General features: G+C 31.5%; 4 protein-coding genes across 4 annotated transcripts; 2 read left to right on the forward strand and 2 right to left on the reverse strand.

Moving 5' to 3' along the window:
• The first annotated feature begins 21,412 nt into the window (after positions 1 to 21,412).
• Positions 21,413 to 37,281, forward strand: LOC107873080 (5'-nucleotidase SurE). The gene is made up of 10 exons (XM_016719802.2): positions 21,413 to 21,737; positions 24,951 to 25,045; positions 33,041 to 33,105; positions 34,674 to 34,717; positions 35,120 to 35,197; positions 35,286 to 35,439; positions 35,681 to 35,863; positions 36,430 to 36,489; positions 36,578 to 36,687; positions 36,846 to 37,281. The coding sequence occupies exons 1-9, from the start codon at positions 21,601 to 21,603 to the stop codon at positions 36,683 to 36,685; spliced, it is 924 nt and encodes a 307-aa protein (XP_016575288.2). The 5' UTR covers positions 21,413 to 21,600; the 3' UTR covers positions 36,686 to 36,687; positions 36,846 to 37,281.
• Positions 37,282 to 42,032: 4,751 nt separating this feature from the next.
• On the forward strand, positions 42,033 to 42,849 carry LOC107874133. Its single transcript, XM_016721002.2, has 2 exons — positions 42,033 to 42,383; positions 42,598 to 42,849. The coding sequence occupies exons 1-2, from the start codon at positions 42,033 to 42,035 to the stop codon at positions 42,847 to 42,849; spliced, it is 603 nt and encodes a 200-aa protein (XP_016576488.2).
• A 23,523-nt stretch (positions 42,850 to 66,372) lies between these two features.
• Positions 66,373 to 67,609, reverse strand: LOC107873079 (photosystem I reaction center subunit II, chloroplastic). The gene has a single exon (XM_016719800.2). It carries the CDS (start codon positions 67,113 to 67,115, stop codon positions 66,501 to 66,503), a length of 615 nt encoding a protein of 204 aa, XP_016575286.1. The 5' UTR covers positions 67,116 to 67,609; the 3' UTR covers positions 66,373 to 66,500.
• Positions 67,610 to 68,543: 934 nt separating this feature from the next.
• LOC107873076 (sugar transport protein 8) lies at positions 68,544 to 71,280 on the reverse strand. The gene is made up of 4 exons (XM_016719799.2): positions 70,867 to 71,280; positions 70,379 to 70,698; positions 69,452 to 70,078; positions 68,544 to 69,331 (listed from the first exon to the last, which is right to left on the reverse strand). Exons 1-4 carry the CDS (start codon positions 70,976 to 70,978, stop codon positions 68,915 to 68,917), a joined length of 1,476 nt encoding a protein of 491 aa, XP_016575285.1. The 5' UTR covers positions 70,979 to 71,280; the 3' UTR covers positions 68,544 to 68,914.
• Positions 71,281 to 72,089: the final 809 nt, after the last annotated feature.

Here is a 72,089-nt window from a genome sequence, read left to right on the forward strand (position 1 = left end):
GTAAGGTTTCTTAAATACAAGCTGATTTACAGTAAGACTATCGTATCTCAAGTACAGAAATTGCAAGTTATCATCCATGATCTACTTACTGAAGGTATAAATATATTAAATACCTTATTTGAACATGTTAAGTTTGTTCTCAACATTCACATGATCTTTAATGTAGATTTGATTGTGAACGAGCCTTTCAAGTTGCATCAATAATAGAGAAGTTGTCACTTTTGTGGAAGGACTTCAAAAATTATGTAAAACACAAAAGAAAGGAGATGACAGTCGAAAACCTCATTGTGAGGTTACGCATTGAGGAAGATAACAAAGCCGCCGAGAGGAAGTCAAAAGAAAATTCTGCAATGAGTGGAGCCAACATTGTGGAGGACGATCCCAACAACTTGAAGAAATGGAAGAAAAATGGACAACAAAGCAATCCACCTAAGAAAAAATTCAAGAAAAAATTGTTATAATTGTGGCAATGCTGGCCACAAGTAAACAGATTGTCGTGCAACAAAGAAAGGAAAGAAAAAGGATCAAGCCAACATGGCTGAATCCAAAAACAAAATGTATGATTTATGTGTCATGCTTACTAAATGTAACTTGGTGGGAAATCCTTGAGATTGGTGGATAGATTCTTGTTCCACCTGTCATGTTTATGCCAATAAAGAGTTATTTACTGCATTCGCTCCGATTCAAGGTGAGAATAAGATCTATATGGTAAACTCCGCAACAACAAAGGTTGAAGGGATCGAAAAAATTTGCTTGAAAATGACGTCGGGCAAAGCATTGACTCTCAACAACGTCCTTTATGTACCGGAGTAGAGAAAGAACTTGATTTCCATATCACTTCTGACTAAAAACAGATTCAAATGTGTATTTGTTTCTAATAAGGTTGTAATTAGCAAAGGAAAAGTGTATGTAGGAAAAGGTTATCTCACCGAGGGCCTGTTTAAAATGAATGTAATGACTATTGAAATTAATAAAAGTTCTATTTCTTCTTACTTTCTTGATTTTAATAAATTGTGGAATGAATGATTAGGACGTGTCAATTACAAAACTTTGCAAAAACTGATTAAATTAAAAGTTTTGTCAAACTTTGAGTGCAATAAATCAAAATGTCAAACGCGTGTGGAATCAAAGTATGTTAAGCATCCGTATAAGTCTGTTGAAAGGAATTTTAATCCCTTAGACTTAATCCATACAGACATTTATGATATGAAGTTAACACCATCTCGTGGTGGGAAAAAGTATTTTATAATTTTTATGACGATTGATCTAGGTACTGTTATGTCTATTTGCTAAATAGTAAGGATGAAGCAATAGATGAATTTAGGCAAAGTAAAATAAAAGTGGGAAATCAGTTAGAGAGAAAGATGAAAACAATAAAAAGTGATAGGGTTCGAGAATATGAATCTCTTTTTGTGGAAATATGTGTAGAAAATGAAATAATCCATCAAACTACTGCCTAGTATTTACCTCAATCTAATAGAATTGTGAAAAAGAGCCAAACCTTAAAGGAAATGATAAATGTCTTACTTATAAGTTCAAGTTTACCACAAAACTTATGGGGAAAAGCTATCCTTACAGCTAACCGAATACTCAATAAAGTTCTCCAAAATAAGACACTATCAATTCCATATGAAAATGGAAAGAAAGAAAACCTAAATTGAAATATTTCAAACTAGGGAGGTATCTAGCGAAAGTCCAAGTTCCTATGCTTAAAAGAGTGAAGATAGGACCTAAGACAGTGGATTGTGTGTTTATAGAATATGCTAAAAGTAGTAAAATATGTCGGTTTTTAGTTCATAAATTCAAACATCTGAATATCAATAAGAATAAGGTAATTGAATTAGATACTATTGAGTTCTTTGAACGCATTTATCCATATAAAACTAGACATGAACAATCTAGTGGAGGATCTAAACAACCTCAAGACAAACCAAGCGAGGATGTACATAATGATGAAAATCCAAGATATAGTACACGTCAAAGAATGTCAACTTCTTTTGGATCAGAGGTTGTAATATTTCTCTTAGAAAATGAGCCTCAAACATTTAAAGAAGCAATGTCGTCTTCAGACTCATCCTTTTAGAAAAAGGTAGTCAATAGTGAGATTGATTCAATCATGGGTAACTATACTTGGGAGTTGGTTGATCTTCCTCCAGGAAATAAACTTTTAGGGTGTAAATGGATCTTCAAAAGAAAAATAAAAGCTGATGGTACTATTGACAAATATAAGGCAAGACTTGTAGTAAAAGGCTTCAAACAAAAGGAAGGCCTTGATTATTTGATACATACTCACTTGTAATAAGGATAACGTCAATTTGGATGTTAGTTGCCTCGGCGGCAGTATATCGTCTTGAAATCCATCAAATAGATATGAATACAACATTCCTAAATGGAGAATTAGAGGAAAAATTTACATAAAATAACCCAAGGGTTTTGTGGTTTCTGGTAAAGAAAAGAAGGTGAGTAAACTTGTTAAGTTGCTTTATAGACTAAAATAAGTACCCAAACAGTGACATGCAAAGTTTGACCAAACCATGTTGGAAAACGGGTTCAAGATAAATGAATGTGATAAGTGTGTTTGAATTAAAGACACTCCAAATCACAAGGTCATTGTTTGTTTGTATGTGGATGATATATGTTGATCATCAGTAGAGATATTTCTGACATAAATGCTACAAAATGAATGATTGAGAGCAAGTTTGATATGAAAGACCTTGGAGTTGCAGATGTGATATTGGGAATAAGAATTCATAAAACTCCACAGGAGTTGGCATTATCACAGAGTCATTACATTGAAAAGGTACTTGACAACTTTAAGTATTTGGATTTTGGTATTTCCAAGACTCCATTGGACGTGAGCTTTCCACTTCAAAAGCATGAAGGTAAAAGTGACTCACGGTTAGACTACGCAAAAGTGTTGGGATGTTTAATATATATCATGAATTGTACATATCCAGACATAGCATGTGCTATTAGTAAATTGAGTCGTACACAAGTAATCCCAATAAAACTCATTAGATAACAATAAAAAGAGTTTTGGAATATCTTAAATACACTCAAGACTATGTTTTGCATTATAATAGATATACAATGGTAATTGAAGGCTATAGTGATGCAAATTGGATCACCGGATCGAATGAAGTAAAATTCACGAGTGGATATGTATTTACTTTAGGTAGAGAAGAAGTCTCTTGGAAATCGTCCAAACTGACATATATTGTCTGCTCCACAATGAAATCTGAATTTGTTGCATTAGATAAAGTCAGTGAAGAAGCTGAATGGATTCAAAATTTCTTGGAAGACATTCCTTATTGGCCCAAACCATTAACACTGGTATGTATAAACCGTGATAGCCAAGTGGCAATAGGTAGTGCAGAGAGTATAATGTATAATGATAAATATCATTATATAAGACAGAGATATAATACCATTAGAGAACTACTCTCTAGTGAAATTATAACTATTGACTATGTGAAGTCAAAGAATAATGTGTCAGATCCACTTACAAAAGGTATTTCTAGAAAAGGAGTTGAGAGAACATCGAAGGGAATGAGTTTATGGTCTAGAACAAGTCAGCATGGTGGTAACTCTACCTAGCAAACTGGAGATCCCAAGAGCTAGGTTCAAGGAGATCAAACAAAGTTGTGACCGATGGTTCAACATTGTCAATATACCCAATCCATTTTTATGATGTGGACATATTTAGGAAACAAGGATAAGGCTTATGGTGTGAAGCTTTTTAATGATTAATTAAATTTGACAGATTTGATCAAATAGTTTAATCTATAGGATTGAACTTTTAGAAATCACCTATGTGAGGGCGAAGTGGAAGTCGCTTCAAGGAGAATGTTAGTAAAGGCCTATTCTCTATGCTCTCATGGAATTAGGACGTGTTCATGACTAAAATGAACAAAATTGTGAGAACCATAAATAGTAAAAGGTTGGTTATGTGACATGTGTTATCTATATGTACAGTAAAGTTTGATGGTTTAAAGATATCAAATCTACCGATTGACCGAGTGCATCCTATGTATGTTCACTACAAAAAGTTTAAAGAGAAACTCACTTATTCAGATGCAATTAGTCTTTGCTTGTTGATGACATACTTGTCCGTAAATTTGTTGATAAGATAACCATTCTCCATTCATGTGGGGGACTGTTGGGTTCAAATGGAATATATGAATGGAAAATGGAGGGAACAAAATTTGGAGGGAAAGTGAAAATATCACTTTAGGAAAGCTAAGTTCTCCTACATTGGTGGGATAAAGAAGTTCTTTTGTGTTTATAATAAAAAACACTCTTTCATGTGGATAGTGAGGCAAGAATAAAGAGAAGCCTTGCATCGTCATCGTTCGCTCGACTTCAACTTCAAATTTGGATTTGGATTTAGATTTGGCAAATCGATCGAAAGATTAATTTTTTGGAAAAAATTTGTTTGAAACTTGGAAAAAAAGTGAAATTTTAATCTAAAAAAATCTAATGAATATATTTTTATCCATGGGCAGACGCCTTGGAAGCGCAAACGCAACGCACCTCGAAGGGACATAACCTTCAAGCAAACGACACATTATTTTAAAAAAGGGGTGACCTGTGCACTCAGGTCATATGCAGAAATGGCACAGGATGGCTTCTCCTACCGCAGGTCCAGCGCAAAAGCTATTGGATTGGCTAAAATATCACCTGCGGCTGCAGGTCAGGTGCAGTTCCAGCGCAAACTAGGCGCAGTTCCAGCACAGACTAGGCGTAGGTGACATGACCGTTCAGAAATGATGCTTCTTTCTATGAACCATTGCTTCCTTTCGTAGGGACAATTAAGGGCTATAAATACCTGATCTTCTCCTCAAGTATAGACACGATTTTAAGAGCTGAAAACATTCTTCTTTTTCTTCTCAAAAAATCTATTGTGAGCATCAATCATTGAGTGCGTTCGAAGATTCTGAAAGTTTGAGATACCACTACTTTTAAAAAGTGAACCATTTTATCTTGGGAGAAAAAATTTCTCAACCTCGGGTACTTGAGAGAAATTAATTCCCTAAGGACACATCGTGAAATCGGTAGACTTGGTACTAATTTTGCTTCATCTTATTTCTTTTAAAAATTGATAAACATACTTCTTTGATAGTTCATTTTGAGCTTGCGTTGAAGGTGTTAAACTTCATTGTTGTTCTTGAAAACTTGTTCTTGAGCTTAGGTTGAAGTTTACATTAGAAACATACAGATTGTGTATCCGAAACAACACTTTTCACTGAAAGGGAGGATATGGAGTATTTGTCCTTGTGGTGTGATTTTGCAGCACTAATCTGAAACAAACTCCTGGCATGGCAAGAAATTACTAAAGTTGCAACAGGGTGGCAGGAGGCAAAAAGATGGGCTCTAGCTCACTGTAAAGGCAATAGTGCAACTGCTACAATGTACAAGATAAGCTTAGCTAGTTGCGTATACAGACCAGAGGATCTTCAATCGTAAGGAGAGGATTGAGCAAGTGTTTTCTCGTATGATTGTTCAAAGTGTCCAAGTGCGAGGCTCTATGAAAATTAATTTGTTTATAACAATGGTTGAATTGAATTTCTATTCCTAAGGGGTCGTTGGTTGGGAAAGAGTTATCTCGAGATAATTAATTTTGAAATTAGTTATCCCACCATATATATGAAATAAATTATTTCATCGCTATAGTGTAAATGGTCGGATAAATAATCTCGGTACTAACTAATACCACACTGTCACACCTCTATTTTTATCGCCCCAACCACGCTAGGAAATTAGTTTTAGAGAAAATGGGTTTTTTCAATTAAAGTGACGTTTTAAATAGGGATTGTTTTATTTACAGAGTCGTCACTTGAAATTGAGTTTGGGTGTTCCAAGTCACCTTATTGAATTCTCATTCAAAAGAAAATGACTCTTTATTATTGGTCTGTGAACTAGAAATTTGATTAAGAAATTATGTTGACCGAGGGAAAGGTGTGAGGCACCCCTCGAATCCCGTGAATCTAGCACGGTGGCTTTAATGACTTGTGTCTGGCTTAAATTAATCTCTTGAATATGTAATATTTGTTAGCCTAAAAGTTACTTCTATCTTACTTTTACTAATTTTTGAATATATTTAAAACTGTATTGATGCGTGGTTTATCGATAGTAGTACTTTTTGGTCTTACCACGAGTTTTGGTATATTTCTCGCGCCTTTGTGGTATTTATGGATCGTTTCCATTTTTTTCAAGTCTAAGAAAGATTCTAACATATTTAAAAAATTATCCATCCCGATTAGATCGACTTTAAAATGATATGTTAATTTTTCTTATAACGAATGGTCGGTAGCAGGGCTTACCAACTTCATCGTTAACTTTCTCTTGTATTAAACTTTTAATTTTCTCTTGGTCAAGAATCTAAACTTATTCCTTTACAAATCACTCCCTTACAAATAGGTTTTTCCTCTCTTTTTTTATCAAATATGTCGGGTCTTGAATGAAATCACAACCCATCTCTCTCAAATATATATATATATATATATATATATATATATATATATATTTCTATATATATATATATATATATATATATATATATAGAAAAGAGATCAATAGCCAATCCTAGCATATCTTAGAAGGCTCCAAACATATTTATCTTTTTTGTGATTTTTTTGGCCATTTTTATCATATTTCTTCCATTTTTATGCTATATAAAATGCCCTCAAAAGACACATAATAAATTCTCATAAATTTGAATCATATTTATTTATAGTTGACTAACTTTCTTAAACATTACATAATTACAAATCAGTTATTATCTCTTCAACTTTCCGCCTCTTTTCATATCCCCATAAAGTTTTTATTTTTTTAATAGTTTCTCATTTATTTAAAAAAAATAATGAAGAATGACAATAAATAAGAATTAATAGCAATCTCTATGTATTCTTCCATTTGTTGCCTCCACAATATAGAATGAGCATATTCTTTGCTCTGCATATACTTCTATATGTTTATTTATATTTTTTCGTTCATGAGCATTTTCTTTATTTTCTAGCTTAGATTTTTCTATTTTTTGAATTTAATGTTTATCCATCTTGTGATATCTTAGATATATTTTTATATTGTTGTTGAATTTCATTGTTTAAGCATGTAAAGTTTTTTTATAATTAATTTATTTTATTATTCCTTTTAGATTGCCCAAAAGAGTATGATAATCTGATGCTTGCCACCTTTGCTTCGATCAAATTGTAAAATGTACAGATTAATTTATTTTGTCTCTCACCAATGTCTGTGTTTGAAAAATGCAGGGGGACCAATGAAAATCGTAGTCATTTATTTGTAACAAATTTTACATATTAAAACTGAAGAGTAAGATTGTTTACGGGATATCAATCTCAATATTCAAGGTATTATTCTCATTAATTTTTCCTTTTATTGATTATTACAATGTTTCATTCATATCCATCATTCAAGGTATGCTTCTCATTACGTAATGTTTCATTTTTTTTTATGTCCATTGAAGTTTGCTACTCTTGGAATGTGATATATACACACACACACATATATATATATAGAAACCTCGGTACCATGTAACAATGATCACTTCTTAAAAGTAGATGATAAGTTTTAAATCTTCATAAGATCTAATATGTAACAATATCTATTTAGTGTATTTTTTTCTCCGAGATGGTATAAATTAAAAAAAATTGGACAACATATAAGGTAGAAAAAGAGATCTTATATATAATCTTCCATTGAGATATATGTAATTTTTATCACTGTCAGATTAATAATTTTTATTTCAAAAAATTGTTTACTCTTATTAGTTAAAAGGTATCCATATAAATGAGATTTTCATGATATTTAAAGAGAAAATACATCTTTTCCCCTTGAACTTGTCCTCCAAACTCACTTTAGCACTTAAACTTAACTTATGTTTATATACCCCTTTAACATCTTTAAAGTGTATTTGTTTCACCTCTCAAAACTGAATATCACTCTCACAACAGAGAGTGGATTACACATGCGCCATGCCAGTACTAAATCAGTGCCACATTAGTGCCAGGTCATTGCCACGTAAGAAATTATGATTTAAAAAAAAATCTCACACACATATTATTTTTATGTATTTTAGTTTTAAAAAGCAAAAATTATATATTTAGTATTTATATATATATATATTAAATAATATATATTTATATATATATATATATAATATATATATATATTAAATAAAAAATTCTACCCCCCCCCCCCATCTCTTTCTCCATTCCAGCAACCCCCCTACTCTTCTTCCCTTTCAGCCCCCCAACCCCCCATTCTTTCTCCCCTTCCAGCACCCCCCTCACCCGTCATTCTTTCTCCCCTTTCATCCCCACCCCTCCAGCCCCCCACCCCTATTCTTTCTTCCTTCCAGCCCCCCACTTTCACCCTCTTCTTTCTTATTCAAACACAAAAATACTTTCATTAAGTTAAAATTAATTTTTTCAAATTATCTTATTAACAAAAAAATTCAAAAGTAAAAATCAAAAGAAATCTCATTGATGCTAAGTGATTCAAAAACAAAATCATCAATTTAATTTAATTTTTATCTAAATTTTGAGGGAGTTGGATTGAAGGTTGAGATGGTGTTCAATGGAGAAAATCATTTAATAGTGTTTTCATGTTTATTCTTGAGTGGTGTTAATGGAGGAAAGTGAAAAAAATCAAAGGAAAGTATTGTTCTTGGGTGGTGTTGTTAATGGAGGAAAGTGAAAAAAATTAAAGGAAAGTATTGTTCTTGGGTGGTGTATTTAATGGAGGAAAGTGAAAAAAAATTGAGGTTGTTAATGGAGGTTTGAGTGTTGTTGTTGATGATGATTTGAAGAATAAAGAAGAAAAAAGTGTTCATTTTTATTTTAATTTCAATTTTAATTTTTTTGAATTTTTTATTGTATTTTAAATATAAGATTACTGAAATTAATTTTTTTTAATAAATAAACATGCTTCTTTTTTTAAAAAAAAATATCACGTCAGCTTTAGGAGTCAAACAAATACACTTTAAAGATGTTAGGGGGGGTAAATAAACGGAAGTTAAGTTTAAGTGCTAAAGTGAGTTTCGAGGACAAGTTCAGGAGGGGAAAGATGTCTTTTCTCATATTTAAAATTTAGAAAGTGATGTTTACCATATTTTTTCGTTCAATATGTACAATTCTTAGTATAGCTAATACTCAATCATGAATAATGATATCTTTAGATGTTTTTGTCGCTATGGTGATTTGAATGATAATGCTTTTTCATTGGCATTTTTTTTTTGTAGAAATTGAATTTGAGATATCTAGCTTTTGAAAGCTATTTTAATTGTTGAGAGAGATGATAGGTATCTCGTAAATTTAGTCTAGGTGCGCAAAAATTGACCCGTTAAAAAATTATCAGAATGGAAAAAGAAGTTATTTTTATACATTGATTGTCTCAAAATTATGAAATTTCATATTACTAATTAAAATCAGTAAAAGAGTTAAGTATTAAATACTCACTTCAAATATTGTCTTGCTTATTCGGCATTTAAAAGGCCCATGTCAAAAAATAGTAGTAGTGATGGATGAAAAAAAATCACACATGACATGAAACATTATAGATCATTTCTTAGATTAACATCACTAATAACTCATTAATAATATGACACCTCTTTGACCATGATTTAGTACATCAAGCTTTCTTTTTATTTTTTCTTATTTATTTTGTTGTAAAAATATTTTTATAACTCACACTTTTTATTCTTCATAACTTCTATTCTTAATTAGTATTAGTATCATAATTCAATGATTTTATGTTTGTAACCTATCTTAATTATGTAATAATTAAGTTTATGACATCTTAAGATTATACCAAAATAATATTTCTATCTAAATTATAAATTTACTTTGAGTTTCGTTATCTTACACTTTTATAGTGCAATAGGTAAGTTAGTTTATCTTTTCATGTCATAAACAGAAAGAAATATTTCAAAAATGATTTAAACTTTTTTTTTTTTTACTTTTTAAATAAACTTTGTGGTAACAATATATTTTCCTCTTTAAATCATGAAATTTGCATCTCAAATTAGTCAAAGAGTTTCGCTCTGACTCGAGAAATCGAGAGATTTATATTTGGATATTAAAAAAATTATATTGTTAATTCCAGTGCAAAAGACATGATATATATATATATATATAAAATATTTCAATTATTTTATGAAGACTAAATTTGCAATAAATAAATAAATAATATCTATTCATTAATATTTTAATGACCGCGCGAAGTGCGGCTATATTCACTAGTTAATTAATTAAGTCTCAAACGAATGCCTAGGCCTGAAATTTAATTATCGAGAGCTTACAATGATCAAATAAATCTATCACTCAAATTACTTTCCAAACCAATAAGAGACTATACATGAGAACAGTATGACACATAAATTTAACTGACTTATGTTCATATAACATATTAAGCATCATAATCAGAAACATATCAAGAAAAAGGATAGAACAGTTAATAAAATGGCATAAAAATAGAATGAATATGTCATGCACAGGAACTAATTTCCTTTACCCCCAATTTTTAAATTATAACTTCTCTTATTTTTAGCATATAAAACTTAAAAAAAAAAAAATCCATCGATTGATCCCAATGTCATGAATCCTTTTTGGTCATGATGCACATTAACATCCAAAATATCCATTTGACTTCTCCAACATTATTTTCTTTTTCTTTTCTCTAAATTCCTCTCATTTTCCTTACTTTTAGTTTTTCAACGTTTTCTTTTTTTCTTTTTTTTTTCTTTGCGTATGTGTCTTTCTCTCTTCATATAGTGTGCATGTGCATATTTTTTTTTAGTTACTAAGTATTACGTCATAGAAGATCCATAAAAAATGGTGAAGAATAAAAAAATAGTACAATGTTTACAATCAATTTTACTTTACTTTTATGATATTAAAATCTAAACGTACTGCATATTATCACATCAAAAATTAAAATATGTTAAACACATATGAGTTTGAGAAACTTTATAATATTGGAATCAAGTTTCATACAATTGTTTAAACTACATAATTAAGAAAGATAAAGGATTACCTCTTGAAAAATTAATTTCTCAATAGCTAATATTCAAAAGCCACGAACTTGAAACCACAAACAGACCTCAAAGTTTGAGATGCGGGAAATTTTTGGTTGTTGTAGTTTTTTGTTGAATTGTCTTGCTGGAAAATTAAGGAGGGAGTACACTTGGTTGCTTTTTGTTTGTATTTTTTTTTTCAGAATGTTGTTCTCCTTCTTCTCACTGTCTCTCTTCTCCCTCACTTTTTTCTCTAAGTGTTTTTGGTCTTTTTTTTCCCCTAAGATTTTCTCCCAATTTTCTTTTCCTTGTTTTTCTATATGTTTTCCTTCCTGTCCGTCTCTTTCTTTATTGTTTTCCTTATGCCAGTGTCCTATCTTTTCGAGTTTTATGTGTGGGTTTGTGTTATATAGGAGTGTCGTGTATGTAATGTAGTTAACATGTATGTGCATGTGTCTTCTTTCTCTATCCCTTTACTTGACAAATATATAATCCAAAACAAAGAACACCTCACTTGAATTTGCATGCATGCAAATTCATATACATAGGTACTGCAAAAGATATATAAAAAACTAATATACACGCCATGAAGGATTTTTAAAAAAACGATCAACTTGACAAAACATGCACACATGCTTATGAATTCCAAACCACTAGATATACAAATTCATTACAAGATCTCATGTAAATGATCAACTATGTCTTCTATATAATAGATGAAATCATATAAAGAACTTGGTTCATACTAGGATTCACATGAAAACTTATATAAAAAAGTATATAATTAGACAAAATCCTGTGTGAAGAACTAAATTGAATATTGAAAGAAGAAAGTCGTCACCGAAAACTCAAACGGAAACCTGAACTCAATATCCGTTACTACTTTTCCTTTTTTTTTTTGTAAGTGTTGTTTCTTCTCTTGGTTATTTTTTAATCTTGTTTTCAATGTTGTTGTCTAGTCTCTCCCTTGTCGTGTGTTGTGTGTGTTTATATAATCGCGTGACTGTGTAGTTGGGAGTGTATTAATGTCCGTGTGTTAATGTGTCTGTTGTGTAGTGAAGGTAATGGGGAAGTTTAAGGGAGTGTTTTAAGGGGAAAAGGGAGACGTGAGGAGGAGGGGTTGGTGAGGGAAGTGGGAATTGGGTAGTTTTAGGTCTTTTTTATTATTATTATTATTATTATTATTTTAAATAAATAAATAAATAATAATAATAAAAATAAAAACTTATTTAAAATGTGACTCTATTTTTGTAGTTTTTAAAACGTTTAAACCAACTTTATAAAAATAGGATGAAATCAAAATATCTAATTTAGATCTAAAATAAAATATATGTAACACTAATATGACGTAAAACATTCAGTTTGGTAAAAAATTAGGTATCTACAAAATGCCCTCTTTGCTTGAAAATATGTAGAATTTTCAAGCAAAGAAGTAAACATGACTAATTTTTAGGCCAACCATTTATTCAAAAGTAATACGTAAATAAGTAGGAAAGAGGTGTGACCAAGCCCTGGCTTTGGGCATCCTACATATCTCACGTTATGAGAGAATCAGGTCATGTATAGTTCAAGTGCTGTTGGAATAACGGGATGAGTTAGAGAATCGAGTGAGGTCCCGTCGAGGCTCCGGTCTGCAGTTCCTTTTATTACATCAGAGAAAAAGGAAAAAATAAAACTAGAAAGAAAAATACAAGATCTTATCTATTCTACTTGTCTTGATTCTCTTGCTTCAGATCTTCCTTTTGGATCTTCAGTTATCACCTCACCTTCTTATGGTGGGTACGTTGATCTCAAAATTTAATCTTGAAGTTAGGATTTGAGACTTGAACTTAAAACTTGAAACTTGGATTGAGTCATTGGTGCTCCTCCAAAGGAAAGTTCATAGAATATTATTGGATACTTATTCTCTTGACCAGAAGCTAAGAAGATGACTCTTGAGATATTGGGCCGCTACGGATGCAAAGCTGATTTTAACTATCTTCAAACTGATTATTCTTTAATATTCTGACTGGATACGGAATTTCATTCTTGGATATCAATTTCGTTCTTTGCGGAAAAACCTGCAAGACATCATAGAAAAATAAAACAAAGGCAAATAAGATTTTCTTCCCCAGTTTGCATTAGGAGCATTCTATGAGTTATTAGAAAAGCTCTAAACTAGCTACTTAAGTGAAAAAGATAGAAATGCTAGAAATCTAGAGTAGGTAGAAAAATAAAACAAAGTTCCTATTCATAATAATGCAACCAAAGGATATTATGCCTTGTGAATGCATGAAAAAGAATTAGGATTTTTTTTTAAATTCAACTGGGGAATGTTGTGCCTAAAATGCCAACTAGGGAATGTCTGTACCATATGAAGACATAAAGTAGAAAATAGGAAATTGTGTTTCCTAAGATTTCAACGAGGGGATGTCGTACCCTATGAAGATGAAGAAGAAAATTAGGAAATTGTTTCCTAGAATGTCAACTAGGGGATGTTGTACCCTATGAAAACGAAGAAGAAAATTAGGAAATAATGTTTCCTAAGACGTCAACTAGGGGATGTCGTACCCTATGAAGACGAAGAAGAAAATTAGGAAATGGTGTTTCCTAAGATGTCAACTAGGGGATGTCGTACCCTATGAAGACGAAGAAAAAAATTAAAAAATGGTGTTTTCTAAGATGTCAACTAGGGAATGTCGTACCCTGTGAAGACTTAAAGTAGAAAATTAGGAAATGGTGTTTTCTAAGATGTCAACTAGGGAATGTCGTACCCTATGAAGACGAAGAAGAAAATTAGGAAATGGTGTTTCCTAAGATGTCAACTAGGGAATGTCGTACCCTATGAAGACGAAGAAGAAAAATAGAAAATGGTGTTTCCTAATATGTCAACTAGGGAATATCGTGTCCTAAGAAGACTTAAAGTAGAAAATTAGAAAATTTTGTTTCCTAAGATTTCAATTAGGGGATGTCATACCCTATGAAGACGAAGAAGAAAATTAGAATTTTTTTTTAGAAAAGAAAAGAAAATGCCCCAGTTTTGAATGTGAGGGGTTTTGATTTTTTTTAACTTTTTTTTAATTATTTTTGAAAAAGAATGCCCCGATATTATACTTTTTAGATATATAAAAAAAAAATTATTCTGCGAGACCGAACCTTATTGTATAATTGCCTACGTATCTTGCATAGCAAGAATCATGTCTAACGTAGTTCATAAGAACATAATTTTTTTATTTCATTCTTTTTTGAAAGTATGTGCTTTGTAAAGATCCGAAGAATGAGAAAAATGACAATAACTTATTTCTTGACTTTGATTGATACCAACTATTAGTATTATGCATAGGAGTCACCTCAAATTACTTTCAAATAAGAACCGAAGTCAATTCAAAAGTAATTGGTATAGTTTCAAATGGTATCTCACATATACTTAAGTTTGATACAAGATATATATGTCTTGCTCCAAATCAAGCATTTAAATTATTCTTATCCTTATGTTTCTAGTGCCCTTACCACAACTAAAGTCTCGATTCCCTCATCATAAAAGAGTTTAGATTTTAGGACATTCAAGAAGCACTTACACTCAGAAAGATATTCAATACATGCAATGAGATACCATAAGCTTAGCCATCATGTAAGTATTCACTAATGTTAAAACACTTAGAGTAGAATCTTGTAGGACTTATTATCGGCTTGTAATGTAGGCTTGGGTACAGGTAGGATGATATTTGGGATGTAAGTGACTAATTCCTCAATGAGCATTGTACTGTTTTTGTGCTTTTGACATTTGTTGCGGTTTGGCGCTTGATCTTCTTTGTTGTGCTTCTTTGCCCCTTGTTTTGTATTTGTTTCGACTTTGTTTGAATCTTATGCTGGAGCTTTATTTGTTTCGACTTTGTTTGAATCTTATGTTGGAGCTTTTCCCCTTTTCTTTTCGATAAATGCATTTTTTTTATGAAGATTCTCTATCTTTGTTGGAGTTTTCTTCTTTTTTTAATGGGGTTTTTGCACCTTCTTCTTTAAAGTCGTCTTTTATTTTTGTTCTCTTGGAGCTATAAGTTCTTTGCCTTTGGTGTCTTTGATCTTGAATCTTCATTCGCAACTTGTTCGTATTTAGTGCGTCAAGGAGGTCGGCCAAAAGAGGGATAGTGCATATAAGCACTCGAAAGGTATAGACTCAGATGTGGTTATCCAAGGAAAATGTTTCAGGCTCAAAGAGAAAAATGCTAGGGATTAATGTCATTTGGTGGGCTGTGGAATGCACAATCGGATCAAAGAAGGCCTACAATCATTTTTCAAACCAAGTGTATCTCAGAATTTCACCTCAACAACATTCAAGCCAAGTTCTAGATCAACAGAGCGATGCCATTGAATTTTCAATCTAAAGCTCACCACACAATACACATGAAACAGTGAGGTAAGATTTATTTTAAATTTGACTTAGAGCAAGAAAATTTTACTAGTTCAACTTTAGTATAATTAGAGGTACCAAAAGAATCTATAGTTCACAACCAAGTTGGTCCACTCTATCTTGTCTTATAATTTAACACTTTTTTAAATTCATATTTTAAAGTATATTGGTACCAATTATTAAGTCAAGATTTTTTTTAGATGAGATTGAACCCAAAAGAAGAGTTGCCTATGCGTCTTGTTGAAACAAGAATCAAATCAGACGTAGTTCAGGAACTTAAAATATGAACCAAGAATTTTAAGTGTCTATATTTTTTTTGAAAAATTAATAAACACTGTCTTTTTTTTACTGTGTCTAAGAATTTCTTTTTTAAGAAGACTAACGTCCTTTATTTATTTATTTATTTTTAAATAAAATATCAATAAAAATTATTTTTTTTTCAAATTGAATGAAGATCACCGAACCCAAGAAAGGTTGCCTACGTATCTCATTAAGATGAGAATCAGATGTGTGTAGTTCGTCCCGATTGGGGCAAACTCAATAACTTAGAATATTTTTTTATTTTATTGTGAAAACAAATCTCGCACCTCATTTGGGTTTCGGAAAAAAATAGGTTTTAGAGAGCAATTTTTAGCCTCTCTTACGTTAATAGATTCCAAAGCCGGCCAACATTCAAAATAGCTTGACAGTTAATGTAACTAGTTGCATAGAAAATGAATAGTCTTAAAAAAGGGTGCTTTTAGACATTCAAATCTTTGTCGAGCCTCCATTAAGTCAAGAATGCACGTGATGCAAATAAATCGGAGTTTAATAGGGATAACTATGTCTAAGTTTCAGTTCTACTAGATTTAACCTGATAGAGGTAAGTGTCTAGACTGGTTGTAAAACGAGTGGACAACTCGAGTCGGGCAGAGACAGCTTACCGGTAGTAGTGTTTTTCGGCCTCATATTGGTCCTTCCCATCCTAAATCATGTGTGATTATAGAATCCTTCCCAGGAGCATTGTCGCATCTCTAGTATCTCAAGGCTCGGAAGCGTATATCATATTTCCGAATATAAAGTATCTCAGAAGACTCAGATGGGTGCATGAGAGAAGTCAATTATATTGCAATTCAAATAATATCAAAGTGGTAAATAGTTAGCCAAATAACATATTTAGTCCAGCAAATACAATATCTCAAAATACATAAAGCCAAACAAATCAATATAAAAGCTCGAATTCTGGTTATTCCCCAGTGGAGTCACCATCTGTCACATTCCTATTTTTACCGCCCAACCCGCTAGGGAGCTAGTTTTAGATAAAATGGATTTTTTCAATTAAAGTGATGTTTTGAATATGAATTATTTATTTTACAGAGTCATCACTTGAAATTAAGTTTGGGTGTTTCAAGTCACCTTTTTAAATCCTTAGTCAAAAGGAAATGACTCTTTATTGGTCTACGAAAATAGAAGATCGGGTAAGAAATTTTGTTGACCGAGAAAAAGTATGAGGCACCCCTCGAGTTTCATGGTTCTAGCACGGTCGCTTTAATGACTTATGTCTGACTTAAATAAATCTTTTGGATATAGAGGATTTGTTAGCCTAAAGGTTACTTACATCTCGTTTTCTATTTATTTTAAATTTATTTATTATATTGATGTGTCGCTTACCGATAGTAGTACTTTCTGGCCTTACCACGAGTTTTGGTATATTTCTCGCGCCTTTGAGGCCTTTATGGATCGTCCCATTTTTTCAAGTCTAGATAAGCACCTAACATGTTTATAATCTACCCAACTCAATTAGATCGGCTTCTTATAGTATGTTAATTTTATTATAACGAATGGTTGGCAGTAGGGCTTTCCAACTTTATCGTTAATTTTCTCTTATATGTTAAACTTTAATTATTTAGAGGTTAAAAACCAAACTCATTGTTTTACAAGTTCACTCCCTTACAGTTGTTTTTTCCTCTCTTTTCTTTTATCAAATATGACGGGTCTTGAATAAATCCTCAACCCCATTATATTTTACCTCACGTTAGTAAATAACCCAAACTTTGACTATCGAATAAGCCTATAAAGGTATTACAATAAGATAACTTGTTCAAAATAGTCAAGATGATCAAACAGAAGAGGCGACAATAATAAATTTAACATTTGACATAAAACTAATGATTATTAAAATAAGCCTAGCAACGCTATATATTGATGATTATTAAAATAAGCCTAACAACGCTATATATTGCCAAAAATATTTTGTCCACTATATAATAATTCGATAAGATCTTTTCAAGGAAACCGCAAAGTGCAAAAAAAAAAACTTCATTATTTCTCTTAATAAACAAACTGTATATAATCTAAAAGTTATTTTTCTAAAAGTTATTTTTTATTTTTTATTTTTGAAGAATCCTTATACCTTGTCTAACTAACTAATTAACTAAGCTTTCCATTAATACACTAATATTTCATAATTTTATACGTATAACAGTTTTTTCTTCGCCTAATATAATGCTATTATATATATTGTGTATAATAATCTTAAAGTAGGCAACTTATATTTTAGTTCATCTACGTTTTCACCAACTTACAACCCAAAATATAATGTTATTACTTCCAATCCCTACTACACCTTTCTACGTCCCTAAAGAAAACCTTTAAGTAAATATCTTAATTAATCATGATCTCACATAATTAACACTAATTGTAATATGTTAGAACAAGAAAAGCAATTTTAGATGATAACAATAATAATAATAATAATAATAATAATAATAATAATAATAATAATAATAATTCAAACACATACAAAATTCAAACAACTTTATAATATTAAAATCAAATCCCCTAGGATTACAATGTTATATTATATAAAGAAAAATTAGAAATTACGTCTTACAAAAATAATTCAAAATAAAATAAAGAAGAAGTCATGAACCCAGAATCGTAAACAAAACCATGAACTCTATTGTTACCCTCTTTTTCGAGCCTTTTCTTTTTCTTTGTCTTTCTCTTATTTTTTTTTCTTTGATTTTCTTTGTTTTGTTTTGCCTTTTGTTTCTTGTTTTCTTTCTTAGTTGTTTCCTTTTTTCTTTAATCCGTGCTCTATGTTGTGTTTTTATAAGAGTGTTGTAGTCAGAGGCGGACCTACGTATAGAGTAGGGGTGCACGTGCACCCGCTAGCCTCGAGAAAAATTCTGTATATATATGTTGTATAACTATATATATACCATTGAATTTAACTAAATATATGTTGTGCACCCTCAAAGACAATTGATTGTGTTGGTGCAGTGGTTGAACTTGTAGCATAAAATCTTCTTTTTGGGTGGAGGATTTAGGTTCGAAACCCACCCAACTACAATTGTTTTACTGCTCCTTTTTCTAAGTACAATTTGCTGCAGCATTATTGCTGCTCTCTCCCCCAGACAACATTAACACACACATTATTTATGTATTTTTAATTTTATTTCAAAATTACAAGCTCTCATCCAATTTCAAAAGGTAAATTCCCCCTATCTTGTACTATATAATGTTTATTTTACTTTTATTTTTTAATCATTGACTTATTTTCTATTTAAAAATTAGTAATTTAAAGTTTGAAATAGGCTTAAATCCAACGTTTTCTCGTAGCAACCATTTAGATAACAAATCTCTCAGATTTTTTATTTTTCAAAAACACTCTATTATTGTTGAAAATATAAAAGTGCATCGAATTCAAGTACGGTGAATAACACTCTTTTGTCATATTAAACCAAATTAATGATATTTAATAATATTAAGTTTTCAAAGAACTATATATCGAACTTTGACACTATCAGTTATCATGTTTAAATATAAAAGTGCACCCGTCAAGCTCAAATCCTGGGTTCACCTCTGGTTATAGTGTTTTTTTTATGTAGGGTGAGGGTTGAGGAAATTTTTGAGGTAGTTTTGTGATGTGGTGTGTGTTTGCGTGGGCTAAACATGAGGAAAATATGGGAGTGTGTTGGAGGAAAAATAGGGATTATGGTTAGGGGATGAATGGGGTAGTTTTAGGTTTGGATTTTCTTTTTTTTTTTAATTATTTTTTTTAGAATCTTGTTTAAGTTAAACATAAAAATAATAAGAACATTATTTTGAACTGATAAGATATACAAGAAATCAAATAGCTAGTCCAAAAAAATATGATTGAGAAAATATTAATATCACTACACTATTTATTAAAAACTAAATTAAAAGAAAATATTTTTTTTAGAAAATTTCTTTTTTTGAAAACTAAAATAAAGATAAAGACTTATCCTAAAATGTGACTTCATTTTTGTACTTTTAAAAACTTTAAAACAAACTTAATAAAAATAAGATAAACTTACAATAGCTAATTTAGACTTAAATAAATAAATAAATTGAACACTAAAATAATGTAAAAATATTAGATTTGATAAAAAATTAGATATTTATACAGACCAAATATAAACTAAAATAATTTTTTATTTTAATTTAAAATTATTTATTCTTTATATTTCACGTCAAATGATAAAAGCTTATGATGGCATTACACAGAAGGTGTTGTGTAGATATCCACCAATCTGTGTAATTTTCCACTTTTGGGTTTTTCACAGGTGGCTTGTCACCCAAAAAGTTAAATTTTTTTTTTTTTGGTTGCATTCTTTCCTTTTAATTTGGCCAAACCTATCAATAGAACTTTAAACTTATCCTAAAATCTGTACCGATCAGATATCTTAAGTGTTAAAATTGGTACCTATCAGGCACGAAATGCTGATTTGGCAAGAAGAGTATAATACATTCTCCTTCGGTGCGTGAATAGTAAAAAAAAATAATATTTTACTTTTAAAAATTTTAAAAATTATATTTAAATTATTTTATGAATATAATTTTTAATTATTATAATTTCTTACTTTTAAAAAAAGAAAAGAAAAGAACCCCCACACCCCCCTTCAGCGTCGTCCTCGCCCCCATCCTTCCCGTCATCATCGTCGTCCTCACCTCCACCCTTCCCGGCATCATCGTCGTCCTCACCCTACCCCCTGTTCATCGTCGTCCTCACCCCACATTTCCCATCATCATCGTCGTCCTCACCTCCACTCTTCTCGTCATCATCGTCGTTCTCACCCTACCCCCCTGTTCATCGTCGTCCTCGCCCTACCTCTAAGTTCATCGCCAACCCCACCCTTCCCGTCATCATCGTCTTCCCAACAAAAACAATTGATAGCATTATTCTCCAAAAATCAGAATCCAAAAACGATTTTCGAATATCGAAATGTAACAATTAATAGGCGTTTATCATCTCCATTTCGGATCACAGCCGAGCAAAACTTATTAAAAATTATATCAAAAAATTCAATACTCAATAGAATTAATTTGTGTCCGCTCAATTTTTCTTTCTTGTCATTTTCTTCATCTGCTAAATTCATAACAAAAGTTAACTAAAAAAAATTCAAAAGAAGCCATTAAAGGACAAGCTTAACAACATGGAAAGGACTGTGTGGACCCACTACCGGCACCACTGCTTGATTTTGTTGAATGGAAATAAATTAAACCAATTAAATCAACCAACAAAAATAAAAACAAAACCAAAAAAAAAAAATGAAAAAAGAAATACCTTTGTGGATGACAGTGAGAAAAACAAAAAAGAAAGGGAGAGGTAGGTTGGGGGAGGGAGAGGGTGGGTGGGGATTTGCCTTTTTATTTTTAATTTTTTGAATTATTAAGAATTGAAAATATAATTTATTTTTAAATTTGAAAACTCATTTCTATAGTTAGATTTGGGCCTATTTGCCACATGTCATCATTTTATTGATTATTTTTATCACGTCATGCGAGTGTATTACACACACTCTATGCCTGTTGCTGATTAGGCAAAAAATATCCAATTAAAACAAAATTCGGGAATTTAGGAGTTTGCTAGGTACGAACTTTAGTTTAGGAGTTTAAATAAATTTTCGAAACAAGTTTGAGCTCCTATCGATGGATTTGACCTTTTAATTTAAATAGATATTTTATAATATGATTAATATGCTTTTTAATATTTTATCTAATCCGAAGGAATCGTAAATAAAATAAGTGCCAAACTTACGTGCGTTTTAAGCTAGGCAAAGCAGAGAAAGGAGGTAGATTAGAAAATATGACTTTCCGTTTTCCTTTTTGCATTCAGTTTTCTGGCTCTATATTCTGTTGGTAACTCCAGTTGAAATCAGAAACCAATTCAATGGAGAATGGGAGGGAGAATAAACCGTCGGTGATGGTCACAAATGATGATGGAATTGATGCTCCCGGTTTGAGGTCTCTCGTTCGGGTCCTTGACTCCTCTAATCTCTTCAATGTCCTCGTTTGCGCTCCCGATTCGTACGTCTCTTTCTCTCTTTTATTCCTCAATATACATTAATTTGTCTTCTTTGTCGGAAGTTTTGGTTGATTCCATGGCGAAAGCTTCTATTTACTTTGGAAATTCAGGAGGGCAATTTCGTAATTTTGTTAATAGTGAAGGTGAAAAACACACCTAAAGTAGTTTTTTTTTTTTTTTTTTTTTTTTTTGAACTTTCATACTTCAACTAACTATCTGGTGCAAGTTTCTTTCGTGAATTATCATTATCTATTTATTGAAATACACCTCAGTTATTTAATTATTGGAGTTTCATATCTAAAATTTTGACGTACGGAAAAGTGAACAGTTAATACTTGATATGTATTTTTGATAAATAGTTCGTGATATTTCTGATATAAAATTCAAAAAATAGAGATATTTTAGGTGTATTTTTGACCGTTAACTCATTGTTTAATAAACTGGTAATTATCAACTGCTGCTAACTCTTCGGAGTTAGAGTTATGGAAGTCTGACATGCTCGTAAATTGGAGAGGACATTATCATTAACAAAAGTAAGAAGCTCTTGATTATCAGCAAAGCATGTTGGTGGTGAAAACTTGATGCCATCAGTACAATGTAAAATTTGACAAATAAAAAAGGCAAAATGGTTTGATGGACCTTGTACTATGTTCATTTTGTATACTTACATGTTTGTCGTCTGGACCTTGAATTTACTAAAAAGCAACATTTTAAACACTTTTTTGGTGAGTGTAACCCACTCACCCCACATCAGCTTCCACGTCATTTTAAATACTACATTAAATTCCACATAAAAAATTAAATATTGAAAAAATAAAAATTGAGAATTAAAAAAAATAAAAATTAAAATGAAATAAAATGGCTCTTCTCCGTCTTCTCTCCTTAAAGCTTCCAAGACAACAATATGCACTTCGGAAGCGGAAGTTTCACAACAATCTAAGCTGATTCCAGGGAAAAAAAGGATGAATTCGGTGAGTTTGATTTTGACGATTTTGCCCTTGAAGCTCAGTAGTAGACATAGAGTAAATGGTGGGGGCTGTGTGTGGGGGGTCGGGGCGTTAATGGTGGTGCTGCAGCTCTAATGCCATGGCAGCCTTGGGTTGTGAAAAGATTAGAATTTTGGTATTTTTCTACACTTTGTTTAAGGTTGCTCTTTGATGCCCATATCTTGTTTTTGACAATTTTGAAGTTGGGTTGTGTAAAAGATTGGAATTTTGGTGTTTTTCTATACTTTGTTTAAGATTGTTCTTTGATATACATATCTTGTTTTGTGCTTTTGGGTTATGTCTATTCAAGAATTGAAGAAAATTGAATCTTGCAAAGCCGGTGCAAATTAAAGTGTGGAATCCTAATGGAAAATATAGAGTTGTTAGCAGAAAATCTTGTCAATCAACAAGATTGTTGTCTTGGGCTGCAATGGCAAGGTTGCAATGGTGGTTGGTTGTTTGGGGAGAGGGGGGGAGGAGGGGGCTTTAATGGCGAAGCAGCCTTGGGGCTACAATGGTGGGTGGTTGTGTTGGGTGGGGGGAGGGGGGCGGGTGGCTTTAATGGTGAAGCAGCCTTGGGGCTGCAATGGTGGGTGGTTTTGGGGTGGGGGAGGGTGTTGGACTGGTGGATGGGGCGGGGGACGGTGTTGGATTGGTAGACAGGGTGGGGGACGATGTGGGATGAGGTGGGTGGGGGGGGCTGGACGGGGGTTGGGGGGGGGGGGATTTTAGATTTATTTTTTAATTTATTGTTTTTTAGTTTTTTTAAATATTATAAATGCTCTTTTTGTTAACCACGCACTCAAAAAAATGCGTGTAATCACGTGTTGTCCACCTCAACATTTTAATGCCACGTATGCAAAAAAGTGTTTAAAATGTTGTTTTTCAGTGGGTTCAAGGGTCTAGATGACAAACATGTAAGTAGGAGTATCCACATTACAAAACGGACATAGTACAATGGTCCATCAAACCATTTTGCCAATAAAAAATTGGCCTCTAACAAAGAAATATTTGCCTATATTATATGTATACCGTACTAGTCTTAATGCTGGTCCCACTATTACTAATAAAGAATAAAGTACTAATTGAATTGTTTCTTTCTTGTCCATTTTCTTTTTGTTTATTTATTCAGATGGGGATGGATTGAATCTAATAATATTATGGGTGAAAAAAACTTACCTCAAGGCTCAAACTTAGTGGCGAAATTAGAATTTTCAATAAGGGAAAAGTAGCATTTGGTCTCTATGCACTGTATAATTTTTAGGAAGAACAGTATAGCAAATGGTTGCAGAAGTAGCATGATTCATATAAAGCTGGCATTAGGATATAATTTCAAAAAATAAAATAAAAAATCTGGGAGATATGTGATTCATATAAGTTTCTTGATCCTTACCATTTCAGCGGAGCATGGCATGCTATATAGAATCCTTATTTATATCAGAACATTAAAAGCAGCTCTTTAGGATGAAGGCTTAGCTATCTGGTCACATGTAGATTTATCTATGTTCTTTGAAAATTCATAATCCACTGACAAGTGAGGCTGTTTCAAGTGCAAGTTCATTCACTTGTAACCAGAAGGATGGGAATTCAAGGCACCAAGGGAGAAAAGTGGAGAGGGCCACTGTTGATCCCTAGACAGTAGGAATTTGGAGGATAGACCTTACCATATTAAAGAAACAAATTAATAAGACATTGTGATCACACTGTATCTAATTTTACATTTAGGTTACTTTGATTCGAAAGATCCTAACGAACCATTTCATCTTAAGAATCAGCTCAGTTGCCTTTTTAGTTCCATGTGTTCCTTGAGTAAAAGGCATGTTATGTGATTATTTCTGAACCTAATGTGTCCTTTCTCAATGTCTATAATATGTTCTATCTGAATTCTGCCAAAGTGCCTATGTAACTTCTTTCACTAATAATTGCTTACAACCATTATAATAATCAACAAACATTTTGTGACTGTTAATTTATTTGATGTTCTCTCCCACAACTCTCGATATCAAGTCATGGTGATAGTTTGAAATTAAAGATCTAATTTAAATACTTATCGGAAGATAAAAAGACTAGAGACCTGATACACGTCAAAGTTCTGGGCAGTCATTCTGTGTTAATTTACTTCACTGTGCTCCCGTTGTTCTCACTGGTTATTTATTGACGTGTAAGACTAATTTTCTTGTTCTTATAAACCTCATGATATTTATGACATTCTTTTTCCCGTTTTCCCAGTGAAAAATCAGCTGTTAGCCATTCTGTCTCATGGCAACGTGCTCTTTCAGTCAAGAAGGTGGACATCAGTGGAGCAACAGCCTTTGCAGTTTCTGGTTAGTCAGCAGTCTTAAATAAGCTAATTTTCATAATCCGTTTGAATCTCAAATATAGTGGAAAACTTTAGTTTTTTTCCAGTTTCATGGTTCATGTTCTAGAATTAGCTTAGTTGAAGTTTTATCTCCTGTTTATCCTGTTTTCTGGTCTTTGTTCAACGGTGATTATTAAGTGGATGTTTGATGGGCGATCACAATGCTTTAAAATCATAGATCAGTTCATACATTTTTGCTGTGAATTTGTGGGTAGAAAGATCTGCGATTCATGATTCACTTCCCTTTAACGCCATAACACATTAACATGTTGTCATCCACAAACATATATGAGATTTGTTAGAATTGAGGAAGCTTCAATGGAAGCAGATCATAAACTCCATTAATGGAGCAGTTTGAGCTCCAGAGAGAAGATATTTGAGTGGTTGAAGTAAGAAAACCAAAAACTGATTTTATTCATGTAGGAGCAATCTATATATACAAGTAAGAAAAATAAAAGCCAGCTGTTTACAGCTTGCAATAAGGCATAACCAACTGCCTAGTCAGCATAACTACTCTAACAAACTACTCTAATAACAAGAAACTAATCAGCTACAGGTAACAAGGCTAACACCAAACTATACTAACTAAACTAATAGCATAATTAAGTTTGATGATCTCAACATCCCCCCTCAAGTTGGAGGTGGGAATGCACTGACAACTTGCCAAGAACGGAATGATGTTTGGGACTGGATAGGGCCTTAGTAAGTATATCAGCTAATTGATCAGTAGATGAAACATGTTGAAGTTGAATGAGTCCTTCATGTAGCTTTTCCCAAACAAGATGACAGTCGACTTCAATGTGTTTGGTCCGGAACACAGGTTTCCTAGCTATATGTATGGCTACTTGGCTGTCATAAAAGAGAGCAATAGGTTTAGAAGTAGGAGTTGTCGATTCTGTGAGGAACTTATCTATCCAAACCAGTTCTCCCACCTCCTTCCTAATGGCTCTGTACTCTGCCTCAGCTGATGATAACGATATGGTCGGTTGTTTCTTGGACTTCCAGCTGATAGGGGTGTTACCCAAAAATACTATGTATCCACTCACCGACCTCCTTGAATCAGGGCAAGTAGCCCAAGCCAAAGTTGCTCGGACTTAGGTGCGGGTGCCCGATACGGGTACGGATCTAGAAGTCGGATCCTTCATGGTCTCAATTTAAAGATTCGGGGATATGGATTGAGGGACGGATACGGGTGCATGTATTCGGCAAAAAATAATTTAAATATATAAAAATAGAGCTATATAAAACATAAATTATGAGATATTATGTGGAAAACTTGAGGAGAAAATATTATTCAAGAAGAAAATCCTGAAAGGAGATAAAAATAAAAGCAATAACATAAAAATTTCTATATACAAGGTATTCCATTTTCTTTAATTTCACCTTAGCATTTGTTTTGATTACAGAACTTCTTAAATCTGTCCGGACTTACCCAGTCAAATTTGGTCAAAGTACCCAAAATCGGTTGAGCGGATCGGGTGTGGATCCCACACCCACACCCACACCCACACCCACACCCATGTCGTGTCGACACGGGTGCGGCACCGAAAGTGAAGAGTCCGAGTAACTTAGGCGCAAGCAGAATCACAATGAACAGTGACAACACAATTAGGATCATTAGACAAGAAAAGACCCGAAGAAGGGTCAGATTTGAGATACCTCAACACATGTAATGCAGCTTTGTAATGGGGTTCTCTGGGAGCCTGCATGAATTGGCTTAAATGTTGCAGACTGTAGCAATAGCTAGCCTTGTATTGCTAAGAAAATTTAGTTTTCCAACTAGTTTTCTGAAGGAAGTTGGATCTGATAGAAGCTTGCCATCTGCAACATGTAGTCTTTTAGTAGGATCAAGTGGAGTAGAGACTGCAGGGTAGTCCAGACAATCAAATTCTTTTAGCAGATCATTCGTAAACTTTCTTTGTGACACCAGAATCCCATTAACAGTATAAAGTATTTCTAATCCCAAGAAGTAATGTAGTTTACCCAAGTCTTTGATTTTGGATTGGTGATGGGGAAAAACTTTTAGTTGTTGAATTTCTTTCAAATCAGTACCAGTAAGGATTATATCATCAACATACACAGCAACAAAGACCAAGGACTTATTGTTCTTCTTGTAAAATAGAGAGTAGTCACTGAGTGCGTGAACCCCTTGGAACACAAAGACTCAGTCAGCTTGTCATACCATTGTCTGCTTGCTTGCTTCAAGCCATAGAGTGACCTTCTTAACTTGCAAACTAGACCTTGCTGTGGTTTAACTAAACTAGGTGGGACTTCCATATACACTTTCTCTTTGAGGTTACCATGTAGGAAGGTATTATTGACATCTAATTGGAACGAAGGACAGTCGAGCTTTCTACCTTTCTATAGTTCCATCAGCTTTGTGTTTAATCTTATATACCCATCTACAACCTATAACTTTTTTGTCAGGAGGTAGTATAGTGGTACAAGATCCCAAGTATGATTTGCATGAAGGGCTTCAAACTCTTGTGTCATTGCAGTTTGCCAAGAAGGATGTAATGCTGCCTCTCTATAAGAAGAAGTCTCACCATCAAGTGTTTCTCACCATTTGCTTATTATCCTGATTAAGGAGTGATGAGGAAACATGACAGAGTTGGTAGTAGCTGGTGATAAGGTAGACAGAGATAAGGCTGGAGATGAGGTGGAGTGCAGATTGGGTAATTTATAGGCATATTCTTTCAAGTATGTAGGCTGAATGTGTGGTCTAGATGATCTCCTAAGGACAGGTGGTGATAGTGGTTGAGTAGAAGTGAGAGTATGTGAAGCAGAATAAGGTGGGTCAGTAGTTGTTTGTTGAGTAGTATGTGTTTGTTCATAGGAACCAGACATTGGTGAATCCTCATTAGTGGGTACAAAATCATGGACAACAGGATCAGTAGTGTCTTTGGTCTGTGTGGCAGTGTCATGCACATGATCAAAATGAGAGTTGATTAAATGCAGAATGGAAGGAAAGGTAGAATTAGCGGGTGACATGAAAGGAAAAATATGCTCATGCAACAACACATCTCTTGATACATGTAATCTTTCGGTTTGTAAGTTTAGGACTTTGTACCCCTTTATACCAAAAGGATATCCCAGGAAAATATGTGGTGTAGCCCTTGGTTCAAATTTGGTTTTGTGTGTTCCTAAGCTTGTGGGGAAGCAAAGACATTCAAAGGCCTTAAGATGGTTGTACGTAGGTTTCTTTTGGTATAGCAACTCATAAGGACATCTATTTTTAGAAAAGTAGTGGGTAGTCTATTTATCAGATAGGTTGCAGTCAAGAGACACTCCCCCAGTATTTAAGAGGTAATTTGGATTGATATAACAGTGCTCTTGCTGTTTCCACAACACCATTTTGTTGTGGTGTATATGGACATGTTGTTTGGTGAATAATACCTTTGGATTGTAAACAATTATGTGTTTCAGCATTGACAAATTCCAAACCATTATCAGTCCTTATGGTTTTAATGGTGGTAGAAAATTGATTCTCTACAAGGGAAACAAAAGATTTGAGAACTTGAAGTGTATTACTCTTGTTGCTGATTAAATGAGTCCAAGTTGATCTACTATAGTCATCAACTATGGTAACAAAATACTTGTAATTTTCATGAGTGCTAATGTGATATGGACCCCATAGGTCAACATTTAATTGTTCAAAAAATTTAGATGTGCTGGTTGTTTTCTGCGGAAAATGCAATCTAGATTGCCTTGCCATGGGGCAAATGTTGCAAACAAAGGGTTGTTGAGCTGCCAATGAAGGTAAGGATGGGATACGTTTCACTTTGGCAAAGGGTGCATGCCCAAACCTAAAATGCCACAAAAGATCATCACTCTAATTATGAGATGCAAAGAGTAGATCAGATATAATGTTAGAACAAGTTCCTTTATTGATGGAGTGTGGTATATTTACAATATCCGAAGGAAAATGAGATGAAACAAATGGAACTTGCTTATTACAGCAACGACACTGGATGAAGAATCAGGCAAACTGCATGTAGAAAGAGACATTGCAGGAATTGTAAGAAGTTGGAGATGCTGAACTTGAACCTGTGTTGTGACATCTTGAGCAAAGGTAATACAGACCATTTCTGGCCCTACCAATCTCCAGAGGCCTCTTCAGTGAAGGGGCTTGCAAGATGCATGAAAAACTGCTAAAGCTAATAGTGCTATGTAACTGCATAGTCAAACAGTGAATTGAAATGAGATTGACCTTAAAGCTAGGTACATACAACATTGTGTGCAAATTCAAAGCGGGATTGAGAGATACGTTACAACTTTTGGTAAGGTCATAAGGAAAGGATAAGGTAGAATTCTAGTATTGGTTAATTGTGCTCTATTGTAAGTCATAAGATGCTCCAAAGTCTAGGATCCAGGATTCTACTAGGATCCAGGATTCTACAGACAATGTATCACAATTACAAGTTAGTGTACCAATCTTAGTTATAGAAGAGTGGCTAGCAATGATACCTGCAAAGTTTACTGCTCCAGTGAGATTGTTTAAGTCCTGTGCAGCATTCCTTCGTTGAAAATGATTCAGCAGGTTGATCAACTTGTCATATTGATCCTTACTCAAGCTGTGAGCATCTTTCCCAATCATCTGGTTTCCATTGTGATCTCCATCAGTATTCTCAAGATAACCACCATGTACATTAGAGACAGAAGCTGAATTTTTGCCTTTAGTTAACTTGAAATCTTGAGGAAACCCATGCAATCTATAGCATTTGCTCTCAGTATGACCAGTTTTCTTACAGTAATCACAGAAAGTATAAGGTTTGGGGTACAAATAGCTTGTCCTTTGCCCTCCAAATCCAACAGGATTCCCAGAATGATGATAAGGTGTGTTAGATGAATTTGGCTTGTAAGGTAGTTTACTTTACTGGAATTGTTACTGGAATTGGGTTGTCGATTATAGTGACTTGGTCCTTGTCTGACCTGGTAATTGGTTCGAAAACCTGCATGTGCTGCTGCTACCTGTGTGTTCAAAGAAGTGGAGGCCAAATCCAAATGTGGCCTAGGGGTGGCCTCCTTTTGCTTTTCTTCTTGAATAAGGATGGAAAAACACTGAGCTAGACTTGGTAAGGGTCTCATTATCAAAATATTACCACGCACAGGCATATACACCTAATTGAGCCCCATCAGAAATTGAATCAAACATCTGTCTTGTTCAGCCTTAAGTAGATTGAGTTTAGCACCATAAGTGCATTGACAGTTGCAAGTTGTGTGCGAGTTGAGAGTGTTGAATTCCTTCCAGAGCTTCTTCATCTTAGTATAGTAGATAGTGATGTCCATATTTCCCTGTGTGAGATCATTGATCTCTTTTTGTAATTGGTACAACTTGGCACCATTAGTTTGGTCATACCGATCCTCTAATTCTCGCCAAAGTTCCCTAGCATCATTGACATACTGAAGGCTATCTGCCAAATCACGTGAAAGGGAGTTTAAAATCCAAGAGGTTACCATGTTATCACATCGTTCTCACTGACTAAAGGTTGGAGAGTACTCAGCCGGCCGCGTCGACTTTCCATTAACGAAATCCATCTTGTTCTGAATAGAGAGTTCTCGAAGCATTCCTCGCCTCCAAGAGCCATAACCAGTGCCATCAAAAATAGTAGGGAGCAAGGTCAAACCAACACTTTCAGCAGGATGCATGTACAAAGAATCAGTAGTGCGGATTGGGCAGGTTGTTCAGAGGTGGTTGTCATGACTTGAAACACAGTAATGCGATCGTGAAATTGGGAAATTGATGAAAATAAGCACAAAAGTATATGGGAAGAAAGATGAATTGGACGAAAATTGCAATAACAAAAGGAAAATGCAACAACAAAGGTCGTGTAAACAGATCAGTAAAAATTGCAGAGAAAAAAAATGAGAATTTGATGTAAAAGTGAAACAGTAATATAGTGAGGACGAGAGCAAAGGTTTAAATTTCCTGCTTTGATACCATGTTAGAATTGAAGAAGCTTCAATGGAAGCAGATCATAAACTCCATTAATGGTGCAATTTGATCTCTAGAGAGAAGAAGATATTTGAGAGGTTGAAGTGAGAAAACCAAAAACTGATTTTATTCATGTAGGAGCAATCTATATATACAAGTAGGAAAAATAAAAGCCAGTTGTCTACAGCTTGCAATAAGGCATAACCAACTGCCTAGTCAGCATAACTACTCTAACAAACTGCTCTAATAACAGGAGACTAATCAGCTAGCTGTACAGGTAACAAGGCTAACACCAAACTATACTAACTAAACTAATAAAATAATTAAGTTTGATAATCTCAAAAAGATTGCTTTTGATTTCCCGAAATTCTGGTACTAAGTTAACTAATTCTGAAATTTGTGTTCAATTAATTCTTTTATCTGTTCAAAACCCACTTTCGGGGGAGTCTAACTAGGGGTGTCAAATGGGCGAGTTGGGTTGGGATTGGAAATATTAAATAGGTTGAATTGAATATCGGGTTGGGTCATGACCCGCCCAAATTCACTTTGGGTTGAAATGGGTAAAAATCGGGTTGGGTCTTGACCCGCCCAATTCGACTCGCTTAGCCTAAAAAATATTAACATTTTAATATTTACCCCTTGTAAATCCAACTCAAGAAAACAAATTTGGATGAGGTTGGGAAGTTGGGTAGGTGGGTAGAGAGTGGAGGGTGAGGCTAGAGGTAGGGTAAGAATTTTTTTTGAAATTTAATTTTTTAAAAATAAAAATTTATTTTTTGGGGAGGGGTGTGGGGTAGGGGGTCGGGGTTAGGATGGGGTTGAGGTAAGAATTTTTTTTTTAAAAAATAACTTTTTGAGAAAGGGGTATGCCATGTGGATGGGGTGGGGGGTTAGGGGGTGGGCTAAGACTTTTTTTTAAATAATTTTTTTAAATTTTTTTTTTTTTTTTTTTAAAAGATTGGGAGCGGTATGGAGGTGGGGTGTGTGGGGTATGAACGGATGGGGGTTGAGATAAAAGTTTTTTTTCTAAAAAATAATGAAATTTAACTGTTTTAAAAAACTGTATTTTTAGGGATGGGCTATTATCGTATAGGGGGATGCAGGGGGTAGGGGGATGGGGGTTGGGGTAAGATTTTTTTATATAAAAAAATTGTTTATTTATTTTAAAAAATATTTCTAAAAAAATATCTTTTTTGGGAGGGATAGGGGATGCAGTGAAGGGAGAGGGTAGGATTTTGATCGTGATGTAAGAAAAGATTTTTAATTCTTTTAAAAAAATTAAAAGAATTAATTTTTTGGGGTGGAGGTGGGGGTGGGGATTTGGGTAAGTAGGGGGATGAGAATGAGGTGAGGTGGGGGCAAAAAAAAATTTAGAAAAAGCTTTTTAAGAAATAAAAATAATATATTTAATGGGTGCAGGGTGGGTTGGGGTAAGCTGGGGATGTAGTGGGATTGGGGTGAGGTGAGGTATGTCATTTTGGAAGTGGGAGGACACATTATAGCTTGTTTTTCCTAATTTCATTAAGAAAATTATTTTTCTATCAAACGGGTTGAAGTGGAGATTGAATTGGGCTCATTTGAACCCAATTTAAAAATGGTTGAGAGTTGATGGGTTGAGATTTTACCCAATAGTAAATTATTTTGAACCCAACCCATTAAATATTGGGTGGGTTGAACGGATCAGCTCAATTTGACTTCATTTTGACACCTCTAAGTCTGACAATTCTCTTGCTTTACACTACCAAAAGGAGAAAAAAGGGGGAACAACGATACTGATCTTCAACTTACTGGACGAAACACGGGGATAGATATCTTTTCTTTTTTCTGGTGTAGAAAAGGAAAGTGCCATACTTTTAGTTTTTTTCTCTTTTTTTTTCTGCATATTTTACTAGTTGGAAATATAACTGCTGATTACTCAAAATAATACTGCTTGCTCAGCATTTTTTTTTGGGGCTACTCTCATAAGTCATAACCAGTTGTCATAACTCTCTCTTCCTCATACTCTTATTGCTTTTCTTTTGGCAGGAACCCCAGCAGATTCCACTTCCATTGGGCTCTCCAAAATGCTCTTACCCTTTGTACCTGATCTGGTAGCATTTGATACTAATGCTTAACAAGTTATTCTGCTTCCCTATGATGTAGTCATATAACACTTGGGTGTGTTTGGTATGGGGGAAAACATTTTCCGGATAATATTTTCTTATTTTCCCATGTATGGTTGGATAAATTTTTTGGAAAACGTATTCCATAGGAAGACAAGTTCTTTAAACATGAGGAAAATGACTTCCTCAATGGAAGTAGGAAAAACAAGTTCACTAGACATTTTATGTGTATTGTATCCTCCCACCTACCCAAGCCCCAAATCCCTACCCTTTCACCATTCCATCCCGCCACCCCTAGGTCCCACGCTCTACTCCCTCCCACCTTTTTTTTTTTTTGCTAGATTACATGTAAAATTACTTTTACACATCAAAAACAAAATATTAAAAGTTGCTTTTGGTTCTTGCTTCATTTTTCCTTGAAATACAACAACAACAACAGCAACAAACCCAATGTATTCCCACAAACTGGGGTCTGGGGAGGGTAAAATGTACGCAGTCCATACCACTACCTCTAAAGAAGTAGAGAGGCTGTTTCCGATAGACCCTCGGCTCCAGGTAGTGAATAGTAACCAAAGCGAGAAGTGAAATCTTGCAAGTTCATTTTATTTGTTCACAAGGTTGAGAGATTTTAATGTTTAATTGCTAAAAATGTATACAAAAAAAATTGCTTTGAATCCTTCCGTACTACCTGGCTTCAACACTTGTGGCTCAGCTATTTGTCAATATGTGTTGGGTGTGTGGGTGTGTAGTGAATAAGAAAAATATTTTTTAAAAAAGAACTGGTCACTGACACTTCTTTTCCTCATTTGCTATCCTAATTTTTCAGAAGGATGAATAAGTTTTACTGCTTTGCAGCTAAATTAAAGGAGATACTATTTTTCCTGCCAATTATGGTTTCACTACTGAATTTTACTTAGACATAAAAAAAAGTGAATGCAAAAATACTTTGTATAAGGGTAAACCATGAAAAGATCAAAGATAACTATCGAACATACACAATATGCATCTAATATGTGTGATCTATCTCCCTACTGGGATGATACTCCGTGAATAAATCATGAGCAAGGGTCAGTGGGAGATCAATATTTGTGTATGTAATTTGGTGCTCTTTAGCTATATAGACCTCTTTCTGATACTTCTGATAGCTGGCTAACAATTCATTTGCTATTAGTTTTTTTTTTCTTGATAATCGTGGTGTTCGGGTCAGCTTGCACGCACCTCGACTAATTCCACGGTATACCTACCACCTCCCACCAGCAACAGGTACCAGGTAACTTTGGAACAATGGTAAGAAGTCATCTAGTGTTGTCTCTGTTGGGAATTGAACCTGAGACCTCATGATGCTCAACCCAACTTCATTGAACCACTAAGCCACACCCTTGGGTGCTTTACTATTAGGGTTTTCCGTTGGGCCTATTTCTGATCCTTAATGTCGTGCCATGCTATAGATGTCTAAATAGTTTGCATTGGAGCTTTTCCTAGAGGCTACATGTGTGCTAAAGCCTAATATATATCATCTCATTACTCTGTGTACTCATATCAATTCATGCTTGCAGGTTGTCAGCGGTATAAATATGGGTAGCAATTGCGGTTATCACATGTTAGTAAAACTTCTGTATATAGCCTTTAGATCCTTCTGCATGTAGTAATCAGTCATTACCTCTTGTTCTGATTTTCAACGTTTTTAATTCAGCCATTACCACTCAATTTAAACCATCTTTCTTTGAACGAAGTATCACATTTTTAATCATGCACCTCCCATGGGTCCATGAGACCATAAAGCACAGTACCGACAATACTTGATGATGGGTGTTGAAAGTGCTAGACAAGACCTTCATCTCGAAGGTCTAAGGCCTGGCTTCCTCGCGAATTCTTGTTTTAGATTTCCTGATGATCCTAATGGAAAGTCAGCAGACTTGCCTTTTTTGTATTATAGTAATACTAGGGGCTACTTAATGTTGATGGCTACTTAATGTTGATGGATCCATTGTTGGTGATGCAGTGTTTACTCAGGGACAGTGGCTGGTGCACGAGAGGCTTTCTTCCATGGTGTTCCTTCTGTCTCATTGTCATATGAATGGTATAGTACATCATGTTATCCTGTCTTTGGGTTAACGCAAAGTCAAGTTACTTTTTTATTCTTCTTCAATTTGGTTTGTGAACTTCAGGGTTCGTGGAAAAAGCAAGGTTGATGATTTCGTATTGGCAGCTGAAGCTTGCATGCCAATCATTACAGCTATATTGGCTGAGATCAAGAATAATACTTATCCTCAAAGTTGCTTTCTTAACATAGATGTACCAGCCGATGTTGCCAATCACCAGGTAAATTGAACAATAACTTTGTACCTTTGCCATCATGCCATGCACATAAAATTTGGAGAGAAGTAATATGAGATTATTTCAAAATAGTAAAAGGAGTATAAACGATCTTTTGATTTACCTTATCAAAACAACATCTTTTGATTTCATCAATATTTGATGGATGGAGTTAAGTTTTGTTGTTATTGTTGCCAAAGTAGGTATGCTATTGACTAGGAAAAGATATTGATTGTTATACTGATAGGGTTATCGCCTGACCAAGCAAGGCAAGAGTGTTTACAAAATGGGATGGAGACAAGTTACCTCAGAAGCACAAGGAGGAAAAATGTTATCCACAATGACAATGGATTCATCAGCTGGTAAAGAAGCTTGTGTAGAGGAGAGCACCTTAAGCACACAACAAGAACACCTATTGTTTAAGAGAGAAGTAATTATCTCTTTCTCTATCTGATACTTATTTGTTAAAATTTCGATTATGCTATCGCATGAATGCATTTCTTCCCCTGAACAAGAGGTCAACAAGGAAAAATCCCTTGATGAACAGAACAGGTTGCTAATATACCTATCACATTTGTATAGGAAAGTTTATTTTCGATGTTTTTTTGTTTGAAGAACTTTTTGATGTAAATATTCATAGGTTCTGGTATCTCATTTAATTTCAGTTCAGCGTTACTTCCATTCCACTGAGATGGCTGTCTGAGGGAGTTCTCTATTATTTATTCTTCTTTTGCAATAATAATTGTATCGGTGCCTAAGATTCAAAAAGATTGTATCGGCGCCTAATCCACAAGTGACAAGACAATTACATTAGTATAAATTTCAAGCCCTTAAGCAAGTCATCTACTTGGCGTTAAATTTTCAGATTATTTTGGATTCCTTCATTGTAATTGTCTTTGTACATGTTATTTTTTTGGGTACTTTGTGCATTTTATTCTTTTTGGTAAAGGGTCTGCCCATAGTTACTAAATTTATTGTATGCCTATCCTTTCCCAGGTCAGGGAAGCACCAGTGGATGATGACGATGGGGATTACTTTTTCCTTCAACAAGGATATGTATGTAGAAATCAGTTACTTGACGGAAGTTACTTGATGACTCTCGCTAGTGGCTCATCATTAACATGTTCCTTACCCTTCATTACAGATTACTGTTACACCCCTTGGTGCCTTATCTCCTCCACCTATGGATGACGTGGAATTCTTCAAAGGATGGCTACCTGGTGTTCATGAGCGTATCTCTGCTTCTTCTTAATGGTATCTTTTGCTCTATTGACTTAAAAGTCCTACGTATGTTCAGTATGATATGCATGGTGCCTAAACGAGCTGTTTCAACTGGACACTTTTAGTTATTATTGAGGTTTGAGATAACTGGCGTCATTCGTCAGTTCTTGATAATTTTGTTGTTCTTTCAGAATAAGGTGCTCTGCAATCGGATATCAGAGCACTTGCAGCTGATAAGTCCTTAAATCACGGAAGTTTTGCAAATGCATTCCATTCTTCTCTCTATCATATCCTTCGTCCTTCACCAGTTCAATGCTGATTCTTGTGCAATTGCATCAATTTCTCCAAATTTATGTGACCACATTGAACTAGTTAAGCCATTTCTCTTCCTAGATGCCCACTTGTAGTGTGTGATCCAGCATCTAAAAGAAGTGCACTCCGCAGACAGTAATATCAGCTGTAGTTGGCTTACTAGTAATCAATAATCGGATGACATTCATCTCATAATTTTGTACTGTATTTTCGTATCGATGAATCTTAATGGGGGCTGAAAACTGTATGTTTTTACTGTTTAAAGATCATGTAAATTGTAAACATGACTGAAGATGTTTTTGGGTTATTTCCAAATTTGACCCAAAACTGGAGGGTTGTGATTGGCAGACTCTCCAATAAGCTAGGCATTTGTTAAGTCGAACTCTTAAACCTCATCGTATAGAACTAAACATAAAACACCAATCATAATGAAGTTTCAGGAAAATTCGTATCATGACATGGGAATTGCGGCACGATTGGTAACACATTGTCATGCGTTAACAAAAAATGCATTAACAATGTAGATATAAATTAAGCTGGAAAGAAAGACTCTATGAAGTTTCACTGTTCTCTGGAATTGGCTTTGGGCCTTTCCTTTCCTGCGCAGCTTAGATGGAAGGCGAAGAAGGCCTCCTTCCGGGGGCCCGAGCCATCAGTGAGATAACTCATAAAGAAAAGAGGCATCAACATAGGTACTAGAATAGGCTTTATCAAGAGCGTCATATATATACATCTCAGATTACCGACGTCTTCCCATTAGGAAAAGTCATGGAGCTGACTTTACTAAAAATAAAAAAGGGTAACTATAAGTTAAGGAGCTACTAACATTTTTTATTACAATTTTGTTTAATTACATAAAATCTTATAAATTTTCATTTTATGATATATATTTTAAACTTTGATACATATCATCTTTGATACTTTTTAAACCAATCGATTAGTTAAATAAGGAAGTAACAGTATTGTATTTATTTCGGAGAGTAAATCATGGGAGAGAATCTCTAAAATGTCTACAAGAAGAAAATTAAAATTTAAAACTTTTCATTAGATCTTATCATGTGTATATATACACTGATATTTTCTGATACATAGGTATAATACATATGTCTCATATATTAGATTTCAAACGTATGTATCATCCTTAAATTATTGAAGAAAACACAAGTTCTTGATATGTATCAAAAACGTTTATCTGATACATATGTCTGATGCATGTATTCTTGGTACTTGTGATTGATACATTAATTAATTTTGATAAAAATTGATGGACTTTGAAATCAAGAATAATATAGTTGTGTGAACAGATATTCATATGTATCATAAACTTTATTTTGATAAAAATTGATGGACTTTGATATCAAGAACAATATAATTGTGTGAATAGAAATTCATATGTATCATAAGTTTCATTTTGATAAAAATTGATGGACTTTGATATAAAGAACAATATTAAATATTCATATGTATCATAAATACATATTAATATACTGTATACATAAAAAAATGATAAATTTATTACATGAGTATGTAGATGCATTTATATGTATCATGGATAAAAATATACATTTTTTTTATCATTATGAATATGCACGAATGCAAGTACATTCATATGTATCGTGAACAAAACATACGTTCTTTTTATTATGATACATATGCACAGATACATTCACATATTTCATAAACAGATACTAATAAGCTTCATATTATATATGAATTAGTAGATTATGATAAATTATAATGCAAGTACATTCATATGTATCATGAATAAGAAAATGCATTCTTTTTTACTATGATACCATATGCATAGTGGTATGGATTGCGTACACTTACCCTCCTCAGACCCCACTTGGTGGGAATATATTGGGCATGTTATTGTTGTTATTGTTGTACATATGCATAGTGATACATTCGTATGTATCATGAAATTCATTTTAATGAAGTGATCTTTTTCTCCATCCTCATCCTACCCATAAACTCTCTCAACCTTTATTAAAAAACAGTCAAATATATCAACAACTCCTCCACCGCCAACGTTGTCTTTGCTGTCGTTCTCATCGAAAACCTAGCAACATTGCTCAATTTCTCCTTGTTCTCTTAATCGGTATTATCTTAAAAGGTTGACAAGCAGCCGATGGGAGGGTGATGCCATTGCAGTGGTCATCGTCATTGTCCATGATTTCGTCAGAAACTATGAGATTTTTTAGCTTCTACAATATGAAGATTCTTTAAAAGAATATGAATGCTTGTCAACATGAAGCATAAAGTACAACTTTTAAAATTTTAAGAAAAAAAGTTAATAGAGATGAAAAAAATTGAACCAAATTTAAATTTGAATTTCTTTTTTAGATGTTAACGATTCTCTCCATGATTTACTCTCTTAAAATAAATATAAATCTATTATTTCCTTATTTAATATGTATCAAAAGAAAAAGGAGAAATGTAAGATTTTATGAAATATTTTAAAAGATAAGAGATTTTATATATTTATGCCTCTTAAATTTATATTTTTATATAATTTATTCAAATAAAAATTAGAGACGAACAAATTCTATAGCTAAATAATAAAATTTAGAGAAAATTTCAGAAATAGCAACTATAGAGCCTTAATTGTAAGTTTTATAGCAACCGTTTTAAAATTACAAAAAATAGCAGTATGTATTTTGTATTTGAGTAAACTGTTGCTAGTTAAATACATATACAATTAAAGATTGTGTTCCTAATATATCTCCAATTTGTTTCAGTTTAATATGGTAAAAAATGGTTCCTTAAATCAAGGAACATTTAATTTGACAGATTTTTTAACCTTTTAAAACTCTATTGTTACCACAAACGTTAAATTACATCTTCAAATTCAAATTCAAAAACGTTTTCCATAATCAGCTTTTCAATTCAAATCCAAAATACTCATTCAAATTGAAAAACGTTTTTCTTCACAATTTTTTTGTTATGCTGATCGAATAACGTCTTGAAGAAAATAGTAAAAATACGAAGGTGCAAATACAGGTATTTATCAACAACTTAATTTTTAGTTGTCGTTTAAGAAAAATATAATGCGAAATTTGCTGAAGAAATACCTGTATTTTTGAAGCAGTCGTAGGTTTGAAAAAATTTTGAATCGTATATTAATTTTAGTCGTACTTGGTGTTATAGTACTTATTTCATATTTATTAATATTTTTATTGTTTTGAAATTTCTGGAGATTGACAATGGGAAGTATAGCTGTTCTTATTAAACACTCTAGTAGATGGACATATTAACAACAATATGAAGATTACGCCAGCGATGCGATATTGTTGAGCATAAACTCTACATATGACCAACTTTACACAGTACTGGCTACTCACATTGATGTTGATTTGACGTACAAGTGTATTCAAATCGAGTATCAATTAACAGATAGTGCAGGGCAAATACGTATACATAATGACATGGGTTTGAAGGTTTATATTATGCAGAAAAAGAATTGAAGGATATTAGTATTTTGCCTTTATATGTAAGTGTTTCTGACAAGAAAAATTTCAGCACATTGGTATGTTCATTGTTGTGTACTGGTGAACCTATGAAGATGTTTGTCACTGATAGTAACTTGGTAAATACAAGTACTGAAAGAGCGTTAATTGTTCCTGCTTCAAATCAATATTTGGATTCATTTGAAATGAATACAACTAGAGTTATTATCTCAGACTCACATCACAAACATATTGAGGTTGATCAAGTTTATATCTCAAAAAGTGTATTAAAATCGGTAATGAAAGATTATACAATTCGAGAGAAGTTTCAATCACTATCTGCACGATCTAGTAAAACATGATAAGTTTATTGTGAATTTTAATTTTTTTTGCTATATGTGTTAATTGTAGTTGAGCATATGTCTTTGTTTTTATTTGTAGTTATACATTATTGTGCAGATCCAGAAATTGTGAATTTTTATTCCGTGCATCTGCTATCGGTGAATCTACAATGTTTTATGTAAGAGAATTTTTACCTGAACATACTTGTCCGATCAAAGATAAGATTTATCCTAAATTGTATGGTACTAGTAAGTTGATTGGTGGTATAGTCAAACCAAAGTTAAAATGCCACAAGAGGAAATACAGTCCATCTGATATCAAAAGTGATATGAAGGAAGACATGGGTATGAATCTAACATATATTATGAGTTGACGAGCTAAGGAACAAGCACTTGAAGATTTAAGAGGAAAACCATCAGCATCGTACAGAAAACTACCTGCATACATACATGTATTGAACACCAGTTATCCAGGTTCACATATAAGAATGAAAAAAAAAATGAAGACAATGAGTTTTTATATATATTTGTAGCACTAACTTCATTCATCCAAGGGTTTGATCATTGTAGACCTGCCATAGTAATTGATGCAAGTCATCTCAGGGGACTTTATACTGGCAGTTTCGTAGCTGCGTGTACCATGGATGGAGATCGTAAGATACATATGATAAGTATTTGACTAAAAAATATTTTTCAGCTGTATGTATTTATAATATACATATATGAATTATGTTTAAGTGATCAGTGTCAGTTGTATTTGAAAATATACATGTGCAGTAGAGTTTTGTTTGTGCACTGGAACTTAAGTAGTTTACTTCACAAATGTTTTCAGGTGTATGTATGTATTTATAATATATATGTGCATAATTTACATATGCAATAGTTCTATTTGTGCACTGAAAGTTAATTATTTCACTTCACATATGTTTTCAGGTTTATGTATGTATTTATAATATACATATGCATTATTATATTTTAAAAAAATCATTTAAGCTTTATTTTTTTTTTCAACATACAGGACATATATTTACTTTGGCTTATGGTGTACTGGACTCTGAAAATGATGTATCTTAGAGGTGTTTTTTCGAGAATTTGAAGGAAGCATACGGTGAAAGAAAAAATATGTGTGTCGTTTCTGATTGTAATGCAAGCATCATAAAAGTTGTTAGTGACGTGTATAATGAGGTACCACATTGTGCATGTATGTGACATCTATGGAAAAATATAATTTTTTTTTTGAAAATCACATGATGCATTATCAGATGTCTTCTATACCATGGCAAAATCATATTTGAAGACTGAATTTCACATGTTAATGGAGAAAATGGAGGCAGTTAATGCTAGAGTGAAGAATTACTTGGAATTGGCTGGTTACGATAAATGGGCTAGATCGTATGCATTTGTTCATAGAGGATGGACTTTAACTTCAAACATTGCCGAGTCCATTAATGCTGCTCTAGTTTCAGCTAGAGAACTACCAATGTATGATTTTTTGGAGGAAGTTAGATTGATGTTTGAAAGATGGAACTGTGAAAACAGACAACATGCGTTGTATACTTTTACAGATCTTATTTATAAATTTCAAGAAATTCTTCAACAGAATGAAGCGGAGTGTACACGTATGAAGGTATGATGAATTTTTTGTAATCATTTTATATATATAATAGTATTTTCATTTTTTATATGAACTATATATCGTTTTCAAATAATAAATTAAGGAAAATATATTCTGTAAAACAAATACATATGCAGGAAAGAAATACATAGTTTGCTGACTTGCAATATACATACATTGAGATGAATTTTATTTTACTAATTAGTTTTTTTTTTAATAATTTCAGGTTATACCTGCATCAGAGTACATCTATACAGTCCACAACAAGGAGAAACATTTTATTGTTTGTCTTAAGAAAAAAAAATATTTTTGCAATGCATTTCAATTGGATGAGATATCGTGTGTTCATGCTTGTGCAGTTCTTGATAGCAAGAATTTCAAGAAGGGACCATATTGCTCTGATCTATACAAGCCAAAAACCGTCTTGAGAACATATGATCTTTCAATTTATCCTCTACCACACAAAGATGACTGGTGATCCCAAAGAAAATTATGGATGAGGTAGTTCTGCCATCGAAATACAAATGACCCCCTGGAAGACCTCCGAAGAAGGACCGTGAAAAATCCAAATGAGATATGTTTGAAAAGAAGAGCAAAAATTGTTGTAGTTCATGTGGATTAAAAGTTCACAATAGGTGTTCATGTAGGAAATACAATAAATGATAACTTGATTGACGTATTAAGTGAATAAACAATTGACGATTTTTTTCATTTATGAAAAATATATGTGATTTTCAATTTTGATAAACATTTTTTATATTATTGTAGTTGTCATTGTTAATCTGGTGATATTATATGTAAGATACTTTAAGCTAAACATAAATCTGGAAAATGCATATTATACTCTTTTAAGTACGTATGAACATATATAAAAACTAATAATAAGTTAACTTACTTATTATTCATAAATATATATGTAAAGGATTGATGATATGAATTATTCCTAAATAAATACGAAAAATTAAATATATATGTAGAACATTAAAGTTACACATTAACAAGAAATGAAAAAATATGTAGAACATTAAGCAGACATAATTATGTAGAACACAAATATATATGTAGAACCAATATTAAACTGTAACATAACAACCAAGAACCAATAGTATATCTTTGAACATTAAAAGTTACTGATTGAAAATAAGAAATATATGTAGAACACAAATATATATGTAGAACCAATATTAAACTGTAACATAACATCCAATAACCAATAGTATATCTTTGAACATTAAAAGTTACTGATTGAAAATAAGAAATATTCAACAACTTGTTTGTCCAACTAATGTTAAATAATGTAAACTACAGCAAAATAAAAAGAAACATCAAATTTCATGAATTTCAGTGTCTTCTGTTAAACCAATTTCACGAGGAGGCCTCATTGGTGCTTCATCATCACTTTGTGCATTCTCTTCTTCTTTCTTCATACCATAATTCCACAAAATTGAAGCATATCTCGTACGAATCATATCTGGATCAAAATCAACAGGTGAAACAAGATCTCCAAAGGTGAGATACTCGGCATATGTCACCATATATAAACCGCAATCCCTGCAAATACATATATAAAGAAATAAGAATCTATTCTATAAAAATAATATATATTTATATATACAATTGATATGTATATGAATACTTACAAACTGCCACTTGGTTGTTGAGGCAAATCCTCCACAACATAAACATCAAATAGATCCATGTTGTCATAGGATTTGTAATTTGGATGATAGCAGTATCAATACCCTTCTTCTCGTAAAATTTACAAGCAACGAGACATATAGGTATAACCTCAGCGAACTTTTCAACTTCAGCAAGTACCCCAGCATCATGACCAACAGACGACAAAGAATCATATACATAACTGCATCTATCATTAAAAGATATAACCGCAAGAACCCAATGATGTTTGACCTTAACGTTGATAGGAATGAAAATATGATCAACCGTATGCCAAGGCACTGTAGCATGCATGCGAAATCCATTTATGTACTCATTCAGATGGTATTCCTTTCCACCAGCATTAAGAGAATCATCATCAATTCTATACACAACTAGCACACTGTTTATAATATTCATGAAATTACAGTCTACAGTGCTGTACTTGTATGAAGTATTCGGATCATACTTAGATTTCTTTCGCAGATAGTAGAAGCATACATCAATATGCTGCATTATGACAAAAAAAAAACATACTTAAAAGTAAATAATGAAATTAAAAGTCCTAGCAGGTAACACTACATATGTATATATAATATACATATATCAGAGCATATAGAATAAAAGCATATGTATATACAAATATAATTTTTCAACTTCATTATAACAAATAATTACATATGTATTTGAGAATATACATATGTAACAATGAATAAAGTTTCATTCCAAATATAAAACTTTTTCACTTATTAGCAGAACACTTACCTCATCAGACCATGATTGTCCAGGAGTACCCATAATGTAGAACTAATTCTTGTTTTCCACAATTAAAACTCCAAAATTGATTACTGATACTTTGGACTTGCCCTTCTTATAGTGTTCTTGCTTGTTAATTCTGTTTAGTTATTAAACATAATGATTCATCATTAACAGAAACTTATATGCAAATATTATTATCATTAGGTGCTAAAATATATACCTTTTTGCATAAAATTTAAGAATATCCATAGACAGCCATTTCAGAAACTTGTTGGTAACCTTAGTGTCTTCTATATCATTAATCGGATGAATACGAATGGATGCTTTTGATTGAATATTTTGCGCTCCCCTTCTGTGCAATGATATTACATAATAATGAAACAGATGTATTTATATAATACATCTGAAAATTACAATATAAAAAATATATACATAACTGTAGCATATTTATATTATGAGTACATCAGTTATACATATTGAAGTTATCGAACAACAAAATATAAACATGATTCCAAGCTAACATAAAAATTATGTATTTTAATTGTTTAGAATTAATCCAATTAACATACTTGTCATAACCAAAATCTAATGAATAACAAAAACAACATAACATTAAATACAAATTTTAGTAGTAATCTAAACAAATACATATCTAAAGTTTATCATGTCAAAGAAGTGTCACTAATGTAGTGGTGCATATTTACAGGTTACATGTCATATTTCTTAGCCATTAAAAAATAACAAGAAATTACTATTTTTAAAATATTTAAAGTAAAGAAATTTGTTAGCCATATTTAACATGTTAGTGTACTTACCAGACGCTAAACCAAAATTTATTGTGAATGGTGACTCTTTGAATCTAGATGGTCGCTTAATCCTTGATATATCCATGGGCGTTTCTTATGCTTTGTTTGCCGATGGATGTACAATTATACTTCTTTCTTGATTCAAATATGCATTAAGACCCGGTAAAAGCTCATCAGGAATAGTGACTTGTGAGTCCGAAAAATTTTGTTCAGCTTTTCTTTTTTCAGTTAACGCTACATGAATATGAATCGGAGACTGATTTTGCTGATTCAACTTTGAGTTATCCATATTAAATTCTAATGAATTTAAAATCTTTTCAGCATCACATTCATTATCCTGTATATAATATATAAATATGTTATAATGTTGCAATATTAGCAAAATAAATAAAAGCAGAGAATGCTACCTTTGAATTATATTTTGGTGATTTATTTTCATTCATTTCTGCCTGATAATCTTTTGATGTGTCTACAATCTTTTCAGCATCACATTCATTGTTCTATATAAAAATGTATAAAAATGTTATAATGTTGCAAAGTAGCAAAATAATCAAATGCAGACAATGCTACATTTAACTGATCTTTTGTTGATTTATTTTCATCCATTTGTGAAGGATAATTTGTGTTTTGTATAATAAATGTAAAATTCTTGTTAAAGTGATTTTAAAGCAAAAGAAATAAACACAGACCATACACATTTCTAGTATACCTTGGACTCATCTTCTGTTGATGTATTCACAGTCGTTTCTGCAGCACCTCCTGTGTTCTATATAAACATAAAAATATTTTTATTAATTTGAAAGATTATGAAAATAAATGAAGACGTAGAATGCAAATACCGTAGACTCATCTTCAACTCCCAAATTGAATTTTATGAAATCAAGATTAATCCTTCTGAGCACCTTATCTGAAAATGAGAATTGAAAATCTGATATATATGCTTCGCCGATATTATCATCAACCAATTTTGTGTTCTACAAACCATGTTAATACAAATTAAAAAAAAACACCAGATGTCTTTAACTAAAAAATATCATAGATATATTCAGCATATCGGTGATTCACATATATCTCTTGCTTCATGCTGATCAATATCAGTTTTATCCTTTCATAAACGATAAAGTCAAGCGTATTAAAATATTATTATTCTACTATATAAAAAGTATGAAAGAAATAAAATGAACTATTTACCAGAACATCATCTTTATCCTCATTATACAACTCCATTAAACTAGCGCTTTGATTCCCGTTGATCTATTCAGTAACCTGTAGCACATGTATAATTCTTATATGTAAACATAAATTCATATTGTATAAATAAAATACACATGATTGTAAACAATTAACTTACCAATGTGTCTTTAGAATTCTTATAAAGATCGTGCACAAAATTTAGACTGAATTCATGGTGTGGTGTAGTCTCGATAGCTTCACCCATGGGTGGATTGTTAACTTGATTGTCCTTATCTTTTTTCTGCAAGTTCAAAAAATATTTAAAAAATATCAAGAACAATATTAAACTAACTATTTATAATTGCCCAACATATGTATATATGATTATACATATCATGATTAGAAAAAATACATAATACAAATGTAAAAATACAGTATATATTGCACATGTCTTTATTCAAACACAACTGTATAAGGAGAATATGTATTTAACACATCATGTGTTATACATACTACCAACTGTATATTCATATGTATATATAAATATACATATTAGCATTAAAATGCATATTATCAACTGTATATTCATATGTATATACTATTTTAAAAAATATATAATACAACTGTATATTCATATGTATATATAAATATACATATTAGTATTTAGAAAAAAAATACCTATAATCCATAAAAAGAAGACACTGTTTTTTATATATGTATATCATAAATCATAAAATACATATGTTGTATATGTATTCAACATTTAAAATATTTTTTAAAATTATTGTACCTTGATCTCACTTATAGCATTCATTATCGCATCACACCTTGTTGATACTAGGCCATGGATGGATTTCATCTCTTGAAGAACCTGCTTCAAAATAAATAAATTATATATGAAAACAAAGCAATTCAAAACTTAAAAACAAATTACCTCATTGCAAAAATTGTGAAATACTTTCTTTGAAACAAAATTATCTTCGTCTCCAGAGCTGCACAAAGACGAATCAGGTGACTCAATCGGAATAGATTTCTTTCTTGCTGACCGGTTTATGTCCTTCTTCTTTGAAGCTACTTTCTCTTTTTGTTGAATCGACATAAAAATTGGAGTCCTGACAGAAAGCTTCTTTGCAGCAAGAGATGGAGGGGTCCTTTTTGGTTTCTGCTCATCCAAACCTTTATGTTGTTGCTTCAACTTTTTCTTGACAGGTGAATATGATGAATCACCATGATATTTTTTTTGGTGATTGAATATTTTTTTGGATGTGTCGGATCTTGAAAATCATCATCCGAATTAACCTCATCATCTTTATGACTTACACTTGCAGGAACAACTTTCTTGAGTATCCGAAAGCATGAAATCTCCTTTCGTGTTGGCTCAATATTCTTAAAAGAAACCTACAATTATATTGCATCCTCATCAAAATTTATTTTTAGATGGTAACACCAATGACAGTTTTAACATAAATCACTTACATTAGAAAAATTTAACCTTTACATACATGCCTAATCATTGACAAATATATTTTGTATATAAACATATGCATAAACATTAAACCATTTACAAATAATAACATAAAGAACAAAAGATATAAAGGTAACTGACCTTGACATCTGCTTCATTAAACATGCTTTCCATAAGAGATTCGTATCGTGGACGGGGAGCATTTGTTTCCAATTTAAAAGACGAAGAATTTGATTGTCCACACTTGAAGCAACATTACGAGGAACAGTGGAGCAACACTCGTACAACCAAATTTGAATAGCCAGAGGCATTCCATGTAGCATATAAAACTTGCCTTTCAGTTTCAACTTTTTATTCAAGCTATTTGCTAATTCCTCAAATGCAATAGACCCTAAGGATAATCACTGTAGCGACCACTCTCAACTAAATCAAAATGTAGCCGTGGAATAACTACAGTATCAATAGCAGACAATAAAAATGCATGAATAAAATAGAGATTAGCAAACTTCACGACATCTTCATCATTGTCTTTTCCCCATATTTTTTCAGAAAAAGCAACAAATAATTCTCTTTTTTGAATATACTTGGCACCACTAAAATAATCCTCAATAAATCTATTTGGAAGATCCTCATCAAACACAAAATCGTCCTTATTTAAAACGCAATTCAAATCAGTAACCACAACAAACTCTCTAGGACGGAAATAAAGATTTGTGCCCTTTGCCCGAATTACTATGGCATTTGCAGTGGTTTCCTTAGTCTCAAGCGACATAATACATCTTTCAAACTGCGCTTGAACCACAAAACTCTTTTTCTTCATGAAGACAGCAAATATGCTATTATTACAAAAGATATTATACTGATTCTTCGTTAAAGTTGACTTAATGCGATGTTCAATGTCATTGATAGTATGGCATCCTATATGTGGAGTAAATTTTGGCAATACTCTTGCCATGTATATCTGATCACGCAAAATCTATACACCACAAAATACAATTATATATCAAAACAGTGACATATATGTATTTATGAAATATAGCTTAAAGTTACATTATTCCTAAATTAAATCTAAAAAAGAAAAAGTCATATGTATTTTATTTATACGTAACTATGTCGAAAAATCATTCAAATTAACAAGAAGTACATGGCTTTGTCTAAATCAAATTAATAAAAAATACAACTTGACATCAAACTCAAACATTAACAGTAAACAAAACAAAAAAATATTTATATTTTACATGTCAAAAGAGTGAGAATTATGTATTTACAGAATACAACTAATTACAATAAACATATAGATATGTATTTTATGAATACAACAAATATATACAAATTATAAATTTCACAAAAATACATATAATTAGGGGCTACAATTTCATATCTTAACAACCTTAAGAAACTAAAATATCACAAATATATATAATTAGGGGCTACAATTTCATATCTTAACAACACAATATATATTAAAATTTCAAATCATAAAGAAACAGAAAAATAAATACATACCTAATAAATTGTATATAGAAAATACATCTATGAACATGTTTTCAAGAAAAATATAAAATTTAAAAAATAGAAACATACCTCCTCCACTTACTCTTCTTCTGATTCAAAATCAGATGAAATAGGACTTGAAATTTTACTGCATTCACCTTTTTCATCTGGCTTTATCTTTTTCATTGATTTTTAAATTTTTGGGGGGTTTTGGGGATGAAGGTTTGGTCAAATCTTTTCGCTTCATTTTTTCCACAATATTTCCTGGATTGTTACAGTACTTCAATCTTGTTCCTTCACTGCTAACACCTTCCTTAGGCTGAATATTAGAAGAACCCAAGTTAAAAACTTCATCTTGAGTTAAGCCAAGACTAAAAGATGGAAGTTCATCGGAAACTAAATCCATCGATTTATTACCACTAACTGAAATACTACCCTTTGCATGTTGTGCTATTATATCGAAAAATCAAATATTTCAACACAAACTCAAAAAAAAAATAAAAAATCAAACCCTAACTGACGAAGAAGAAGAATGAAAAATTAAAAAAAAAAATCGACAATAAAATAAATAAAAGAGTTTATATGAAAAATATAACATGCATTAATTGAAAAATAAACTTACCTTAAAAATTGATGCAAAGTTTATCAAGATTCTGAGAGAAAAAAATAAAATTTGAAAAAAAAAAAAAGAGTTGGAGGGAACTGAAATTGGAATATGGCATGAAAAAGGGAGAAGGTAAAAAAGTTGAGTTAATGTCACGCGCTTTTCCCAATGTAAGATAAAATATTGCTAGTTTTGTTATTAGTTGTAATTTTTAAAAATTATTGCTATAAATTGTAATTAATGTTTTAAGGTTGTTAGTTTATGTAATTTTTTCTTATTATTACTACTAAAAAATCAAAATGTGCCGCCGCCGATCAAGGAGTGTGGGAATATAGTGCTGCTCAAATCGTCAACAAATGCATCTGTAGCACACATGAAAGAGATATGGAGGGAATATAAAAGGCAATAAGTCTTATAGTGAAGTCCAGAGTCGAAATGGACACTTTTTATTAACAAAACATAGCAAAATGGACATTTTCTTTAAATATGTACCTAAGCGAACGGTTCACCCATTTTTGGGTGAACTATTTATTAATGTCGTTAACGTTTGCCTTCTGTGTAAAGCACATAAAAAAAAAAATCATGAGGTTCGCCCAAAAAATTGACGAATCCCATTTAGAAAAATTATTTTTCTTGTTTACAAGAATTTTTTTTTTTCAAATAGGTGGGAGTTCGCCCAAAAAGTGACGAACCCCATTTCCAAATTTATTTTAAGTGGATTCAATCTCTAGCTTTATTGAGATAAAGCAACTAACAAGCAACAAGGAACAAGCATATAACGAAAGAAGGCATACATCCATGCAATTCATTACCGAAGTCTCCACTCCACAAATAAAAATAAACATGTTTTGTTATTGGCACACATAGATTTACTCCATATTTTATTATTGACATACCGAATTTATTATTTTGATAAATAATTTACTACATGTTACTTCTATTATTGCCATATATCCATGCAATATTGACCAACATTCGTAGCTACGTCAACAATCGTTTATTAGATACACATTAAAATGTTGGTAAAAAATTTAAAAAATACATATTAAAAAATATGACAAGAATTATAATATTTTAACATGTATTTTTTTAATCATATTAATATGAAAAAAGTACAACTTTTAATGTTTTTGACAGTTTTCGAACATAAAATGGAAATTGTCTAAGGGAATTAGTCATCCTAATTATCTTAAGGCTTAACATATAAATTTAAGACAATAAAACAAATATAATAAATTTTAGGCTTAATTGTCTAAGATATTAAATCATCGTCCTTAATTGTCCTAAAGATTCCTAAAAGTTATTCCTTCCGTTTATTTTTACTTGTCATTTTTCGCTTTACGAAAGTTAATTTGGCTAAATTTCAAATCTAAATTGAATTAGATTAATTTAATATTTTAAATTTTAAATTTAAATGCTCGCATTATGTGAAAAATACTAAAAGTTGTAAGCCTTCTCATATTAATATGATGAAAAATACATGTTAAAATGTTACAATTCTTCTCATATTTTTTTAACCTATGTATTTTTAAAATATTTTGACCAATATTTTAGCATGTATCCCGTAAACGGTTGTTAACGTAGCAACAAATGTTGGTCAATATTGATTATTGCATGGATATATGGCAATAATAGAAGTAATATGTAGCAAATTGTTTATCAAAATAATAAATTATACTCCCTTCGTCTTAAATTATCCGTCACAAATTGAGATGGCATATTGATTAAGAAAAATAATTAATAACATGGCTAGTTTACGATAGTACCACTAATTAAATGATGTTTACATTTTAATTTGAAGAAAAAGTAATTAATGCAAATGGTAAAATATGAACTTTTTTTTCTCTTCTTGATTAATGCAAAAAGACAAGTAAAATGAGAAATCAAATTAGAAAATAAAAAAACTACAATAAGTAGCATACTTAAGACTTAAATTATAAAAAATAGCAACACTTTAATGAAATTACAATGTGTAGCAAATATAGCATTATTTTAAGTGTGGTCCCACGCTTACTGCCTCTAGAAGTTACCATGTATAAGATTCTTTTTTTCATGTCACTTCTTCTTTTACTTTACCTTTTATTGTTTAAAATCTCTTAGATTACTCTTTCAATTCAATTTTTTTCATTTCCCATAAATTACTCTTATTTAAATTAATAGATTCCTTTTCCAAATCAAACTCAATTATGAAGATTATTATCTTCATGATATTCAAAATTTCAAAATATCACTCTCTTATATCTCAAACTTTTTTCCTTACTAGCTTTTTCATTTTTTTTTATCGTTTTATTTTTTTATTTTAATTTATTTTTCTTTTCCACTTTATTTCCTCTCTTTCACTTCTTTTTTTTTTCCCCTTTTTCGTTTTTTCTTTGTTTTTTTTTCTTTTTTCATTTTCTTATTTTTTCCTTTCTCGTATTTTTTTTATTTTCTTCTTTTTTTATTTTTATTTTTTTTTTATTTTTTTCCCTTTTACTTTTACATTTCTATTTCTAGTTTCTATTTCTCTTTCTTTATTTTTTTCCTTTTTCACTTCTTTTTTTTTCAATTTTTTTTTTGCCTTTTTGTTTTTTTACTCTTCTATCTCTATTTTTTATTTTTAAAAGACAGATATCTATATCACATATACATATTCAAAAATTATACAAAATAAATAGACATAAAGATCTGCATATGTATTTACGGTAATATATATATATATATATATATATATATATATATATTTGCATATGTATTTACAAAAATACATATCTGACTCACATGTATATATAAACATATAGGATATGTATCATGTATTACGATGTATATGTATATAGTTGTCCTTTTTGTTATAGAGATTTTGTGTCTTATATGCTTATATATACATATGAATGAAATATATATTTTTGTAAATACATATGTAGATACATATGTATGTTTTGTACTGTAAATACATATCCAGATCTGTATAGCTATATATTTTGTATATTTTTTGAATATGTGTATGTGATATAAATATTTGTATTTTCAAAATAAAAGGTAGGGATAAAAAAGTAAAAAAATAGAAAAAGAGAAACAAAAAAGAGAAGTGAAAAAGAAAAAAAATTGAGTTTAAGCAGCTTGAAAAATCAATTTTGATGACTATATTGACGATCAGTTCAATTTACTGTAGCATTACTTTTTTTTCAAAATTCATTTACAAACTATTCAAAAATAATTTAACGAAATAAATTGTTAAATGGTACAACGTAACGAAAAATTGATTTTGATCACTCTAACGAATAATCGTTAATGGCTCAAAATATTCAAAAATAATTTAACGAAAAATCAATTTTGATCACTATATTTAAATGAAACATCAGTAATGGCTCAAAAAAATTTGAACGAAATAACAGTAATGGTTCAAAAAAAATTCAGAACGAAATTTTTTTGATCGATTTTAAACAATTGATGAAATTCATATAAGAAAACAATATTACGATTAAATACCTTCAACAAAAGTAATGATTTAATTTGAATTTTCAAAGATATTGAACAAAAGAAGTTTCAATTGAATTTGATTTGAATTTTTTTTTGGGATGAAAATGATAAAGTGAAACTGAAGTTTGAATTTTGATTTCAGTTGGTAACAAATAATGAAAATCATGTTAATTAAGAGGTTTTAATGAAAAAAGAATCTCCACATTTAATTCATGGCTAATTATACCATATTTAACTCAACTGATTTGAGTTAAATATGGGCAGTAAAATGATTTGTATATGTATTTTTATAGCAATAATTTATTCAAATAAAAAATATAAGTTGTTAGTTTAAGTAATTATGAAAGTGTTGCTATGAATTTCATAATTATGATCTTAAGTATGCTATTTATGCCAATAATAAAATAGTATAATTTACCTATATACTGATATGTTTGTCAATATTTATCTAAAATCCCAATATTTTTTTTAATTTCGTAAAATCTCAATATTTCGTCGTTGAAGATACATTTAATTAATGTTAGATACATCTTAAAGATACATATAATTAGTAAACTAATTTACTTAAATTAAGGCCGGTAATAGTTAAATCATTAAATGCAGCAATTAAGATCACTAATAATAGTAAATGCTCAATAAAATTCCACAAAAAAGGTTATTTGTTTCTTATTCCATATTATTAAACGAAATATCTTCCATTATCACTTTCCAGAAAGATTCCAACTTTTTTTTCTTCACGTTTGTTGATTTTCTTTGATGTATCCACTCATCATCATTACATTAGATAAGTTTGCTAGTGAAATGTTATCTGATGGAAATGTTGGTGTCGTAATGTGTTTGGAGAGTCCATCATAAATAGTTGTGGAATTAATTAATTACAAATCTAATTCTACTGCTCCTTTGCGTTTGTTAGATAGGAAGGGGAACAAGATCATTACTGACTGCAAATATAGTGATGTTAAGGTTGGGCAAATCTATAAGAACAAAGGTACTCTGATTTCGATTATGGCAAGGTTTGCAATTGAGCATTCCTTCAATTTCTATGCTAAGAGATCGGACAAGAAAAAGTATATTGTGATTTTCTATGTATCAGCTGTTGTTATTAACCTGTACAGTAATGTTATGATGTTATGTTAATTAGGCCGAGATACATTTTTATGCTAAAAGATACTTTTTGCTCATCTTATATCTAAGTTTATAGATTGATGTCTAATTATGTATCTCGTTGTGTTTTAGTGTAATGTATATCTATATACGAAGAAATCATAAAAGTATTACATTAGATACATGTTGTGCAAGTTTGTGAGGTAGATGTATCTAATACTCAGTTGTTTGACAGTAACTCAAGGTAAAAAAATTGAAGTTTTGTTTTAATTGATTCAGCTATGTCCTAGAAAAAGGACTGGATTGTGCCATAAGAAGTAATAGATGAAGTTGTGTTACCACCTAAATTCAAACGTTCACATGCAAGGCAAAAATAAAAAAAACAAGCACAAAAAATCAAGTGAAACTATGACATCAAGCAATAATTGTTGCGGGAGATGTGGTTATGAAGGTTACAACAGACGCACTTGCAACTTCTTTTCAAGGAGGAGTGATAATGTGGTTGACTGATGCATAATGTTGAGTAGTTCCTCAGTATGTTGCTGGGTTTTTTAATACATATTCTTGTTTTTTACAAATTTTAAGAAAGACATTTATCAAAATAAATAGCGTTTTTGTTACTTTGTTAATTAGTTATATATTTTTCATGATGTATTTTGTCATGACACATCAATTAGAAATTAAGATATATTAAATTGACAGTGTTATTACATAGTCTATTCGTAGTTTTACCATAGTAAATGATAAAAAATAGATACATTCTTATAGGATATATCTCCCTTAAATTTATAGATATAAATTTACAAAATATGTATTGATTATAAAATATAATTTGTTAATATAATTAAGATATAGCAATATAAGTTCTACGTTAATTTGTTATACAGGTTAGAGTCATACATGTAATCCTATTAACAAAAAGGGATTATAGATACATAAAATGTATTAATTTGTTGGTTACTGTGATTATATAGTAAAACATTTTTTCTTATAATAGCTACATACAATACGGTAAGATGTATCTCGTATTAATTAATAGATAGAAGTTTAAATAATTTATATCACCTGTAAAATGTAATGGGTCAATAGTTTTAAGAATTAGTTCTATTAAGTTCTGTTATAATTTGGCACGTTAGAGACAACATGGATTAATATCCATATATTGTAATATATCTTTCTTTAATTTAGATACATAAAATTGTAAAATACTGTAAAATATGTATCAAACACAATGTCTGTAAATAGTGTAACCAAAAACATATAACGAAAACATAAATATATCTTTACATGCTTTAGCATTTCATTAGAATGTTAATGCAAATAGAAGTAATTAATCATTAAAGAAACTTAATGCATGTTTATCTAAACACTACTAACATCATCAAAACATCAATAAAGTTTATATCATCAACAACGTTTTTAATAGCCAACTTGTCAACAAATAAACAACTACTGAATACTCAAAACACGATCTGTATCTTTTGGTATGAACTTGATCTTTGGCCTTGGTGGATCGTCATTCTCACTAAGGTATTCATTCTCCGCTTTTTCAAATTTGTACTTGCACAAAAGATTAGCATATCTCAGACGATGGTATTTAGCATCGATTTTCGAAGATGGAATGTCTAATCCCTCGCTCAGATACTCGACATATAATACACTTTGAAAAAGCAATCTGCAGTAGTGTATCTCTTGGTTGAAAAAATCTTGTTCTTGTACTTCTTCCTCAAGTAGTACATGATGACATCTAGACACTGTCCAAATTGCAATCAAATGTAATATATCATACATCAGCCAACTGTGATGATTAAAATTGAAAGAGATACAAATTAAATGCTTTATGTATCTATTGTGATTAATACAAGTGATAGAAAGTTGCTTCAGGTAATGAACAAGATACATATTAATATAGATAGATACATGTTTTGTTATTATGTATCTAATACAAAATAAATTAAGAGTGCACTAAATCATGCACAACTATTCTACTCCAAAACTAAACTAGCACTGATCAACATTAATAACAATTATCTTACAAGATGAATCATACCAAAATTCTTCAAGGAAAAAGTTGCACATATCCCTTTACAAGCTATAAATTACTGAACCTTTATCTCCTTCAAAACCTACTAACAACATCATGGTGTTAGTTTATGATTTATAAGTGATTAGTTGAAGGATATATAGCTCTAGTAATTTATAGTTTTACTAAAATAAAGAAGTCGCATCTTAAGGTGACCTTCTCGGACACTATAGCACCATCGCTCAATTTTTAATTTGATTACTTAAGAGCAGCTTGAGTTTTTCTGGAGGTTTTGCAATCTTTGAGCCTAAGCATGAGTTCTTTTAAAAATATTTGTCTTCTCTTTATGTATAGCTTAACACGATCTCATCACTCCCTGTGATTTTGAAATTTGATTATTATATAGTAACATGATATAAAATAATTAAATTTTAAAATAACAGAGTGATGAGTGATGACACATCAAGCTATCCACAAAGTCACAAAAAAAATCAGTCTGCTCTAAAACTACAGTATCACGTCAAGCTATACACGAAGACAATACATCTAAAAAGCTCAGGCTGCTCTAAAATAGCAAATTTCATAATCAATGGGACTACAGTATCACGTCAAGCTCCAACGGCACAACGATATTCCAAACGATCATGTCAAGATATAAACAAAGACAAAACATACTTAGGAAAACCTGAAGCTTATCTAAAACAACACATTCATAATCAATGAGACTATAGGGGAGTCAAGCTCCAATGACACCACAATATTTCAAACGATCACATTAAGCTATACACAAAAATAATACATGCTGACAAAATCCTCAGGCTGCTCTAAATTAACCAAATTTCAAAATAATGTAGAGAGATATAAATCAACCTAATCTATCCAAGAAATAATACAAGTAACCGAAAAAAACAAACTCAGACCGCTCTACAGTATACCAGCAAATCACGTAAAACAAAAAAAATATAAATGATAAAATTAATTGAGATGCAACAAATCTGCATTAAGATATTACAATACATACAAAAACTCTAAGAACGTCACACATTAGATACAAGATAACACAAATGTATCTTTAAGCTTAAAAAATATGTATCTTAGAAGAAAAACATGTATCTTGTGTAATACAACTTTCAATATCATTTAAACAATACTACATACATTTCAAAGCATTAACAGTAAGTCATAGATATAAGTTAACACAACATGTATCTTAGAAAGAAAAACATGATCTTCGAAGAAAAAACATGTATCTCTTTTCATAAGACTTTTATAAAAATTAAACACTAGATACAAATCAAAACATTAACAATAACTCACAGATACAAGTCAACGTAACACGTATCTATGTACTTATGAACTTGTATCTTTTGTTATATTAAATTCAATAAAACATTAAAAACACAAGATACATATAAATTGGTAACAAAAAAACCATATAAGCAATGAATTTCTAAACGTATCATACAAGTCAAAATATGTATCTCGGTTCTCGGCCTAATATTCAACAGATCTAAACATGCAATTACCTTGAGAAGCTCATATCTGAAAATTGCTTCGACAATTCTTCTTCTCTTGGCGGGAGCTTTACTTGCTGGACTATTGGATCCCCTTTTCTTAGAACCACTTTTTTTTTGTCCTTCTTATCATGCTTTTGCCGTAATTTTTTCATAGTTTGGGAATCATTTTTGTTCTTTGATCTATTTTCATCAAAGCCAACAAATTCGTAATCAAAACTTTTGGGAATAAAGTTTACAACTTCTTGAGATTCTTTGATACTTTTTAATTGAGAAAACCCAAGACTAAAAGAAGGTGTCAAATCTTTATTCATAATGATAATTCAAACAATGAAGCCTAAAAAACGAACAATCGAATAAATTGCTCAACCAAAACACTGAAATTTCACTTTAAAAAGGAATGGACAAAATATTTTTTTTTTTTGAAAAAAAAAAGAAAGTAAAAAAGGATTAGAAGAAATAGAACCTGATTTTAGGAAGAGAAATTAACTTACTTCAAAGTTTTAATTAGATGAAGAAAATTGATAGAAATCGCACCAGAAATTGCAAGTTTTGAATTAGATGGAGAAAATTGATGGAAACCTCACCAGAAATTACGGCGTACAGAGAGGAGAAGAAGTGGGTTATTTTTGGTAAAGGATTGGCGTGGAAAGTTTGGCAATGATTGCATGGATGCCTTCTTTCGTCATATGCTTGTTCCTAATTGCCTATTAATTGTTTTATCTCAAAAAAGCTAATTAGAGATTAAATTCCCCTAATATAAATTTGGATATGGGGTTCGCCCACTAATTTTTTTTTTTTTAGAAAATCTTGTAGACAATAAAAAATAATTTATGGAATGGAGTTCGTCAATTTTTAGGCGCACCAGATGAATTTTTTTTCTTACTTTACACAGAAGATGGACGTTAACGACATTAATAAGCAGATTTTGTTCAATAATGGACAAACTGTTCGTTTTAATACATGTTTAAAGGAAGTATCCTTTTTAATATATTGTGTTGAAAAAAAATCCAAACTGGTCATAGTGTTTGCCGAGAAAAATGAGTTCATAGACTCTCTCAAGTCTTTAATTAAAAAGAGGGGGCCAGTGGGTTCCACAATATTATTAAGTTAAAAGAAATAAAGTCGCTTAAATAACTAGGACAATTGTTCGACAACTGCATTAGTTATCTCAACAACTTCTATAGTTATTGAGACAACTTCTATAGTTGTTGAGACAACTTTTTTAACTGTTGGAGCGAAAATGTTTAAAAAAATAAAATATTTTTTTTTTTTTATCCTTTTTACCCAATTTTTAATGTTTGAAGGATTCTCACCTAATTCTGTAACTTAGTTTGTCTCTTCTAATAGCATATCCGTGTCTGCCTCTAAAAGTTGGGACAAGTCTTTTGAGGAAACAAACTGCATATGTATTATAACTTGAATTATTTAGAAATCTTTAACATTTTATGCTTTTTAGATAACCTTATTTAACAATATACTTGTGCCAGAACACTTTTAATATAAGCTAGCTTGGCTCGCTCGAGCAATAGACATCATATTAGGGTACAATACTACAATATACTTATAAAGATTAATTTCCTTCTAAATTCTGAAATAAAGATACTTTTGACATGCAATAATTTAAAATTTCTTTCTTTCTTTTTCTAATTTTTATGTTCAATCAGATACGTCATATAAAATGAAGTGAGTGATTACTATGACTTAAAAGGTCAATTCATCATCCCTATTTGATTATACAGAACATTTTCTAAAATATTTAGTCCTCCTTCCAACTGTTGTCATGATCTTTAATTTTTTACACTAAATTGGTGTATGTTGTTGAAAACGGTACTATAATATTGATATTGGACAAAAACGACAAAATAGTAAATAACTGATGACGACATTATACCGTGGAGTTACCGTCTTGAAAGTAATTTAGTTTTAATTCAGGTGCAAATCATTTTAATTGGTCGCTACCCAATGATCTATGGATACAAATAGAGATTTGATTTTAAATCGTAACTAAATTTTCAATTTCTCTTTTTATAAAGAAGAGAGTGTAAGTAAAGCTCCACGGTTTTTTTTCAAATATGTACATTCATAATTAAAAGTTTAAAAGTTGCTCAAAAATAAATTAAGAAGAAGAAAAGAGGAAGATTTTTTTTTTTTTTCTATGGTGCACCTTATGTTTATCAAAGACATCAGATATTTAAGGATTTGCAAAAGCTATTGTTGCAAAGAGGAGAGTAATTAATTTGAGAATTGGAGGTTAGTGAGCATTAATTGTATTAAAGAACCATTACATCACATGTTACAATTGAAGGTTAGTGAGCATTAATTGTATTAAAGAACCATTACATCACATGTTACAACTTTATATTTGTAAAATGTATGCTCCCTTTTTTTTTGTAATGTAGATATTTATGTATGTTCACCTTCTTTATAACGTATTATTCTTTGTATTATACAAAATGAAAAAAAGATTAACATAAATCTATTCTTTGTATTCTTTGCATTAACTCTAAGTCGATGACAATCTCTCATTAATGCAAAAATAAAAAGGAAGAATAAATTCTGGATAAAAGAAAAGAACCTATACTTAAGTGTTAATATTTTTCGATTTGAATTAATATGTAGAGAAATGAGGCAACAACTAATATCTACAAAGTGAAGTATTTTTGAACTGCATGAATATAAGTTGAGACCACCATAACATATACTATATTCATAATTTTAAGCGATCCCCGGCGATAATATCGTGCTTTATGGTCATGCACACTTCTTGAATCTCATGAGTGCTTTAAAAAGACGACCTAAGTCTTTCATAAAATTAAATGTGATCACAGACCATAACTTTACACTCACGTAGGTGATTTCATCAAGTCTATCTCAAATAAGCTTAAGCTTATAAAACACTACCTTATACCATAGGGATAGAAAATATAGTGTACGTTGAGGGTATATATTACTTCGTTTGACTGCAAATGCGTATCCACAATACTACCTCAATCCACAGACTTTAGCCTATCTCCCTTGACGTTTCAAGGATTATTTTCCTTATCAAACCCTTAGTGGACAAGTTCACCAAATTTCCTTCAAATCTGACATATTCTAAGGAAATAACACCATATTTCAACAATTGTTTAATTGTACTATGTCTTATGCGAATGTGTCTCTTTTTTTATCATACTATTTAACTAATCCCAATTGCTACTTGTGAGTCACTATGTAAAGAACTACTGAAGCCTGTCTTCCCCATAGCGATACATTCACCAAAAGATTTTTCATCCGCGCAGCTTCTTGCCCGGCCAAATGATTTGAGATAGATTTTTCCTATATATAAGAGTGAATTTGTTCTTTTTAACACAACATTATGTTCGACATTATTTGAGTGTTTCTCCTCATAACACTTATGCATATTGGCTACTTGAAATTTATCTTTCTAATCTTATAAGAAGGATACTTTTACGAGTTAAGATTAGTTTTTTAACTTGATATCTTTGATTTTTATTTATAAATTAAATAAGATAAATTAGTTTTATTCTAATTATGCCTCGAATTTTTTCAAAGTAAGGGTTTAGGTTACTTTTTCATCTAATATCTTAACTTTACTTTATTAATACCACTAGGATAATTAGCCATGCTTCGTGCGGTGTTAAAAAATTAATTATTTTATTTAATCAATGTTATAGTAACTTTAGATTTATTATCTAATTGTAATATTATAACTTGTTATAATTATATATGAAGAATGTTTTGTTTCATAAAAAAAAAAATAATTTAACATTTATTAAATAATGAATAGTATATTCTTTATCAATAAATTAAAATATATTCCCTAATAACAATTTTATTTCATTTCTATTGCGTATTCAATGAAGCTGAGATTTTAATTTGAAATAATGTACTTATGTGTGCTTATAAATGCACTAAGATGGTAGGATAATTTTTTCCTCATTATATATATATATAAAAATCAATTTCAATAGCATAAATCTCTTTAAGTCGTTAGCACTATATACAAATTAACTCCATATTGTTGGGTTCGAAATCGAGAGAGCGTCATGCGGAAGCTTAAATTTGCAAGAGATGATAATTTAGATGACAAAGAAAAACATACTACTAAAAGGCATATTATTGAAATGGTTTGGCCAAATAACCTACATATTAAAAATAAAATTCAAAAACCTAAAACCTATTGAGAGAAATATATCCTAAACAAAGAATCTTCAAAGACTACATTGTGGATGTTATTGCGTTATGATATGAGAAGGGGTCTTCTATTTATAAATATCCAAAACCTTCATTCCAAGAAAGAGGTTAGCCAAATATGAAAAAGTTTTATATTTTCCTTTCAGAAAAAGTAAAAGTATTTATGGTTACTTTTATTTTTCTTATAAGAAAAATAAAACTTAAATTTTGTAAGAAAATTAGAGTAAAAATCCTAACAAACCTCTCTTTTTTACTTGATTTTCTTGACAAAACTTGACTCACTTTCTTCATATGCTTAATCTTCGTCTTCACATAACCTTCATGTATCACTGCTGCTTTGCATGCTTAAAAATTGAGATTGTGAGTTAAAAAATATATGAGCTCTTTCGAGTTAAAAATATTGGAGCTCTTTGTAGGATTAAAAGTGAGCTTTGTTTTCAAATATGTAACAACAGAATTGTTGAAATATGATTGATAATCATCTACACATATAACTTTTGGACCTATATCTTCATTATCATCAAATTGATTGTAAATTGGTTAGAACCGCCTTGAGCTTGTGTTCAATCTCGTTTCACCAAACCACTAGATCTTTAAACCGTAGGCTTTGATACCACTTATTGGGTTCAAAATCGAGAGAACGTCATGCGGAAGTTTAAATAATTTGCAAAGCATGGAGATGATAATTTAGATGACAGAGAAAAACATACTATTAAAAGGCATATTATTGATATGACTTGGCCAAATGACCTACATATTAAAAATAAAATTCCAAAATATAAAACCTATTGAGAGAAATCTCCCCTAGACAAAGACTATTCAAAGACTATATTGTGAATGTTATTGTGTTATAATATGAGAATGAGTTTTCTATTTATAGATATCCAAAATCTTTTCTTCAAGGAAGAGGTTAGCCAAATATAAAAAAATTTATATTTTCCTTTTAGAAAAAGTAAAAGTATTTATGGTTACTTTTATTTTTATTGTAAGAAAAATAAAACATAAATTTGGTAAAAAAATTAGGATAAAAATCCTAACACATATTGCAACTATCTTAATGTGCATATTGCAATTTGCATCATAAAAAAGAAGTTGGGAAGAATAAAGATCATATGATACATATTTATGTATAGAGCTAAAAATAACAAAACAGTTAACAAAAAGATAAAAGAAACATTAAAAAAATTAAATCAAGTAGATTCTTGTGCAAATATTCATAATTCCTCCGCACCTGATTAGCAACAAAACACAAAATCTTCTCCAACATTTCATTACTTCCTTCTTCATACATTTTCGAAGTGTACAATAGTGTAACTCACAAGATTAACTACACAAGGTCTTTTATATAGAATTGAAATATTTTATATTGTGATCTTTCATTGTTCATTTATCACTCTTAATTTTCTTGGGTAATGGAGATTATAAAAAGAATGAGTTATAAAAATGATATGTGAGTTAAAAGTACAAAATTAATGGACATTATTAGAACAGAAATTATAGGAATATGAAGTGGTGTGAGTTATGAAAATGACATATTAAATAAATTATTTAAGAATAATAAAAATACTTTTAAAATAGATTATTGTATATTATTATATAGTGAAATGGAGAGAACAATGTCCAAAAAATAAGAAAAAAATAAATGCAATTGAAGGCCATAGAGAGGTGCTGCATGACCTCTTCTGCATAAATAAGCAAATCGTTAAAGAAAACATAAATTGTTTTTCGCATCATAAAAAACACATAAAGAATAATGTATTTCATTAATTAATAAATATTTTTTTAAGCCATTAATCGTATTGTTTGAAGTTTGGTTAGTAATTAGCACCAACAAAATTACAATAGCTATTGCTTAAACGAAAATAAAATTTACAATAATAAAAAAATCAAGAAAGTTCATATTATAGAAGTTACATATAGAGAACATACTCATGAACACTCTCACACAGAGATACCTATTGTTTTTACGTTAACCATAAGAAAATAGATGAAAAAAGAAATACAAAATTAGTGTACAATTTTTTAAGATTTTATTCGATGTCTTTTTTGACAAACAATCAACCTTCAAAAGTCTATAAAATTTACAATAATAAAAAAATCATGAAAGTTTATATTATAGAAGTTACATATAGAGAGAGAACATATCCATGAACACTCCCACACACATACCTATTGCTTTTTTATATTAACCATAAGAAAATAGACAAAAAAAGAAATACAAAATTAGTGTACAAGTTTTTAAACTCTTGTTCGATAGCCTCTTTGACAAACAATCAACCTTCAAAAGCCTAAAAAATTTACAATAATAAAAAAATCATGAAAGTTCATATTATAGAAGTTACATATAGAGAACATACCCACGAACACTGACACACACACATATTTTTTTTACGTTAACCATAAAAAAATACATGAAAAAAGAAATACAAAATAAGTGTACAATTTTTTAAGCTCTTGTTTGATAGCCTCTTTGACAAACGATCAATTAACCTTCAAAAGTCTTCTTTATAAGCTTGAATTTAATACTATAAAAAATAATATAAAGAACATTATTTTAAATATAAAACAAAAAAGATACTCTTGAGTATGAGTCTCATTAAACAAAATATTATGACTTTATATAGATGAAAATGGAGGAACATCATAAGTTATCTTAAATTTTATAATTAAATACTTAGAGGTTATGAAAACTTAAAAGTCACGAGGTTAATGATATTATTAAGAGTAGATTTTTTTTAATTATATATAGATATATATTTTACGTAATACAAATTAATCACATTAATTATAAACAAAGATAAAAACAATTAACAAAATATTTAGAGTTTGAACATTTAAAAAAAAAGAGAGAGAAAAATAAATGGTCTTTTTGAACATTAACTAATTGAGGGTTACGAATATGAAAGGCTTGAGAGTTATGGACATTATTAATATTTAAAAGTGAAATTTATGTAATTGAATGTAAAAATTAAGGACATGATTTTATAAAACAAATTAATTGAAAAAAATGAGAAAACATCCCAAAAAAAAAAAAGAAAACAGAAAAATCAAAATGTAAGCCTATGAGACATGCGACATAGGATTGTCTAAGCCTTTATATATATATATATATTGATTAAAAGCTTTAATCCGCTAATTTTTAAATTCTAAGATCAATTAAGTTCTTAGCACCTAATTTTAAAGTTGATAAGTTTATTCTCTAATATCACATATCTTTGAATTTCTATCTTTAATCTATATTTGCTTTCATAACATTTTCTTATTTTTATTCAAGTAATTCAATACTTATCATAGTCTAACCTTGATTTAAGCAAGGGCCTAAAATTGCTAATTTCGTTAATGATAAGGCTGGATGTTCGGGCAAATCGAATTGGATATGAGAATTTTGATTTGAATTTTCGTTTTGGATTCATAATATTACAATCTAAATTTACTCCAAATAAGTTTGAATAACTAATTCTACTATTTCGAATTTTGATTTTGAGCCTATAAATTGAGCCTCATTTCTTTCAAAAATAAAAGTCCAGCAAAAATATTCATGTCATGTTGCCTTAACAATTCCTCTTACCCGCCACAATCGTCCAAATATAAAGTATTTATAGAAGCAATGAAACCAGGGTATATTTGATATTTTCTCCTATTATGAAATTAATAATTTTAACTCCATTAATCATTTCCACTAATTACTCATAAAATCTCATTTAAAGCACAATAATTGAAACAGACGGAGAATTAACAGGAGAGGAATAATCAAAAGGATCCATGTTGTATTTGTAGTGTCAAATAAAATTACATGAAAACGATGCACTACATAATCACATAATCATTAACAATTACAATATAAAGCCACAAAATAACACCCTTCATTCATCAACTTACAAGTCATACACTTGTTTGCCAGTGAACTTGACTTCAATAGCACTCTTGTTCTTTCCAATGGATCTAAAGTTCTGTCCAACTCCTTCACGACCTGGGTTCACCTTTTCCGGGTACACACCATCTTTTGGGTGCAAATATTGAACTTCACCATTTGGAAATACCCTATAAAACTGGTAGTTAATCTTGTACTTGGACCTCAACCTTGTACCAAGTGCTAAACATTGTTCTTTCCTAGCCAATTTCAACAAGTTGGGACCTTGTCTCATGATAGCTGCACCACCAGTTGGCATTTCAAAGATTTGTTCCTTTGGTGATTCCCATGTTATGACATAGAATTCCTCAACTTGAGCTTTACGGAGGAGCCCGCCAGTGCTACCACCGAAGATTGGTGAAGGTGTGTTTGGGTCTAGTTGAGGTGGAGTGAAGCCCACTGGAGCGGGCTCCGCTTCTTTAGTGGCCGAGGCATCCTCGGCCATGGCGCGAATGGGCCTGACAGTAGATCTGAGTTGCTTAGGAGTGGAGAAAGATACCAAGAATTGTTTCCATGGAGCGGCGGATTTTGGAGCGGGGAGAGCTGGGGTGAAGAGGGAAGCTTGAGTTGCCATGGCCATTGAGGAATTGGAGGATTATAGGGGAAATGGAGGAGTATTTGTGAAGGAATCAAGTGTGGGTGTGAAGAGAGTTTGTTTTTGTTATTATTATTGAGACATATGTGGTGGAGATAAGGATATTGGATAAGGGGTATTCAGATATAGACCAATTAGAAGTTGTGATTTTGATACGCATTCTAACCCAATTGTCTGTAAAGCTACAAAGTCATCACCCTTTGTTTTCTTTTGCCATGTGTCAATTGGACTTTGGTTAGTGTTTGGGTGTAATATCTCAAGTCAATTAACTAGATTTGGTTTAGAAAGATAAAACTTAAAAAGGAGAAGTGAATCCTTTTAAGATTATAAAACTTAAAAAGTGATGAATAACTCTGTAATTAGATCTACTAATGTGGAATGTTTTCTATAGTGGACTGTTTAAAGAGATTATCTGAATCAAGATAGATTATTTTGTGTTTCAAACTCTTAAATTCATAACAGATATCAAGACAGAGATATTTTGTGGACCCAATTGTGAAAAGAAATTCATTACTAGTATCAAGAAGAAATAGGCATCAAGAGGAGAAGTTTTATGCTTCAAATTATTAAAAGAGATTCATGACGAGCATCAAATGTTTTGTGTCTCGGATTTTTAAATGAGATGAATGGCATCAAGAGGCCAAACTCGCAGCAATCTTGTAAAACTCGGATAAATCAGCTTTAATGCTACAAAGGAATTTCAAATTACAAATATCCCAATGTAATTTCTAGTAATAGTAATACATAATACTGCTCATATGTTGTTATGAAATTCCAGTTACATACTTTTAACTTAGCTATGTCACCATGCACCAATCACATTTGGCTATGCAATTTTGGATACTTACTTTCAAGAAAATATTGCTTATTGAGTAAATTTTTATAGGATAAACAAGAGAATAATTAACACAAAGCAGAAAAATTATTTGTCAAAAGTATATTTATTAAGTAAATATAGTATTAACTTACGCATAGAGTTTATTTACTAAGAAAAAAATGAAGATCATACAAAAAATTGTAGTAATTTGAAATACTATTTGAGAAATTAAAAAATTGAGCTAAGTTAAATGAAATACTTTGTTGTTACACAAAATTCAAAACTAGTTTCATGGAGATTTTTTCTAACTTGAACGACATTTGATATGAGTACTTTATCAGATTAATCTTCAAATATCTTCTTCTATTCGATGGTGGAAACTTCATTACTCATTTTGCTTCTTTAATCTGCTTATATTTTGTTTTTAACTTTAATTAATTATATCAACCCGAAACGAACAATCTAACAAATGGCTCGCGGTTAAATTATGAGCCAACAATATGCTTGTCAACATTTGATTTGCAACTAATAATAACGTATAGTTACGTTCACATAATGAAACAATCAACTGGATGTTGAAATAGAGGACATTGCACTTCCAAAACAGAGAAATTTATAAAACAACAAAAATACAAGGTATTATCATGAAAGGAAAATATAATAATAGAAGCCAGTACTCTTCAAAACTCACTGGATGAACCAAAATTAAAGTTCATTCAATGGTCTTGATAAGAGCACTAATACGATATATAAAAGGGAAAAAAATTTACAGATAGGAGGATAGGGATTGTTGGCAATAGTTGCCATACGTCAAAGCGCTAAATGACAAACCAAAGAATGCAAAACCAATTTAAACATAGGAGGGTAGGTGGAGGGGATTAATTATACATATCACATAAGTATCAATTATGTTATATAGTAGACGTTGAAAATTGTATTATTAAGCCATTTGGTAGCACCCTTTGACTCATTCATTCTTGAAACATTTCTTCCATACGGGATGTTTCTTCCAGACAGTATCAACCATTGATTCAATTGGGACTCCCTTGGTTTCTGGCAAAAGGACGATGACGAACACTCCCATAAGGACGATCCAGCCAGAGAAGAAGAAGAAAATGTATGCCTGCATATGGCAGAGCATTGTCAAGAACGCCTGAGCGATTACTGAGGTGAAGAGCATGTTTGTGCTGACTGCAAAGGCGAAACCGGCTGTCCTTGTCTCCATTGGGAAAGTCTCACTGGGAATTAACCATCCTAGGGGTCCCCATGACCACGCAAATGCCATGACAAATGTGCACACAAAAACCACCACTACAGTTGCCAATGTCTTGTTCAATGATCCTGTCTCTCTCAAACTGGTTGTCAATATTATTCCAATTGCCAGCTGCAAAATTAACCCAAAAAAAATACTTCATCAGAAAACTAATCAAGATGGATCCTGGCGCTCACCTAGGCAAGCGTTACGTCAGTACAAATTTTATTAGTCCTGTAAGAGATTTCGTACATGAGAGATCAACATCTGGCAACAAGCTTGGAGGAGCAATTTTTTCCTTCCAACCTTGTCAACAGCAAAGATGGAAACAAAGGTGGAGCCAACATTAACAAGTCCAGTTATGACGGAGGACAGAAGAGCACCATCGGACTTGAATCCCATGGTCTGGAATAGCACAGGTGCGTAGAACATAATGGCGTTAATTCCAGTGAATTGCTGGAAGATTTGAATTAGTATAGCAATAACAAGTGGTGGGATACTGGCACCCTTCATAAGGTTCCTGAACGAATGTTTAATCTCCTTGGCTTGTTCACAAGCAGCAACTAATTCCTTGTATTCAGCTTCAACATCATCAACTCCCCTAACTTTCTTTAGTGCAGCTTTGCCTTGTTCGTCCTTGCCACGTTCAATCAGACTGGCAGGAGTGTCAGTGATAACAAAGCAACCGATGAGCAGAAGAACTGCAGGGACAGCAGCAAGGCCAAGTGACACTCTCCAGCCGTGGGGGTGCATTGTGGATGTGCCGTAATTCACCAGATTCGCAATGAATATTCCTATTGTTACAAAAAGTTGGAACATAATATTCACTGCTCCTCTAAGTTGGATTGGTGCTACCTCTGTCAAAAACAGGGGAACAGTCTGCGCATGACAAACCAAACCAACCTTATTAGCCACTCTAATATTATATTTTTGAAATTTTTTTGTGAAACTTGATATTTGAGAATTTGAGTTTCTGAAATTGTGTTTGGATATGTAATTTACTGATAAAAATGTTGAAGTTCAGTAAGTGGAAGTCCCAAAAAAAGACCTGACCCTGTGTTTGTGAATTTGAAATACTTGATGATCAAATTTTCAAAATATGATGATCAAGATATATGAAAATATATCTTCAAAATTTGGTCTAAAATCTCTGGCCAAATGCTAGCTGTGATTATTTACCTCATTTCCGAAGCCAACACCAACACCAAACAAAATTCTACCAAGAATGAGCATCCATCTGTATTCGGAGGCAGCACTTAAAATTGCCCCAGCAATGAAAAAGATTGAAGCCATGAAAATGGTAGGCCTACGGCCCAAAGCTGAGCAGGCCTTGGAAGCAAAGAAACTAGCAACCAATGCTGATAGGTACAAAGATGAGGTGAATAGTTGGAGGAGTTGATCGTCGTATTTACAATAGTTGTTCTCCTTTGCGATAAGTTTTCTCTTATATACATTTGGAAAGAACTTTATCAAGAAATCATCCATACCTGATACTCCACCTGATTAATTTAATCAACATACATAAAATCAAATTTCATGCATTCCACATCCAAAATTGACTGATACTACTAATTTAGATTTTTTTTCATAAGCTCTTTGTATTCCAGGGGCTCAAACCCGAAAGCCATAAAAATTGTATTGAATAAGAAAAGGAAAATGCAACATACCTGAAATACCAATATCGTAACCAAACATAAGCCCTCCAAAGGCCGCAAAGATCCAACATGATACCACATAGACTGTGATCTTATGGTTGGGGGCTTGAATTGATGTTGTCATTTTTGCTTTGTTTATGTTTTTGTTATTGTATTAATAAGATAAAACTGGTTTTTCTATTAACGTAGCTTTAGTCTTTGCTCTATTTTTTTCTTTTGTGTATTTTAATATAGACCAGCATATAGACTACATATATGGGAGAGGAGAGACAAAGAACTTTGGATTTATCTTTGCCTCGGTCTCTCCAGTTAAGTTTATTCAATGGAATGATGTTATTTTCTACCAAATTAATGCCATATTTATACTGTCAAATTTAACCTTTTTCTGTTACTTAGCATAATTTGTGGAACACATTTTTACTCGTTGTAAACTTTTCCAACAAAATAGGGTCAATCAACCATTAATTTTTGTTCAAAATTTTGACAGTTTTTTCTGATTTTGAGGAAACTAAGTTGTGTGAACGACCATAACCACGGGGGGTGATGAAATTATTAAGTTTGACTTGATCTATATGGTCAGAAATTAAACGCCACTCATTAATTAGGGGAGGATATTCATGCATTGACACTAAAAAATTTAAGAATTGCATATCTTTTATAGGGAAAAATGACTAACCAAATCTTATCTATTGTATAGAGAAGCTTTATGGGAGGATTCTTGTGAAAATATTGGATGACATTTAATAATGTTATTAATTGGAAAGCTCACTTGATATGTATAAAGTAAAATGACAGAAAACAACCGTAAATTTTCATATTATAAGCGGTTTTCAATTTATCTTTTTATTTTTTGTTAAAAACTTTTTGTTTATGGAAAATGACTTTTTGCAGTTGAAATCCACATTTCTCTTACACACCTTTTGTCTTAAAATAATAAATGGTACATTATCTTTTAACTAGTATATCTTTGCGATACGCGGATAAAATGTGTTATTTTAAAAAATTGTAGATTACAATGTCTTATTCTAGTTTAGTTTACGTGCTTTACACGTGTATATCAATGCATTCAATTATGTCTCTCTTAGAAGTTGGTTAGCTACCTCTCATTTTGTTCTAGGATTCTTCTTCTTCGTAGGTCATTTGTGGCACGCGGGAAGGGCTCGTGCAGCTGCAGCAGGATTTGAAAAAGGAATTGATCGTGACCTTGAACCTGTTCTTTTCATGACCCCTCTTAA

Source organism: Capsicum annuum, chromosome 6 (assembly GCF_002878395.1).
Source record: "Capsicum annuum cultivar UCD-10X-F1 chromosome 6, UCD10Xv1.1, whole genome shotgun sequence".
Lineage (NCBI taxonomy): Eukaryota > Viridiplantae > Streptophyta > Magnoliopsida > Solanales > Solanaceae > Capsicum > Capsicum annuum.

Bases quoted from the DNA above. Each gene is read 5' to 3' on its own strand.
- LOC107873080 (XM_016719802.2), top strand. From the start codon at position 21,601: ATGGAGAATGGGAGGGAGAATAAACCGTCGGTGATGGTCACAAATGAT. The intron at 25,046-33,040 runs GTTAGTCAGCAG...TTCTTTTGGCAG, and splicing joins AACAGCCTTTGCAGTTTCTG to GAACCCCAGCAGATTCCACT. The intron at 35,440-35,680 runs GTAAATTGAACA...TTATACTGATAG, and splicing joins CCGATGTTGCCAATCACCAG to GGTTATCGCCTGACCAAGCA.
- LOC107874133 (XM_016721002.2), top strand. From the start codon at position 42,033: ATGGCAAAATCATATTTGAAGACTGAATTTCACATGTTAATGGAGAAA. The intron at 42,384-42,597 runs GTATGATGAATT...TAATAATTTCAG, and splicing joins CGGAGTGTACACGTATGAAG to GTTATACCTGCATCAGAGTA.
- LOC107873079 (XM_016719800.2), bottom strand. From the start codon at position 67,115: ATGGCCATGGCAACTCAAGCTTCCCTCTTCACCCCAGCTCTCCCCGCT.
- LOC107873076 (XM_016719799.2), bottom strand. From the start codon at position 70,978: ATGACAACATCAATTCAAGCCCCCAACCATAAGATCACAGTCTATGTG. The intron at 70,699-70,866 runs GTATGTTGCATT...TAAATTAATCAG, and splicing joins TTACGATATTGGTATTTCAG to GTGGAGTATCAGGTATGGAT. The intron at 69,332-69,451 runs GTACGAAATCTC...TTAATTTTGCAG, and splicing joins GCCAGATGTTGATCTCTCAT to CTGGCAATTGGAATAATATT.